The following is a 72,089-nucleotide window of genomic DNA, read 5'->3' as shown; positions in this document are numbered from 1 at the left end:
TTCTAAACAATATTCTTCCGCGGTGCGACGACCCTGTTGGATAGACAGTAAATGGGATTCCGCTACTGCAACCCGATTAGGGTCATCATAGATTTGACCCAGCGAGGAAAAGAAAATGTCCACCGAATTCCACTCCGGAGCCTCTGTAGGAAGGGCCAAGGCCCAATCCTGGGGAGGACCCTGAAGGAGGGAAACGATTAGAGCGACCCTTTCAGCATCAGAAACGAAAGGGTTAAAACGAAAATACAGATAACAAGATTCCCGAAAGGTACGAAACTTGTCTGTATTTCCACTAAATCGGTCGGGCAGTATCATCTTAGTCTTATGCTTCACTACCTGGACAGGCGCTGTCATAGGAGGCGGGGTCACAGGAGAGGATGAAGTAGCCTGAGACAGCTTGTCCACACGACTAGACAGTTGGGCTACTAATCCTGCAACACCTTTGAGCTGAGTAGTCAACTCATCAAGGCGGTCGGCAACCGAAGTATCGGTACTCATGCCGAACCGCCGGGAGTGACTTCGGTTAGGGCCTGCGATAATGTCTAATGTCAGGAAGGGGCTATAGAACGACAACAGACGAGTGCAGTCCTGACACTGACACCCGTCCCAACTGGCCCTACCTGCTTGCCTCTACAGCCCTAAACGACTGAGGACAACTTGGAGCCGTGCCCTAGCCTGATGTAAGTGAGAACACAAAAACGAAGACAAGACGTACAGACAAAAAGGGGAGGTCAGAGGTCCGCGTCAGTATCAGCCAGTTAACAAGGTACAAAATCGAGATCCGAGGTTATGAAAATAGGGGGGACCCTATGCGTTTTTTAAAATTTATTTATTTAAAAAAAAAACGCATAGGGTCCCCCCTATTTTTATAACCAGCCGGGTTAAGAACCAAGCGACAGCAGCCTGGTAACACCAGGGTGGGAAGAGCCATTGGTTTAGGCCCTCCCCAGCCTAAATCTTACCAGCCTGCTGCCGCCCCAGTCCAGGAGCGCCAATTCTGACGCTCCGGGACCACTGGCATCCGGCTCTTCCCAGTACCCCTGGTGACATTGGGTACTGGGGTAATAATGGGGGGTTAGTGTTAGCCATTTTATACCGGCTAACACTAGGCCCCGACTTAGTAATGGAATCCGTCTATTAGACGGCTTCCACTACTAAGTCTATAAAGTGAAGAAATAAAGACAAGACACAAATGAAAATTTTTTTTTTTTATTCACTAGGCCCCGACTTAGTAATGGATTCCGTCTATTAGACGGCTTCCACTACTAAGTCTATAAAGTAAAGAAATAAAGACAAGACACAAGTGAATTTTTTTTTTTATTCAAATAAAAACACCCCCACACCCCTCATTGACCATTTTATAAAAAAAAACACCAAACAACCGCTGGTCATCGTCGTAGTCCATGGAATCCGACGTAATCCACAGGATACCGATATCTGAAAAACAAAAAGGGAGAAACACACAAAAAACACACAAACAGGAGCACAACACCCATCATTGTGAGCTGTGTTGTGCACTTTACAGTATGCCGCATCTTTACAGATCGCTGCTTACAGTCTGGCCCCCAAGGGGTTAAGGGAGGATGCATTGCATCCCCCTTAACCCCTAGGGGGCAGACTGATGTCAGACTGCACCCATCCCAGCAAGGAAGGGGTTAAGTGACCCCCCTTCCTTGCTGGGATGGGTGCAGTGCTGGGGAGGGGGTGGGAAGAGCTGTATACTCACCCCGATGTGTCCTCTTCGCTGGTCCGCAGCACAATGAAGTGACTGTACTGCGGATCGGCTCTTTATATGTGCGCTCAGCCGATCAGCCAATCAGCTGAGCGCACATATAATTCAAAATGTTTCTTCTAATAATGCTATTGTGATAACATAATTAGAAGAAACATTTGATGTTTTCATTAAAGTAAAGTGTTGATTAGTACAGAATGTTCTATTTACCGGGAATATGAATTAACGGCTTAATGGAGCTTCCTGTACTAATTAATATCTAATTAATAAAACACATTTTTGTTGTAATAAAATCAGTTTTGTTGTTCAATAATTTAATTTAAAGGAATCCATCATTGTGCAATTAAATATACCGTCAAAAAATAAATATATATAAATATACATTTATTTATATATATATTTATTTTAACAGTATATTTAATTGCACAATGATGGATTCGTTAGAATTAAATTATTGAACAACGAAAGGGACTTTATTACAAAGAAAATGTGTTTTATTAATTTAATATATTAACTATTAGAGGCATCGGCATTCGGCATTATTGCCGGCTATTTTTGAAGTACTCCGTACGGACCGCCTGTCAATCCACGGCCATGAATTTGCACAGTTCCGGCCGCAAACAATGGTCTTGTTCATTTTTTACGGGTCCGTTTACGATCGGGCCGTAGGCTCATATATAGTGTGCACTGTGCAGCCGTATATCGTATACTTTCCAGCGTACGCATGAACCTGAAAAATACGGCCGATGATTTACAGCCCGCAATACAGCCGCACAGATACATAGTGTGAACATAGCCATAAAGTGTACCTATTTTCTATCCACTTTGTGGATGGCATCATAAAGGTATAAAGGACTAAAAAGAGTAAAAAGAGGTGGGGCTCTACAACTAAATGGCCTTTTATTGTTTAAATTAACATTAGTAGGAACACTTTTGGCGATAAATGGCCTGTGTAAAAGGGGCAGTGATCACTCAAAGAACAAGACATCACTTATTTGTCAGTTGATCAGATCCTTTCCTCTATGTAGGCTAAAAAATAATCAGCCTGTCATGTATTGCCTGGGTAAACTGGCGTGTGTCTGAAAATGATGCAATGAATAGCCCCAACAAATGATCAAGCAATCGTTCATGTATCCCTGTGTAAAGGCTTCTCAAACAAGCGCTGATTTGCTAGATCAGTGCTTGTTTACATGTGCTGTTCATCTGTTACCAAAAGAAGATGGTGAATGTCGAAGACAACCCATTCTACCACCAAGGCATTGGACATTTAAAACAAAACAAAACTACTGTGCAATTTCTAATCTACTACCAAACCAATATAACACTGAAATAACTTATTATAACAACGCATAAGATAACCTTCTGTTTTGTTACCAAAACATATTTAACAATCTGGCATACCTATAATTTTTGTTAAATTTCCGGCTCCAAGATATAAGCTGTTGTTTTATCATACAAATGAGAATAAGGGCTCAAATTGGCAAGAGACCAGAACACAACCAATGTCCTCTTTAGCACCGGCCTAAGGTCCACTTGCATACACCCAATCTATTTGACTGACAGCCACAAGATAATGAGGACATAGGGTGGACTTACCTGGGCTGGTCTGGGCTAAGAGTGGTGGATTATATATACCGGTTAAGGCTGGTTATATAACAGTATATTTCAGGCAGTATTTGGTCCTCATATCAGGTCCTCATGGCAACCAAAACCAGGAGTGGATTAAAAACACAGAAAGGCTATGTTCACACAATATTGAAATTGAGTGGATGGCTGCCATATAATGGTAAATAACTGCCATTATTTCAATACAACGGCCGTTGTTTTAAACTAACAGCAAATATTTGCCATTAAATGACGGCCATCCACTCAATTACAACATTATGTGGACATAGCCTTTCTGTGTTTTCAATCCACTCCTGGTTTTGGTTGCCATGAGGACCTGACATGAGGACCAAATACTGCCTGAAATATACTGTGTGTGAACCCAGCCTAAAGGAATAAATGGAGCATCCCACTGCTCTATTCTGTAGGGACTTAAGGGTCCTGGCTCAGAGCAGAAAGAAGTAATATGCAAATTTTCATGGAAAAGATCTAGATGGTATAGAGAACCTTACATAGAGTGGTGGTGGGGGTGGGGGTGACAGTATCACTTTAAAGACCTACAGTGCAAATTGTACAAGAGATTTTAAAAAGCTTCTTCCTTTACTTAAAAAGCTATTTTCCAGCCCCCCCCCCCCCTCAATTCTTCAATACAGAGGAGCAAAGTGAAGATGGCTTTGCTTTGTTTATTATAACCAATGGAGGGAGGAGGGGCCAACTGAGAGGGATGAGTAAGCAGGAAGAGGAGACAAACAGCCTGGCACTTAATAGGCTGGATTTAAAGGTCAGACTGCTCAGTGCTGGTCTGGGAACTTGGTGAGGTAAGAGTGCAGGATGTTGTGCTGTGCTGCTCCTATACATGGGCCTTTTCGCTCCTCTCCATGCTCATTCACCCCCCTCGACTCCTCCCTCCTCCATAGGCCATAATAAACACAACAAATCTGCTTCTCTTCAAGTTAGGGGCGAGGGGGGGTAGCTAAAGAACAGCTTTTTGAGTACAGAAAGAGGCTTTTTGCCTAACAAAACCTATTGCAGAGTTTCTAAAATTCCTTGTACTATTGATTTTTGGAAAGTTGTTTTGAAATGACAATTACATTTTAATTCCCAAATCAATAACACACATAGCAAAAGATTGGAGGAACAGGTTAGGAAACACAAGGTAAAAGATAAAGGGTCGAAACTAAAGGATACCTCAGAGTCACAAACATACAGTGACTCAAGAAGAGACAGGGAGATGGAGGAAAGTTTTAGGAAATTTAAAAAGGACTAGACAATCAGAGAACAAGGAGAGCGCGAGTGTTTGGGACATTTAGTTTAAGCAAAGGTACATTTGCTAGACTACCATTACTATATCAGTTGACTAAGGACACACAATTTAACTCTTATAACATACATTTCTTAAACCTGCACTACTAGTGTTTTTACTTATTTATTTAGAAGTAAAAATAAAACGAGAAAAAAGTGCAAGAAAAATGCCAGAAAAAAAACGCAAACAACGCATTGGCAGTTTTTCTAGCGTTTTTTTGGGAGGCCTTGAAAAAGCCACACAAAAAGAATGTAAGAGTGCACCCTGAAAAGAGTGATCACGCATAGAGCTCAAGTGTTAGGGAATCATGCTACACTGCATCCTCCTCTTTATTTTAAGCTTAGAGCTCAAATGTCAGGTAGGCAGGGCTAACCAGCTGCATGCATGCCTCCTTCCTCTCTCTCTGCCCGGACTAATTGGTTTACAGAGCTTAGTGCTAGAATCCAATGCATACTAATCATGGTGGTAGGGAGGGGGAAGGATGAGGCACATATGCTGGAGTTCAGCATGCCTTCTTAAACTCTAAGAATGATCTAGAACTGACTAGAAGTTATCCCCAGTTCATAAGATAAAGGATAACTAGCTGAACTCGACAATGTTCCAACATCCCATATAGAACAAGTGGAGCCTTGGTAGTGTATGCACAGAAGATTTACGTCTTTCGGGGGTTCTAATTTTCTTCTGTTCTGATGATCTGTGGGGGTCCCAGTGTTTGTACCCCCCCCCCCCCAACAATCAGTTTTTATTTTCTATCCAGTGGATAGGGGTAATATTTGGACATTGGAATACCCACTTAAGCAGCATATTGTGAACTGAAGAACCCACACATATTAATAGGTAACTATTAGAGATGAGCGAACCGGGTTCGGGTTCGAGACGATCTGAACTCGAACGTTGGGTATTTGATTAGCTGGGGCTGCTGAACAAAGATAAAGCGCTAAGGTTGTCTGGAAAACATTGATACAGCCAATGACTATATCCATGTTTTCCACATAGCCTTAGGGCTTTATCCAACTTCAGCAGCCACCGCTAATCAAATGCCGAAAGTTCGGGTTCAGATCGACTCGAGCATGCTCGAGGTTCGCTCATCTCTAGTAACTATAGCAGCAAATATAAAGTGCTGATTTCTCTTAAATTCACAAAGTTGAGCTAAAGAAAGCATTTAAATGGTGACATTGATTCTCATGTAGTTATTTTGTGGAGTTTGGGAGACGCTCAGGTCTTGCAGTATGTACTAGGTATTGTATTTCCTATTTTTTATGCTTATTACTTGGATTTCTGGAAGGTCCCTTCTCTTCAGGACCTTTAAACAGTTTTTATTTTTACCAGAGCACCTCCAGTCTGTTTATATCACCCTATGTCCTTGTTCATTCTTGTTAGGCAATTATTTCTCAGGCCTCTACCAGGTTTTCTGCTTTTGCAGATGTATGAGTACTGGATGTATGTATCACACACTGACCTTGATAAAAAACATTTATTACACAAATACAAAGTTCTTTTTCCTGTTTGTATTACTGTTGTTTAGAGGATTTAACATGGCCTTGACAGCACAGGAAGTTAAAATGGAGTGAAGTCTAGGTCTAGGTCTAGGCTTTGCTGCACAGATGCTCGGTTTCTGATAATGCATACATCTGCTGCTTTTCACTTTTTAATAGGCCGTCACCTTACTTCCCTAATTAAGAGTGGTAGTCCAGATCTTTCATGAGTTACTTATAAAGGTCATTGAGGCGCATTAACCTTTTCTTGTACATGACAACCTCAAATACCGCAGAATTAGTCATAATGGAAGTTACACATTATTTGCCTACTGCTATTATAATTATAGACAACTATGCAATGGAGTGTACAGATGTCCATGTTCTCATTGTGGAGTATTGAGTCGAGATCGATGAGTGGGAAAATTGGTTTTATTTTTTATGGCAAAACAGAATTTCCAAGTGCACTGTATATTTTTTTATTTACATTTATGTTCAATGAGTACTATTGAGAAAAAGTAAATTTTTATTAAATTCTATGGTTTTAAGCATCAGGATATAATAAAAAAAAATCATGTAGTCTCTAAAATAAAAAAAATAAAAAAACACAGATTAACAACAATGCATAACAAACTACTGCTAAGAAGGTGTTCTTTCTTTCTTGTGACTGTAAATCATACCTAGGGTAGCAATGTTAGATTTAATGGCCTATCATCACTAACCTTGGCAGGGGATTGCTGTGATTGATCTTTCATTACAGACAGACCAATAGCAGTGTAAACTGACAGGAGGGTCTGCCTTTTGACAGCTCTTCTGGCTCTGATAACCTCCATTGTGTATGGAGGACATCAGAGCTGGAAATGCTGAACTTCTCCATGGCACAAAGTAAGAAAAAAAACCTAATAAAGACAAAATAACCCCTCCCTTACATGGATGTCGCCCTAACCTAGTTACTAATTATCACCTCTATCCCTTAATACTGTACCTCATAGTCTCCCTTGTCCCCTGTTGCTGTCTTCCCTGTTAGTGTACCTAATTGATGTCCCTGTTAGTGTACCTGATTGACTTCTAAACCCTATAACACCCAAAATAGTAAAAGGACCATTACCAAATAATGTCAACATAGAGAAGACATATTGTAAATGTGAATTATTATCTCATTTGGGTTGCGTGACTATTTTTATTACATGTGGTGGATTTCAAACCTGTAGAGGAACAGCGATGTTGAAATTGAACCCAACTCACTCTCCTTGTCTATTTGTATGATTAGCCCTATGCGGCAGGGCCTGTCAGGGATACAGAAAAGTCAACCATTTAAGTTAAAGCCAGTGAGTAACAGATAAGCCACACCACAAATTGCAAAACGAGGAATAGTCAGTAACAGACCATGAGTCAATCTAGGAGAGTAGCAACAAGGACAGAATGAAAAATGAAATGAAAGCAAGACCAGTAAACAGAGCCAAGGTCAGACACAATTCCATCTTCCTGCAATGATAGGACAGATGGTAAAAACTTTTAAAGACTTGAACCCTGCCTATAAGAACCTGGCCTACCCTAGGCTCCTTGTGTAATTCTTTTGACAATACATAATAAGAAAAAAATTGGAAGGATAGTCAGTGCTGCTGCTTAGGACTACAGGAAAGAGAATTTACAGTAAGTAAAGAAATTACCCTTTCCCTAACGTCCTAAGCAAGCCACATAAGAAGAGGAGAGGACATTTACTTGCCATAACCACTCTTCTACTGAAGGTTGTTTATATGACCTAATGTCCAGTCTATAAGCAAGAAGCAGTCATGCAGATTTTGTCAATGAGTACAGAATTCGTGAACATGGCCCTTGTAAAGGGAGCTCTAATAGGCTGAGGTACTTTAAACCTGCCTTCCTGGTAGAATACCAAGTGGGCTGTATTATCCACTTACACTTCAAGGATTTGCAGATTCTTGCTTTTCCTCAACTCTTCATTGATGGGTTTCAGCAGGAACAAGGGCAAGTCAATCTGTTGATTTGTTTTAAATTAAAGATGCAACCTTTGGGTAAAATTCTCACCAACACCCAATCCTAAAGGAAAATAAGGTAGAGCTCCAAAGCCCCAGTGCAGGAATATTACTTACCCGATTTGCTGAGGTAATAACTGACAGAAGTCTGAGACAAGAAGTCAACTGGCAAAGTCTCACAAGCAAAGCTGATCCACTAAGAGTTCCCAGCACATAATCTTCTGTCTAAGATCACAGAGAGCAGAGATGTGAACTCTGATGTTTGCAGGTTTTAACCCTTTCTTAAAACCGTCCTGAAGAAATGGACTGTAACAATGAAAATGTGAAAGAGAATTTCACCTGTCAGGCTTCAAAAACATACATTATTTACTTTCAGGTAGGTTCTGTGGGCAGTTGTGGCTCTGGACAGGAGAAGAGTGTTTACCACTTTGACAGCATATCAATTTTCATCTTGTTGACTGCAGTAAAGATTCGGACAAGCCTGCCTTCTTGAGTTATTACCCCTTGTAATGGGTGCTCTAATAGGCTGGGGTGCTTTAAACCTGCATTCCCCTTCTTAAATAATCACAACAGTACAAAAGCAGAGTTTAGGGACATAGGCAAACAATGCTAGAAGTCAGGAACAATATATCAGAGTCTGGAAAAATGCTAGTGAGTTGGCAGAAGCTCAGACAATAACAGGTGGCTGCTGTGATCAGCTGCACATTTAAATCTCCCTCCAGCTGCCTCGGCTCCAGCGGCCACTAGTGATTAGCCTGGTGCTCCTGAGTTTCTATAGGCTGCCCATCACTGGGTCTGGGTGCTGACACATGCCCTTCACTTGCGACAGCTGGGTATCTCAGACAACCACATTCTGCCTCCATTGTAGGGCGGAAGCTACAGAGTTCAGCTCGGGGTCGGAATGGATGTCATTTTAGTGAGACAAGATATGAACATTATTCGCGGCTGTCATTACCAATAAAGTACCGTCTCTTTCTGCCCAGAAAGACATATTTTCACGTAGTGAGAAAATTGTAAAACAAAGAGAAATATGCATGCTTCACCATTCCTTCTACACTGGATAGGATAACCAAGAAGTCATCAGGAGATCCTTATGTTCCTGAGGTAGAGGTCCCAAAGGCCTTTCCTCCTCAATGTAAACTCAAGATCATAAAAGATATGGAGTGGAATGAGAGACAGATAGACAAACAGATAGACAGACTGTGGCTACCACACTCCTACTTGGGCTGGATCCGAATCTTTATATTTCTCTTATGTTCCCCACAGTCTATGCCTATGTTCCATAGATAATATTTATACCAGTCATTCATCTTGTGCTTAGGTTTCTCCAGGCAATTTAGACTGTTATATTTAGAAAACCTTTACATTACATAGGTTATGACTACAATTTTTTAAATGAAAAATGCATGAACATACAGGGCTTGTAAGAGATAGAGTCAATAGATAGCACTGAGTGACAGCATATTTTCAAAGGTAGTAATAATGTACACAAGAGAATATTACTTGCTATTCACAGTGAATGCATCAGCACTATGAAATGAATCAGCAAATATCTAGCATTCTGCATTATAGGTACAATTTACCGTTTTCTGAAATATAACTCCCTAGATAAACATATTAAAAAGCATTGCCTGCTAAGTATAAAATGTGGATTAGACTCTGTTCACACTGGAGTTTCTACAGGAGCTGTGGAAGATAAGAAGCATCTATTGTCACATGTTTTCTAATAGATGCTAATTTATCCCATTTGATTTTTTTGTAGCCTGTCAGGCTCAGTTTTTATGACTGCAGAATGTACGTTATTCTGCCCATCAAACCTGTGTGTAAACATTGGAATTAGGGATGGTCTGAACCTGCGAGGTTCGGGTTCGTACGAACCTGGACTCTCGGCAATGATTCCCGCTGTCTTAAAGGGAACCTATCACCCCCCTGTGCCAGGGTGACAGGCTCCCGACCCCCTATACTCACCTAATCCCACTAGGTCCCCCTTCTGGAGATGGTCGGGTCACGGAGATCTCAGCCGCTGCAGCCCGGCGCACGCACTCCTCAGATGAGTGTAGCGCTCATAGAGAATGACGGAGCGCTGGACTCTCCTGTCATTCTCTATGAGTGTTGGACTCATCTGAGGAGCGCGCGCGCCGGGCTTCGGGCGCCGATATCTCCGTGACCCGACCATCTTCAGAAGCAGGACCCGGCGGGATCACGTGAGTAAAGGGGGCTCTAACGGGGGGTCAGGAGCCTGTCACCCCGTCACCAGGGGTGACAGGTCCTCTTTAAACCTCCGTGGAGAGGGTGGATACAGCGGGAGGACCGCCTGGAAAACCGGGATACAGCCACAGCCATAGGCTGTATCCCAGTTTTCAAGGCGGTCCTCCCGCTTTATCCACCCTCTCCATGGAGGTTTAAGACAGCGGAAATCATTGCCCAGAGTCCGGGTTCGTACGAACCCGAACCTCGGCAGATTCGGACCATCCCTAATTGGAATCCTGTCAGTAAAAAAAATTATGCCCCAAAATATTCTTTAAGGTAGTGTAATACACTTTGATGTCCTGCAGGTGGCAGGCTACTACAATATGATAAGGAAAAAATGCAAGGCTTTTTCCATATAGAGCAAAGACTATACTGACACCTGCAGGCCTGATGAGGTAATACAAAAAATATGTGGCTATAGCTCAATCTAAAAGTAATTTTTTTTTAAGTTAGAAAATAAGTTGCTGAATAGTAAAAATAATTTTATTTGTTTACTATATTAAATATTAGTTTAAACATTTTGAGTAATAATGATCCTTTGCCAGGTAAACCCTTTAATACAGGGCAGCTCTTATTAATGTAGAACTTTTATTACATTTATTCCACCTGGATGTTATGAGGATATGTATAGCAGCTATTATTACCTCAGCAGCTATATTAACATAATAGCCCTCGCAACAAAATGCATTAATCTGTGATAAAGGGTGAAAAATGAGTTTATTTATTAAAAATAGAAGTCATTTTGTGCCTAACATTTTCCTAAAAGGCGGGAAACAGTTTGATTAATGTCCTACAAGCTCTCCTGAGTTTCTAAAACACGGTCCCAGGGCCTATACTATTCATAGAAGTGTCATAAGAGGCTGACTCATGACATTTACTAGTAGAAAGTCATTTTCTATAAGCTTTCTGCATGAGAGTACAAATTGAACAAATCTAAATTTGTACAGTAAAGCATTAGAAAGTATATCCTGAGATCAATAACTAAGTGCGCTTACAGTACTTCTCTCTAGCAGAAGTTAGCACGGATATTGATCGCTGACTAGTAACATATAGCTTCATTAAATTTTTAACCCTTTTGCAGTCCTTGTTAGTCTAAAAAAGCAACGGCAAGTTGCCTTGACTGCAACCAGAAATCCATCCATGGATCACAAGGCGACCTCCTTCACTCCCAAAACAAGTTATGCTGCCAAAGTTTATGTGTAGTTAATACAAGTACTGACCAGGCCTTAAAGGGGTAGTGCGGTGCTACACATTTATTCACTAAATAACACACATTACAAAGTTATACAACTTCGTAATGTGTGTTATTTAAGTATAATGCACAGGTTCCCCCCACCCCCAGAAGTATGGTGCATTATACAAACCGAATTACTGTTGGCCCCCAGCCGCCATCTTGGGTCGATCAGGCCATCTTCAGGAGGCCAGCCGGACAGCTCCAGCCGTTTCTCATGCCGGCCCCCCCTCCAGCGCATCATCAGCTGCTCAGCCGCGATTGGCTGAGCATGAGGGAGGGCTGGAGCGGTCTGGCTGGCCTCCTGAAGATGACGGGTTCGACCCAAGATGGCGGCCAGGGTCGACAGTGATTATGTGAGTGATAAAGTGAAAATATCAGTTTAGAATACTTTTGACACGTCATAGAAATATACGAAAGTTTTGATCGGTGGGGTCCGGGTGCTAAAACTTCCACTGATCAAGAGAACAAACAGGGAGAAGTGCTCAGTTCAGTGCTATTTCTACCTACTGGTCCTCCCTGCAGGAGACAGACTCTATAGAAAGCGATCATAGGATAAGATGGGATATCGATCAGATATGTAAAAAAAAATTCGGAAAAAAGTAACAGAATGATAAACACCTCTCTAAAAGCTAGTTTTTAAAGAGGATAACATATTTATAAAGACTTCTGTACAATATAAAGCTATACAATAGACCTCCGCCGCCCCCCAATTTTTATATATATATATATATATATATATATATATATATATATATATATTTATATTATATATCTTGAGAGAAATTTACATCCCGCTGGTGCCCCGGGCTATTACAGTAGTGCACTGTGCACACCCCCTGTTGTGTGCTTACAATAAAGCAACAACTGATGTGGCTTTAGGTTACAAACCCACTTGCCGGATCTGCAGCGAGTCTCCTTGCTGCGTTTTTGCAGCGAGACTCGCTGCAGATCCTGGCCCTATACTTTCAATAGCATACTTTTGTCTGCAGCCCGCCCCATTAACCCCCCAGCCGCCGGACATTATACATTACCGGGTCCCCGTTCCTGTTTGCTTCGGGGCTCCCGGTGTCTTCACGGCCCGCCCGGCCAATCAGTGCGCTGCCGCGGGGCAGCGCACTGATTGGCCGGGCGGAACGTGCCGGGAGCCACCGAAGCAAGCAGGAGCGGGGACCTGGTAATGTATATCCTGCCCGCCCCCCTGCAGCCCTGATCGCCCAGCAGCCCCCGGCCGCACGATCGCCCCCGGCCGCACGGCCGCTTGCAGCACCCCAGCCCCCGGCCGCACGATCGCCCGCAGCACCGCAGCCCCCGGCCGCATGATCGCCCGCAGCCCCCAGCCCCGCAGCCCCCGGCTGCACGATCGCCCGCTGGGGGCGATCGTGCGGCCGGGGGCTGCGATGCTGGGGGCAATCGTGCGGCCGGGGGCTGCGGGCGATGGTGCGGTCGGGGGCTGCAGGCGATCGTGCGGCCGGGGGCTGGGGGTGATATACATTACCTGATCCCAGCTCCTGCTTGCTTCAGCGGCTCCCGGCACGTTCCGCCCGGCCAATCAGTGCGCTGCCCCGCCGCAGCGCACTGATTGGCCGGGCGGGCCGTGAAGACACCGGGAGCCCCGAAGCAAGCAGGAACGGGGACCCGGTAATGTATAATGTCCGGCGGCCGGGGGGTTAATGGGGCGGGCTGCAGACAAAATCGCAGCAGGGATGTACATCCCTGCTGCGAGTTTCTCTGCTATTGAAAGTATAGGGCCAGGATCTGCAGCGAGTCTCGCTGCAAAAACGCAGCAAGGAGACTCGCTGCAGATCCGGCAAGTGGGTTTGTAACCTTAATCAGAAAAGTGGTGGAAAAACATGATAAATATTTTGTAAGGTGATATTCTCTAAAGCTCTGCCTAGGGGTTCTATATATATGTACTTTGATCTAAACATGAAATTATTACATGCAATTACTACTATAAAAAGGCCTTAATATATTAATATATTCTATATTAATGCCATCAATACAATTTCCAATCAACTTCTCTGAAAACTTTCCTAGACTTCTGAATGACAATGGTTCTATTGCTTCATTTCACTGGCATGGAGCCTGTAAAGTGTGCCACAGTTAGCTGATTTAAGCTACATTTTAATGCCCCCTGAAACATTTCCACACCACACGCTACATATTTGTAAATGCCAAAAAAGGATTAGGGTATGTTCACACTGAGTAAAACAGACGGAATTCCCGCCTGTCTCAAGTGTCCCAGAGCCTGTCTATAGGAGAGCGCGCTACTTCGCTGCCACCGCTCTCCGCTCACAGAAGTAACATGTCACTTCTTTGAGCGGAGAGCGGCGGCTGTGGAGGAGTAGGACACTGAGCATGGCGGGATTCTGTGGTGGAGAGATGTGCCACGGAATTCCGCCGTATTTGCTCAGTGTGAACATACCCTAAGAGTATGTCCACACAATGTATAAATTTAAATAATTAAAAAGTTAAATGTTTTTGCTAATACTTTCCTCCTTCACCTGATGTTGTTCTTTCCCTCCCATTGTTGACAGCTCTGCTCTAAAAGCAGGGATCTGCCTGGCGTATGTATAGCTATAGCACTGATGTATATAGAGAGAGTGTATAATATACTTAAATATGTATACTCTATCTACAGTTGCGCTCAAAAGCTTACATACCCAGACAGAATTTTTTCTTTTGTACTTTTTTCAGAGAACGTGAATGATAACACAATTTTTTTTCCCCATTTGTCCACAATACGCATATATATGTATATGTATATACGTTCCTGATGCACATGCCCCGTGCAGCAGGAGTGTATATATAAGTTCCTGACTTCAGGGGCTTTTGATGTGTGTGCACACATCAGTTTATCTGGAGCCAAGGATAATGACAGGCAGCTGCAAACTGCAAGCTGCAGCTGCCTGTCATTAACCCCTTAAACGCTCGAACTCTCTGCCACATGATGTTGTCATGGCCGATTCATTAAATAAGTTCAAGGGAGGCCTGGATGCTTTTCTTGAACAATATAATATTACAAGTTATGGGCATTAGATTTCCGGTGATACGTCGATCCAGGGATTATTCTGGTTGCCATTGGAGTCGGGGGGGGGGGGTTTCTCCCTGTGGTGGGGCAAATGTCGTCTGCCTCACAGGGGTTTTTGCCTTTCCTGGATCAACACAGTAGGGTTCCCCTAGGTTGAACCTGATGGACTCTAGTCTTCTTTCAACCTTATTTACTATGTTACTATGTTACTATGCTGTGATCTATAGCGGGGTAAGCCACTTACCTATGTCCTGTCGGATTGGCGTTTTATGTATAGAGTCTGCTCTCAGGCAGGCTCTATGCACAAATCGCCAATAACACTGATCTATGCCATGGCATAGCATAGATCAGTATATGCAATCTAATGATTGTATATTTTACTGTAAAAAAATTTTTTTTTTAAGTTTAAAAAAACCCTTATAACCGACCCCCCAAATAAAAGTTTAAAATACCTCCATGCCCATTTGAAAAATAAAAATATGTAAAAATAAATAAACATATTACACATCGTAGTGTGCAGAATTGTCTGAGCTAATAAAATATAACATTATAACATTATTGTTCCAACACGGTAAACGGTGTAAACGGAAAAAAAAAGAAAACACACCAGGATTGCTGATTTTTTTTAAATGATATGTCAGGAAAAAATTAATAAAAAGCAATCCAAAATTTTCTCTTACACCAATATGATATTATCAAAAACTAGAGATCATGGCGCAAAAAATGACACCCCAACTAGCCCTATAGGTGGAAAAATAAAATCGCTATGGCTCTTAGAAGGCGGGGAGGAACATTGCATTAATTTGGCCCAGACATCCTGGTACCAATTACCTTGGTCATGAGGGGGTTAAATCATAATGACAACCAAAAACATCTAAATGACCCTGAACAAAAGTTCACATACCCTGGTGATTTTGGCCTAATAACATGCATAGAAGTTAACATGAATTGACATAAATTTCAGCCACAACTGAAAATTGTCAGGGATGCAAAGAAAACGCCAAAACAACATCCGCTGAAATGCAGGACTCTGAAAACTAGTGGTGAGGCTATTTAAAGATGCACAATAAGAGACACTTGAAGACAAATGGGCTGCATGGTCGAGTCACCAGTCATTATTGCGCAAATGTCACAAAATATCTTGCCTACAATACACTAAACAGCACTAAACAAGCTTTTTGCCCACAAACATAAATGTTACATTTGGAGAGGTGTTAACAAGGCCTATGATAAAAGGAACACAATTCCTGTTATAAAACACGGAGGTGGATCACTGATGTCTTGGGGATGTGTGAGCTACAAAGGCAAAGAAAACTTGGTTAAAGTTGATAGAAAGATGATTGCAGCAGGTTATCAGCAAATACTGGAGGCAAATGTGCATTCATTATCCCAGAAAGCTGCTAACAGGACGTACTTGGATGTTCCAACATGACAACAATCCAAAACACAAAGCCAAGTCGACCTGTCATTGGCTACAGCAGAACATAGTGAAGGTTCTGGAGTCAGTCTTCTGACCTCAATATCATTGAGCCACTCTGGGGACATCTCAAGCTCGCAAATCATGCAAGACAGCCCAGGAATTAACAGGAACCACTATTAGTGAAAAAAAGTTTTTGTATTATCATTCATGTTCTCTAAACAAAAAAAGACAAGGCAAAACTTTTGTAGGGGTATGTTAACTTTTGAGCACAACTGTATATATACATCAGCTAGACCAATGCTAGTGGTGGTCTGTAACCTAGACCATGATCTGTCAACAATAAAAGAAAAGGAGTGGTATATGAGGAGAAGGAAAAAAGTTTAATTATATTAGTTGAGATGGGAATACCCTTTAAACATAATATCAGTCATGTATGTATTTTAGATAAAAAGGCAGTGATGGAAAATAGTGAGAATTAGGAAAACTACAGTCTAAGTGCCCCAGTTAAATTGTTTTGGGAGTAAATTAAGAACAGGAGCAGCAAAATATGTTTTACAATACAGAAGAATCTATTTGTTCTAACCACATTTCCAGACCCGTACCACCTCCTGCTGCCTGCTCTTGTCTCAACTCTGGCTCAACTAAACCGCTGGTACTTGCCCTCATCATCTCCCACTTGGACTACTGCAACATTCTCCTCCATCCTCCTCTCTGGCCTGCCATCCTACACCCTTGCACTCTGCTGCTCCAATAATCCACCTCTCCACTTGTTGCTCTTCTGCCTCTTCTCTCACCAATCCCTTCACTAGCTCCACTTTGCCCAACAAACTCAGTTTAATTTGTTAACCATGACATACAGGGCCATTCACAACCTGTCCCCTTTACACTGTACATCTCTGACTTGATCTCCCGATACCGCCCTTGAGGAACCTCTTATGCTTATGAGACCTCTGTCTGTGCTCTTCCCTTACACAACCACCTCAGAGATTTCTTTTGAGCTTCCTCTATACTCAAGAACTCACTAACTTAAAATTTCCAGCTCTCACCCACCATCGCAACCTTCAAAATCAACCTGAAAACCCACCTCTTCAAAAGAACTACAACCTATAATAACTCTGTTGCCACTTCACCGCCCTCCCGCCAAGTTGTAGATTGTAAGTCCTAGCGGACAGGGAATTCTCTCCCTATGTTCCAGTCTGTTATTTACATTATTCATGTTGTTTTTTTCTTTATTTATGTTACATTCTGCACTTTAACCCCTTATAATATATACAGTGCTCTGAAATCAAGGATGCTTTAAAAATAAATAATGATAATAAAAATTAGTATGGCTGGATTCTGGAATTGTATTTAAATATTATTAAATATTTAAGTTCCACCATCCCAGTGTTATGCATGCCACTGTTTATTTCACATGATATACCAAACAACTGTATGACAGGTTATGTTACACATGAAAAAAAAACTCATGTTCCTGAGCTGTTGACCATTTTATGGATGCCTCAAGCTACTCACTCATGTCTTAGGGTAACCATACATGTCTACTGGTTAAATTATAGGGGTTAATCACTTTACTCACATGAAGTAATTGTACATTTAGTGATATTCTATGTATGTAGGGGGATTACTTGTCCCCATGGGGTCATTTTTTATGCCCACTTCTATTCCAAGCTGGACAACAACTATGTCTGGAACACAATAACTGTCCGCTAGATCACGGAAAACCATATTTTGACTCACATTTCTGCTGTCTTTTCTTTTGTTTTATTACATCATGTGTCCAATAATCACAATGACTGATAAACGTGTCCGTCCCATCCACCACACAGCGTTTCAGGGGAGGGATTCCTCATACTCGTGTAACGTCAAGTTCTGATTTTTGCTTGATCTAATGGATTGTTACTGTGCTTTTGACATAGTTGTTTGAATATTATAAAAGTGGGGAGTGGTATCTACAGAGATATAGCACTTTAATACATAAAGTCTTATGTTAGTTCTGTTCACACTCTGACTACATACTGAGGTTTATGATCTACATCTAGGGATATAACATATTTCTTACGGTATAACTGCTGATATCTAGGAGTACTGCAAGTATGCTGGACATTTTCCTGGGCTTAGGGTATATTGTGATTCTTATAAGGTCATAACTAATGTGCAGGGATATTGTATGTTTGATGGGCAGTTGCTAATTCGTAAGAGTGAGTCACTCATGTCTAGGGATATTACATGCTTTGCTGAGCAATTGTTGGTGCTGGGGGTATTGCTCATGTCCGTGTCCTGCTTCCTGTCTCCGGTGGGTATTTTTTGTGTCTTGGTGGAGAAATTCCTTCATTCTAGGAGATAATTAACTTCTAGGGGTATATTGTGCAGTTATGTGTAGTACACAATTCCTGGGGTAATTGTTTGTTCTCACAAGGTTATTACTCATGCATAGAAATTTTGCATGTTTGAAAGGCAAATGCTTGGTCCAGGGGGTTGTTCTTCATGTCTAGTAGGTACTTTCTAGCCCCTAAAGGGAACCGCTCATGTCTGAAGTGTCTTTTGAGCAAGGAAATTCTTGTCCAAACAGGCCAGTTTGCCTTGTGTAAAGGATCCAGTGATCTAGCGATCGCTGATTTATTGGCTGATCGATGGGATAACGCAGAACTAAAAATCATTGTTGGTTGGATCGACATCTCCCTATGTGTAAACAAGAGATCTGCGGCTGATACTGCGCTGTAATGTCCAACTTACAATTATTGAGTCGTAAAAAAAAATTCATTGAATTAGCATTAATCTGCCCATTTTGGACAAGGGTTTGCTTACAGCAGGCACAGTCAATGTAAGAGCACCCTTAAACGTATTGGATGTTTGTTGCTCAGTTACTCATACTTAGGGAATTATTGGTGAATACTAGAGGTGATGCATGTTTGCTGGTTAGGTATTCTTTCCTATGAGATAGCTACCAGTTGCTAGGGTATATGCCTGTTTGGTGGACAAATTCTCATACTTAGAGGGTTGCTGTTTATATCTAGGGACAGAGGCATAGCTAGGATTCACACGGGACCCCATAGCAAAAAATCTTAAGGGCCCCCCCCTCCCCTATGCACAACACAAAGCACTATAGAGAGCCAATGGCTGCTTGCTATGACAGTCCACTGTTTTTACCTATAAGGGCCCATTAGGAGCCCTAATAGTTAATTACGTAGGTGCAGGAGCAGACTACCTTCTGCTTAACCCCTTATGTACTGCAGTGTGTAAGTGACCCAAAGTTCAGAACACAAGGAGATATCTGCCTTATTGCTGGTGACCTCTGCATTGAGCTGCAGTACATATGGGGTTAAGCAGAAGGACACATGCTCTTACCTTCTCCCCCAGGCCCCCCTCCTGCACGGGCCCCATAGCAACTGCCTACCCTGCCTCTAAGGTAGCTATGCCACTGTCTAGGGATACTTAACACATTGCACATTTCCAGAAGATTATTGCATGTGTCCTGAGGCATTGCATATTTATTAGAGTAACTACTTATTTCTAAGAGGTAATTGCTTGCCCCTAGTAGGTAACTGCTAGTCTATATGGTATGGCATACCCTTAGTTTATTGCTCATGTCTACTTTTATAAAATATTTATTAGGTAATTTAATGGGATTATTGTTTCCTCTAGGTAGTAATTGCTCATGTCTAGGTATGTTTTCCTGGTGCAGTTGCTCATTCTTACTATGTAACTTCTCTTATCTGGAGTCATTGCTTGTTTGCTGGACAGTTGCTTATGCCTAGAGCCGATAATGCATGGTTCCAGGGTAATTGCTCTTGCTCCTAGGGTGTTATGGCTCATTTGCAGAAAAAATGCTTCCTGGACAATTGCACATTTGCTGGGTAATTGCTCATTTTTAGGAAGTAATTGCTGACGTCTACAGATGTATTGGTCCTTTATAGAAAATAATGGCTCATCTTCATACATATTGCATGTTTGCTGGGTAATTGCTCATGCCTAGTGGCAGATGATGTCTAGGGCTACTGGTGTTTGCAGAGGTAATAGCTATTGAATGCAATGTAATTGCCCCAGCCTGGGAGCACTGTATGTCTGCTTACCACTCCCTTGTGCCAGAGGCTAATTGCTCATGTCTAGGGGTCCTGTGCTTGCTAGGCAATCGCTCATACCTAGGGGTAACTAGGGATATTGCATTATTGCTGAGTAATGCATAAACAGTTTATTGCCCATGTCTAAGGATTTATAGCATAGATGGTAATTGGTCATGTGCAGACATATTGCATGTTTGCTAAGCAAGTGCCGATATCAAGGACTTTATGTCTAGGAGTATTGATATTTGCTGTGGTAGCCCATTCCTAGAATGAACTTGCCTCTGTCTGGCAGATTGCCTATGTGCTGGGTAGCTAGGGGGTAATGACTAGTGACTAAGGGGGGATTTCTCCCAGGTACACTAATGCTGTGTTTTCTAGAAGTCTGTGCAGCATTTCATGTAATAAATGTCCCCCAGAGACACACATGCCCCCCTTTTAGCCTCCATTTCTCCCCCACACTGAGCACTTTTGCTGAGGCAGAGAAATGGTGTTAATAATATAAAATATGATCCCATTATTGGGAGCTGTCTGAGCCCAGCACTGGAATGGATGGCACAATTTCCCAGTGCTGTTTTCCAACCTGGAGGAATTATTTATGCCAGACAGGTTGCTGTAATGTGACTGGTAAGTAAGCAGCCAGGCAGTGAAGAGACATTGCCAGAGAGATAAGAAATCCCTGTCAGAGGAGGAGGATGATGAGGGTGATGATGAGGATGGCTGCTTAGAGATTATTAGCTAGGAGCAGGGTCATGCCTGGGAATCATACAGACAGCAGAGAGATGACACTGGTGTAGAGTCACCATCACACCCACCCACATCACACAGCAGCACAGCAGCAGCAGCAGCACAGCAGCACAGCAGCACAGCAGCAGCCAGCCCCTCAGAGCCGAGGAGATACTCAGCCAGGCAGACGGTGCTGGGTGTGTGAGCATTGTCTGCCTCGTCCATACTCTTCCCCGGGGCTGCGGCAGGAGGAGCCCAGGAGTGTGTCCCCCACTGCCGGGGATGATGCTGTGAGGCTCAGGGTGGGCTCTCCGGCCGGGCGGCACACAGGAGGGCACGGCAGCAGCAGCAGAATGGTGTCCCTGTCTCCCTCTCCTTCCAGCGGCGTCAGGTAGTTGCTCAGGTAAGGGCTCCGTCTGCTCCCTGACGCCTGTTGCTTGTGTGTGTGAGCGGCTGCCATGCTATTGTGTAGTCACCATCTCCTGGGCTGTGTGTGCGTGGAGATGACTGACACTGGCTGCTGTATCGGTATTCAACTCCAGGCAAGTTTTCAGTAGGAGTGCTGGTTATTGGTGTGATGAAATGGGGGGTCCTGTGGCCCTCAGCCTGGGGGGACCCCCCTCAGCTCAGCATGTAGCAGGGGGACAACAATCTGTGTGGATGGTGGTGGTGCAATCATGGTGTCTGGCTGTATCACTGTGAGGAGGAGGAGGAGGAGGAAGAGGGGGATTGGACTTGTTGATGTAGCAGGTAACAAAAGTCTGTGTATTTCTCAAGTTCTTCTTGGAAGATGAGCAGATTGTCATACCTAGGTGAAATCCTCCAAGTCATTGGAAGCTGTCATTGTCATGTTGGTGTTTATTGTGCTCTGTGCCCATGAACCCAGGCTCATGTAACTCAAGCCCCAGCTCATGCTTGGTGCCGGGGCTGAACCCCCATAGTATCCTTCAGATGAGGTACCCCTCGAAAGGTACCACCCTAGAAATCAGTCAGGGATAACCCCCATTGTTATCAGATCTTGTGGCAATACAACCCCTATTCTGGGAACAGGTCTGCTGTCTATCTATCTATCTATCTATCTATCTATCTATCTATCTATCTTCTATCTATCCATCTATTTATCTATCTATCTTTCTATCTATCTATCTATCTATTCATCTATCATCTATCTATCATCTATCTGTCTATCTATCTATCTATCTATCTATCTATCTATCTATCTATCTCCATGTCAGTGAGAACACTTCTATTTTCCCTAAATTTCATGCTTTGGATGATGAGAGTTCTCTCTTGTTGTTGACTTACAGTTTATTTTTCTGAGGAATCGTGCCTATTAGAGATGTAAGACTATTCACCTGTGTGCCTGGAGTCACTGGGCTCTGGGTATCCCTCCTCATGGGTTACCTGTTCTGCATTGTATGGAGGAGATCCCTTCCATCTGTGCTGCTCTCAGCCAGCAGTGTGATTTACAGCGGGTACACAGTGGGCCTGGACTACTGACAACAACCTCTAGCCCAGCTCTGCGTGACGCTTGTCTCTGGAATTCCTTAGAGAAGTAGAATTGTAGATTCAAGTCAGGGATGGCGGCTTGACAGGAGTGTTTTATTCCAGAAGTCTAAGACAGTGAACTCCCTTCTCCTCTGACTTTTCTATCTTCCTATTCTATCTTCTATGTCTAGCTGTCTATCATCTCTTCATCAGTCTGTCTACTTATCCACCTTTTATTTATCAGTTTCTCTGGCTTCTATATGTTTCTGTTTGTCTTTTGCTCTATCTATCTATCTATCTATCTATCTATCTATCTATCTATCTATCTATCTGTGTATCTGTTATCATCTTTGTTATTTTATGTGTCTATTTATTTATCTATCATTTATTTATTAATTCTCTTTATTTTTATCATCTCTCTGCCTGTCTATTCATCTACCTAATTTCTGTCCATCTATGTTTATCTGTCTGTCTATTCATCTACCTGTCTGTCTAAACATCTATAATCTTTGTTTAATCATCTGTCTATCCATCTACCCTCTCTGTCTGCCTGTTTATAATATCTATCTATCTATCTATCTATCTATCTATCTATCTATCTATCTCCTATCTATCTATCTATCTATCTATCTATCTATCTGTCTCCTATCTATCTATCTCCTATCTATCTATCTATCTATCTATCTATCTATCTATCTATCTGTCTCCTATCTATCTTTCTGTCTATCTGTCTGTCTATCTATCTATCTATCTATCTATCTATCTATCTATCTATCTCCTATCTATCTCCTATCTATCTATCTATCTATCTATCTATCTATCTGTCTCCTATCTATCTTTCAGTCTGTCTGTCTGTCTATCTATCTGTCTGTCTATGGGCCCTATTACACCAAAAGAAATCTGACAGATTTTTTCAGCCAAAGTCAGGAATGGACTATAAACAGAGAACAGAACCTAAAGATAAGACTGAAATTTCTCCTTTTTTCAAATCCATTGTTGGCTTTGGCTGAAAAAATCTGTAAAATAATCTGTCAGTCATCTTTTGGTGTAATAGGGCATTTTCTATCCATCTATCAATCCATCTATCATCTCTATCTATCTATCCAGCCATCCTTTCTTTATATTGTGTATGAACCTAACCTGAAGAGCAGGCCACAGAATCATAAAGGTTATGGCATGCAGCCAAAGACTCCTGCAAGAAGGTTATACATACACGAAAAGTAAAGCCTTGTTGAGAAATTATATGAAGCCATAAACTAACACAGTTCAAAAGGAATATATGTATCTCAAACTACCCCAACACACATTCCTCTATGCGTACAAGAAATGGAGTATTTGTCTCTCCGAGGAAGCAATGGTGAAATCTATGTTGGGGTAGCAGGGGTCATTTTGGTCTGTAACTTGTGGATAGTTGGGGAGTTTGATTATTAGGGGTATTTGTGTAGCCAGATATTTACCTGTACTGACCCTTATATTAATCTTTGCTCCCTATCCATCTTCATAATACATACACAATGATCTGTTTAATAACTATTGTTTTATGTGTGTGATATCCCATTTTCATGTTTTAAAATGTATAGCGTTAGCATGTAATATGTTTCCTATGGTAAGTCGTTCTTCTCTATGTACCTTTAGGAATAGGAATATTTGTAAATGATCAATGATGAATAATAGCCATATATGAGTTCAGGATTGTGGTGACAATGCTCATGTCATCTGCTTACATGCTCTATCTTCTGTACCGGCGTATATACCTATATTCCCAGTTCTATTCTAGTACTGCATGTCATGTTTCTATGAAATCACAGGGTACATGAGGCATGCTGTTTAGAAAAAGAGATGGATCTGATGAGGTAATTTATGTGTGCTGTGTGCTGTGTGATCACACAGATAGAAGCCAAGTCTGCTGCTGTCTGTGCCCATTGCACATACCCTGCCCTTACAGCATTATATATATAGTTACCGACCTATTAAATGTAATGGCCTGGGGTCAGTAATAACAAGGAGCATTATACAATGAAACAAATAAACACACATGCAGCTGATAAGCACAGCCTATGGATATCTATCAGTGCTAGGAGCGCCTGCTTATATTGCAGCCACAACAAATCCTTATTATTCCACCGTCATGTTGCTTTGCACTGTCTGAAAAAGTATGATAAGTGCTGTTTATTATGCTGCTTGATTTGCAGTCAAACCATATACGAGCCAGCGTTTATAACACAGGAGCCGAGACAGGAATATTACTGGGTGCACGGAAAGAGTCAATGAGATTTGGCTTGATTGGAAATGAAAGAACTCTGCTTCTATTCGTGAAGGTTTCATCTGACTACAGGAAATTACAGGACTGGCCTTACTTTTTATTAATCATTTGTGCATATAGGATGAATATTAGATGGCCTTTTGACTATCGATGGTTGTATTAGATGTATGACTGGATTGTGTAATATTCATGCACATAAATGTTACGGGAAAATAACTAAAAAGAACTAAAACCGGAACCAAGAACTGTAAGTATGCAAAGTTTTGTAATGACATCAACAGAATGGGCAGTTTTCTGTTAGCTACATGATACTGTAAATGTAGTTCAGATACTAAGATTATTATGGGAGATGGTTGTTTTTTGTAAAGTCGATATTGTAAGTGATAGTTTCATGGTTGTTAACGTTTCCATTGGTCACTTATAAAGTAACAGTAGGCTGCAGATGTAAAGCATTACTTAGTTTTTTCCTGTAGACATCAGAAAATAATAAAAAAATTAAACTACAAGCTCAGTGAAGCCATTGAAGGCAATTCTCTTCACTGTTAAGATTTTTTTTTCAAGACAAAAGCTTGAGCACGGATCAGAAGTTATGTATTTTATTACTGTATTTTAAAGAGGTTACATCTCTGATGTTACATATAGTACCGCAAATGAGAATGATAGATAAAACCTGTAGCTCCTGTATTTTTATATGCTTACACATACAGAGGGACTTGTTGAGTTAGAACACAGTTTGTTTGTTTTTTCAAAAAAAATTGTGCCTAAAAGCTTTCCAGCTGCTGTATGCCCCAAAGGAAGTTGTGTAGTTCTTTCCAATCCAACCCAGTGCTGCCACCTCTGTCCATGTCAAGAACTAGGTCCAGAGTAGGAGGAAACCCTAGAGCAATCCTTTCCTGCTATGGACAGCTCCTGACACACAGGGGGTAGCAGGAAGGTCTCACTACTTTTAACCGATTTTCTATATTTTTCATTGGAACCTAATCTTTTCATTTACCAATAGCCCCACACTCCATGTACTCATATACCCTTTATATCTGTGCATATCTGTAAGAGGACATTCACACGATCTCAGCAATCTGTCCGTAAGCATGGGCAGTGTCCTGCGGACTGGATCTCGGAGCTCCCCGAATCATGATTAATTTTGATGTTGGGAGCTCCAATACTGTTCAAAGGGGTAGTGCGGCAATTTTCTTTCTCTGCTTAATTGACACACATTACAAAGTTATATAACTTTGTAATGTGTGTCAATAAGCTGTCTGGCCCCGTCCCCGCCCCCCAACCCCCCAGAAGTTTAATAAACTATACATACCAAATTACGGTCGATCCCGTCCTCCTATCCCAGGCGCCATCTTGGATTGATGTAGGCACAACAGGGGGCGGGCCTGGTTTCCGTCCTCTTTGCTGTCTTCCACAGCAGTGAATAGGAGAGGAAAAGCTTGTGTTTTTTTGGGGTTTTTTTTTTGGGGGGGGGGCGCTGGAGTACTCCTTTAAGGCTATGTTCACACTACGTATGAGTCCGGCCGTAGTTCGTACATGCGGCCGGATTGCGAACATGCGGGCGAACCGCGAACATACGCCCGTAGTAGAGTTATGCTTCCCTAGCTTGTTTCGAAGCGATCTGAACCAGGTCATTTACTTGGAAATCTTTACCCAGCCCCGTAAACCACACAGAACCTTTTGGATCGAAAAACCAAGTTCAATTTGGCTGAAATAAGTACTCTGTACGTGACCGCATGGAAATCCACGGCCGTGAGTTTCAACGTTTCCGTCCTCAAACAATGGTCTTGTTCATTTTTCATGGCGCCGTATACGATCCGGCCGTAAGCTCATATGTAGTGTGCATTGTGCGGCCGTATATCGTATACTTTCAAGCGAACGCATCAACCTCAAAACTACGTGCGTATATTCGCGGTTCGCACTACGGCCTAAGGCTGCGTTCACACATACAGGATCTGCAGCAGATCTGCAGCAGATTTGATGCTGTGTTCAGTTATTTAGATCACATCTGCTGCGATACAGTATGTGTGAAGCTACCTTAAATGTTCGAGCAAGTGTACTGACTCGGAGCACTAGCACCAACTTTCAAATAGTGTCATAACTCCCAACATCAAAATTAATCATGATGCGGGGAGCTCCGAGATCTAGTCCACAGGACACCATCCATACTATGGACAGATTGTCAAGGTCAAGTATACTTTGCATCTGGCTCATTCAGCTTTAATATTCAAACAGTTTCCCCATATAATATTGTGTGTGTTGGGGGGACTCTACATCAGGCCTTCTATGGATGACACGTCTGTGAAACATTGAACGTGTGTATAAGACCTTACTGATAGATTATAGGCCTACTCCTTTTGTTATTTACATTGTTATTTACTTTGTTAGATCACGTTCACCTATGGTTTCATGCAGTCTTTTTTATCTGCCACAAAACACTAGAGGACATCTATGCCAGATGGTTCATAGGTCTGGAGCTGTGCCCCATTATAGCTTATAGGGTACAGGATGGAATGCCGAATGCAAAGGATCCAACCTCTAGCAACCAGTTGTCCCATCTGTTATGGCTTTGGATTACCAGATCATTGGACATATCTGTACCAGGGTTTAGGGCCTTTTTAGACACTCTAGAGACTCCGCCGCAATAACAAGCACTGATCCGAGAGAATCAGAAGTGAGAGGAATTCTCTCACTTGTGGTTTTTAGGATAATGATGGGTTAAACAGAGAAAACTGGGTTCACAAAGGGTTGAAAAAACCAAGGCATACGGGCTTCATCAGGTAATCTCTGTCCACTGTTCAACAGGTAAAGGAGCATACTTACTATGGGTCTTAGCAAGTCATTTTTTTGTCTGGTGTGGCGGGTGTTTGGGGGTGGGATGACAGTTTTTAGGGGAATTAGGGGCCCGGTTTTGTTTTGGCGGTCTGGTCTGTTTACCACAACTTGCCACAGTGTTTAATAGCGTTTATTGCTGTGGCCATTGTCGACCTGTTTTTCACAAGTCAAAGGCATTTATAAAACGTGTTTTAGCTGTAAAGAACACACTGACAAAAACCACATTGCAAAACCTCAGCGTTTCAGAAAGAAACTTTATTAAAGAGCAAACAGAGCAAATACAAGAGTACAAAAATGCACAATAATATGTTCAAACAGATAAAGGTCAAGTACAGATACATTTTTTCTGTGTATCAAATCACAAAAAAATGCTGAAAAAAAACGCTCCGGAAATAAACAATGCTCACCCAGCCTTAGGGCATTACAAGAATGCACAGGTTTTGTCATCACTCATCACATTATACCTAGTTAGAAATGTTAGCCATGATCAAGCATCATCTATTTGGTATCTTTTTAATGTGCGGTAGTGTTATGATAGTAAAGTAACGCTTGATCCAGTATGGCTCTGTCATATTTTGATAGACTAGAGGGACAATTGACATACTTACTGTAGGGGGCTTGTTTTATGGAGCTTGATCTGTTCAGTGAAAACACTTGATGTTACTATGCCTGACTGAAGTCTTGCTGCTCTTTACCATTAGGCTAAATATATTGTATATTGAGCTAAATAATTTCTGACTGGCTTCACTGGACTATTGTGATGGGAACGTTTTGCAAGAGGAAAAGCTGCCATTAAAATAACAAATCAGCAGTACTGTTAATGAAGCATGCACCGCATATATCTGAATTATGATGAGAAATGGGAACGCATGCAATTTTCTCCTCTTGGCTCAGGCTATATTTAGGACTGTAAGTGGCTTTACATTTTTTGCGAATCAATTTCTCTGAATGACTTTTCCCACAACATTGGAATCAGTAACTTATAAATACAATGTAGGCATCTGTAATTAGCTTTATAGCACTGGAAAAGAAGCATGCCGGGCTTAATAAAAGATCAGTAACAGTATGTTATTGATATGCATTTCGCTGATTTTCAGCACGGAAGTTTGACTTGCTTGAAAGATGATATTGTGAGTTTTTATTGTTAATATGCGGTGAGACCATTCGCTATATGTAAAGTGGCAGGTCCTGTTTAAATGCGATAAAAACTATTTGTGTTATTCTCACTATGTCATTCTTCAGTTTGTTTTTCACATTTATGGAAATGAGTGAAATCACTGTAAAACACCAAGTCCTGCAACTTTAATATATAACTAATATATTTTGTTTTCAATTTCTCACCATTTGCTGGATTTCTATTTGCTATTGGTGTTTACTTATAGGGGCTGAACACTTCCACCAATCTAATGTATCCCATTGATTAATGTCCTAGAGTTGCATCCCGTCTAGGCAATACTCTGTGGGCTAGATACATTAGCAGTACAATTCTTTTTTTCTTGATAGTTCTCCACAATGTATCAGAGGAGGCAAAATGTGTTAGCTCAGAGTCCAAACTGTTTAACTCCCAGAGTATTGCCTCGGCTGGATACAGTGTTTTACTCTTAAATGTGTTGAGAGTTTACTGTGATTGTGTTCAGCCTAAGTAACCATATGTGGTGCCCCAGGCTGATACATTTCACCTATACTGATAGATTATAGCAAGCTCCCCAGACAGGAGGGAGGTATAAATGGCCTATTGGGGCTTCCTGTCTTCTAATAGAAAGAGGCTGAGCACCACCACCTATCATTTATTTCTATCACACTGTATAGATTTACCATAAAGTGCTTATGGTTAGAATACCCCCTTAGGCTATGTTCACACAACGTATATTTTCTATTAATCAAGGCCATTGTTGAAAAATGTACATTGCATTGAAGTCAGAGGGATCCCAGACGGAGTGTTTACACATAGTATACACTCTGGCCGGAATTCCTAGCGGCCGCAGGAAAAACTGACGTGTCAGTTTTGTGCAGCTGCTATTCATTGAATAGCAGCTGCACGCTCCATTGTGTGCTATGGTGAATTGGGATGTGGGCACACATGAATGCGCCCTCATCCCAATTCAACAGAAACTAAGTTCATCTGGCTGGTACTGCAGTACCAGGATGAACTTCACTGACACCGGCCGTTCTGTGACATGGCCGGGTCACAGAACGGCCAGTGTCTTAAGTGTGAACCCAGCCTTAAACTGTATGCTACTTGTGAAGGTTTTGTGAGTTGTCCTTCGTATAACAAAAACATAGATCACTCTACTATAAAAAAGGTTAAAATAGAAATGGCCGAATACAGTCAGACTTATCCTAAAAGGACAATAGAGAGAATGAATAAAAGAGTGTGTGCCAGAATACTGGGGCAAAATCTGTTGTTCGACAGGTTATTTGAAAAAAATACAATAAAAGATTACAGCTTTGCAGTTTGCAGGAGAGTTTACTGCTGTATGTGCCAAGTACTCCATTATATCAGGTTGGAAGCAGTAATAAATAATATATAATTGCTAAGTAGCACCTAACATACTTACTGCTAACCAAACCTGAGAAGCTCAAACACATCTATTGTGTCTTCATAGCCCAGTGAGAAGAAGGAAGTTACCACAGTTTGCTGGTAATACCATGTAAATACATAGAATTGGGGACCCCACCTCAGACCCCGACGCATGCTTTGCCTGACGGCTTCCTCGGGAGGTTCGTTGGACATGTCAGAGAGACACAACTGTATTCCTTTAAATTGATTTAACCCTTTAACCCACCATGACATACAGAGAATGTAGCTAAAATTCATTATGCGTATATGAAGCTGGCTCAGGAGCTGGGTCCACTCCATACCCGGCTTCCTACTGCATTCAGTATAAGATAGCCACCGGTAAAGCCAGCAGATAACAATTGTTTTGTACTGGCTACTAATGGGGTACTCTTGTGATCAATAAAGATGTGATTCTTACCTCACCACGCTTCCCTGGTGTCCTCTTGTGGTGTTTGCGGATCCCCTGCTAAACAGTCCCCCTGCTACTTCTGAGATGGACTTGTCTCAGCAGTGACAGCCTGCTCAGCCAATCATTGACTGAGACGGGACAGCACCACAGTCAGTGTTTTGCTGAGCGGGCTGTCACTGCCAAGACGAGTCGATCTCAGAGCTGTGGACCTGTGGGACTGTTCAGCGAAGACCCAAGGGACCCCACAAGAGGACGCCAGGGGAGCTTGATGAGGTAAGGATATAAGGGGAAATTTATGAAGAGTGGAAATATACACCTGGTGTAAACTGCCCAGAGCATCCAATCACAGCGCCTCTTATATTTTACCAGAGCTGAAAGCTGAGCTGTAATTGGTTGCTGTGGGCAGTTTACACCAGGTGTATATTTACACCCTTTCATAAATTTCCCCCCATAGTGTTTATTATGTTGTATGGAAGGGCATCAATATCTCAAATGTTTTTCATCGTCGGGGTACCCCTTCAACTGTTTAGATGTTGCTATTAAAGCTGACAGTGGCATTTAAACAGTGTGCATGATGGTATAATGGATGGATTGGCTTTCTAGGATGTGATTTTGGGAGCTGATCCATTCTCAAGCCAGCCTGGGAAATGCTGATAGAAGTTCCCTATGGGAGACTAAAACAGTGTAAAAAAAAGTTAAAAGCTATTTTTAAAAATATAAAAAAGTCTCCTTTACAGATGAGCGAACCTCGAGCATGCTCGAGTCGATCCGAACCCGAACTTTCGGCATTTGATTAGCGGTGGCTGCTGAACTTGGATAAAGCCCTAAGGCTATGTGGAAATCATGGATATAGTCAATGGCTGTATCCATGTTTTCCAGACAACCTTAGAGCTTTATCCAAGTTCAACACCCCTAGCTAATCGAATACCGAACGTTAGGGTTCGGATCGACTCGAACCCGGTTTGCTCATCTCTAGTCCCCTTCACAAATAAAGAGCACCCTAGTTTTCCCATTCAGTTAAGTAAAAATAGTAAAAACAAAGGAAAAAAACATTGCCACATACAGAATTGTGCAGAATAACATTATTGATGCTGTACAGTGAACGGTGTATATGGAAAAATATACAGAATTCCATAATTTTCTTTTGTAGCATCACATCCTAGAAAAAAAAAAATTATCAAAAAGTTCCCTCTGCAATAAATCGATACAAAGAAGAAAAACAAATCATAACGAGACAAAGATACATAAAGAGAGAAACATAAAGTTACACGAGTCAGAACTGGGTAGTTTCAAGCATTTAGATTTAAAATAAAAAAGTTTTTTTTAACTAGTATATCACAAAAAAATGTAAGGTTAGCCTCACAAAAATTTTTTGGGGGATTAAGGTATATTTTATGAAAAAATAAACAGCGTCATTGCACAGTAGAAAGAATTATGGCTCTTAAAAAGTGAGAAGGAAAAAGCAAAAACCTTGAAACTGAAATTAGAAATTAGAATTGCATCTCCTCCATCAGAGAAACCTAGAAAATAAAAATAGAGCCAATGCATTTAAACAAATAAGTCTAAAGAGGTTTTCCTGTTAATTGACTTAGCACTTCAGCTAGGTGTTGTGGCAGGTACAAATGGATGTTTACCAGGAATGCTGTCTTGCAGACTGCATATGATGTTCCAGGACAATGAAATACTAAAGGGCCCTATTACACCAACAGAGTTACCTGACAGATTTTTGCAGCCAAAGCCAGGAACAGACTATGAACAGGAAACAGAGATCATAGAGAAAAGGTTGAGATGTCTCTTTTCAAATCCATTCTTTGCTTTGGCTGCAGAAATCTGTCAGATAAATCTGTTGGTGTCATAGGGCCCAAAGTTGTGTATATTTTATGCATGCAAATGTAGCTGTGCACCAGGGAAATATAAACATGTTACTATTATAAAATGTTCCTCTGAAAGGTTCTTTTGTCAGAAGGTCAATTTTACTGTTAACAGTGGAATAATGACCAATATTTGTAATGCACACTAGAAGCTTTCTGGTACACTCTACATTATTAGGACTATGATGTAAGAATACGAGACATACTGTCCAGCACATTGAAATTAACAATGTCTAGCAACATGTATTTACAGTAGATACACATCCAATAACACTTATACGGTCCTTTACTGACTGCTTTGAAATCAGTTTTCATGTAATTTTCTATGTATTAAGGTATGTGATCGTGCGGCGGACTCCACTTGAAGGTCCGCCTGTCCCATAGACGAAGTCCACTTGAAATTTCAGATAGTATCCACTTGAAATTTCAGCTTGTATTCCATAGTGTGCACACAGATGCGCCTGCATCCCAATTCACCAGAAAAGTTTATCTGGCCAGTACTGCAGTACTGGCCAGTATAAACTTCACTGACATCGGCCGTTCTGTGACACGGCCAGGTCACAGAACAGCCGGTGTCTTACGATGTGTGAACCTGGCCTAAGCCTACAAACTTGTAGAGCAAAGTGTCCACTACTGGAAGGGTCTTCAATGAGTACATGGTAATGTGTATGGGATGTCTCAAAGATATACTGTAGACCTCCCAATGACATGGTGGTCTCCTATGATGTAGCAGACATTGGTTTAGCCCCTGTGATATGTTTTGTTTTATCTAAATTAATAACTTGGTAAAACATGTTTTGTTTTTTCTTCAGGATATTTTCCATATCATCTTTTGTTTGATGTGACAAAAATTTTCTGACTTTTTCATACCTTCCTAGTACTAGGCCAATATCAAGTACAGCATATCAAAATTTGGCTTTATTAAAATACTTATGCATAATGCATGTGTATAATATATAGAAGGGATAGGTTTTTATGTATACTATATATAGCACTGTTTTCTTTTTCATATTATCGTATTAGGCCAGCTTTGCTGCAGTGGATTTTAATACCTTTGATTTAGTGGGATGAATATTTGTAACTTACAATGTTTAAAAAGGGGTTTTCTGGAGAATTATTTATAAATAAATGTGCTGGAATTAAAAACCTAGCTGATTAGGTATTGATGGCCTGTCCTGACGATTGGCCAATAAGTGGGCTAACCCTTCAAAAACTAAGATTTTAGGGTACCTTGATTACATACCTTTTTATAGAGGTTTAAAGTTTGACTAATAAGGGACTAGTCAAATGGATGTGAGCTTAAAGCGACTCTGTACCCACAATCGGCCCCCCATACCACTTGTACCGTCGGATAGCTGTTTTTACTCCAAGATATGTCCTGTGGTCCGTTTGGCAGGTGATGCAGTTATTAACTTAAAAAAAAACTTTAAAACTTGCAGTCCTGTGTCAAATTGGCGTGGCCTAGAGTGTCTGTGCCCTAGGCTTGCAATGCCTTTCCCCTAGGCAGGACTTTTCCTAATAACCACTTGTCTAAACAGTGCATATGTGCCTTAACTATCCAGCACATGTACAGTGTTAAGACAAGTGATGAACAGGAGAATACCTGCCAGTGGTACTCCTAATGGTGAAGAGGGTGGGGAGGAGGGACGGAGAGGCGGTGCAGGCCTAGGGCACACACACTGTAGGCCACGCCAATTTCACACAGACCTGTAAGTTTTAAAATAGTTTCTTATACAATAACTGCATCACCTGCTGAACGGACCCCAGGACAGATCTTGGATTAAAAGCGGCTATCCCACGTTACAAGTGGCTTTGGGGGAACAGATTGTGGGTACAGAGTCACTTTAATTTTAATAATGGGTGTCACACCTATCACCTGAGCCACTGCCATTATTAAAATTAAGTTCATGGCCATCTAACTTTTCCATGGAGCAGTATCTTAGATCTGCTAATAATGTCTTGGCATCAAATGCAAGAAAAGTCCTTTAGAGGCTTGTTAAGTGATGGGAGCTACACAATATCAGACTTTACTGTTATGGCTGATCAGTGTTTATCCTAGGCACAGCTAATCCGTTGCACTCCTCTTTACTAAATGTGTCCAACATTATCGTTAATGTCATTTAAAACATTTTTATATACGTTTCTGTTATTGCCATTCTGTTCTTACATGTTACACTTTCTGTGTGTTGATATGACACCACATCACTGAAATGGCTATTTACAGTCACAAAGCCATAGGGAAAAAAAAACACAAAAGACAACAGTCTGCAAAAGGACCTAGCACAATCCAGCGGATCCTTAGCCTTCTCCTTTAGGGTCTGTTCACACGTACAGACTCGCTGTGTATTTATCGCTGCTAGTTTCTCGCACATAAATCCACAGTGATACTGATTGCTATCAAGCCAATGTATGTGTATTGTCGCTGAGTGTTTGGTGCGATTTTTACATGCAAGTTTGGTTTTTCACATGATTTTCACAGGAGAGTTCAACACCACAAAAAACGCAGCTACTTTCATGCGAGTTTGATGCGAGTTCTGTGTGAGTTTTACGCAGCGAGTCTGTATGTGTGAACAGACCCTTACAGGTACTATGAATTCTTAACAGCTTTCCTACTCTATTACTAGAATCTCTTCTGCTTTTATAACTAGGCGTTTGGATTGTCCAGTTCTTCAATTTAGGGTCACAGAATGAAATCCTATAAACTGACAGATTACTTGACAGCAATTGTTGTTTCCTTTTTGAATATGTTCTGACCCTGAACTTAATAGCCCTCGCAAAATAGGACATTCAGGTTAGATAAAGCCCTACCTTCAGGCCATCAGCAGATTGTAAATCCCAGACACCACCATAAATGTACATTATTATGCAAAGATGGTCAGTGACAGGACAAGGTATTGGGGTGCCCTAAGAGGGTTGGCAGCTTGCCCCCCCCCCTCAATTTATTCACGTACAATCATACAATCAGAAGAAACATGCACTTGTTCTTTTAGACAGAGACAGTTATTAGCTACCGCTATATAAGCACCAAATTAAAAAGGCGTGATCAGTCGGCCAGATATCTCCTATTATATGGAGAGATGTGCAGTCAATGAGCAATGATTTTTCAGCAGGTGGGAACGGTTTGATTTCCCCATATATCAGTGTCCTAACACAGGAAAATGTGCGGCCAATAAAATCATCAGTATTGGCCATACATCTCTCTGTATTAGGGCCCTTTTACATAGGGAGATCGAACCATTCACACCTGCTTAAAAAAATATCCAATCAAATGACAAAAACTACTTACCATACGTACATAGTCACATACCTACATACACATTCCCATGTAAAACAGTACATAGCATCAATTGCTCCAGTGGACACACTTCTCGGCAGCTGTAATGTGACATTACAGGTGCAGGTCGATGCCTTTGCCTGTCCCTGATAAACAGCTCTCCCTGAATGAGCATGCATATCAAATAAATAGCTGTCAATCACTGATTAGGACCGCCCACTGCACTTATAAGACTTATAAAGATATATAAAGATTTAAATTATTAAAATAAAAGTTCTACTAAAACTTGTTCCTCAAAACTACTTCTCCATAACATGATGTTGGCAGATCAGCCTGCTTGTTCAGCATGATGGATTCCCTTAAGCATCTGCGATACTCCTGTTATTTTATTAAGAAGCTTTGATTTCGAAAACATTACTTAGCAAAGGTCTGCCAGTTTTATAAAATAGTCATGTGTTTGAGTTCATTTTCTAAAATCTATATATTCATTTACAACTACCTAAGCCAGGATATACATTTCCATAAATCTATCCTGAGAATAAGAAGCATAAAGTAAGGCGCAGTCAGCAAAGATGTTCTTGCAAATCTGCAAATGTTGAATGGTGTTCAATAAAAGAAACTTCTCTCGTTATTTAAATACATTGTAGCAAAGAAATTGCTGTTTCTTGCAAGAAAGCATACATATATATTTATCCACCACTGTTTGGAAATCATAATTTATTGCCTTTTTAGATGTTTTTTTATTTATTTTATGTTCATCATAATTTAATCTTTTATTCCGTTCTGGTTTACCTCCTATTACCTTAATCTTCTAATCTATTGGCCCCAGAAAACCGTTCTCTCCCTCTCTCTTTTCTTCCTATCTCTCCTTTATATGCAAATATGGAAATTCAAACATTTAAAAACAACTATAAATATTCACATTTGTAGATTCAAGTAAGGAAACTGCCTCAGCCACAATATTTGCAGCACAGCTTGAAATACAAGCAACATAAATGCAAAAATATTCCTGACTGTATGGTAATGTGCAGTTAAAAATAAAAAAGATGAAGGGTTGAAGTTACTTACTACATGCATATAAAAAGACCTAACTGCAATGGTCTAGTACACAAGGGTCGTGATGTTTTTCCCATGTATAGGTAATATAGTGTTATTTATTTGATGGGTTAATAGTCTGTATCATTTTGTAAATAGCCAAGCTACTTACAATCAGCTTTTATACAGTATATTTACAGTGATCAGCCACATATTTATATTGTTGTAGCCACAAACTTAAAACTAGTATTACATAGTGGTGGCTATTAAAATTCATGACTGTGTAGTAAATAGGAGGCTCAAGCCCACTAGAGTGTTAATGATTCTGTGCCCTGTGTAATAGAGAGGTTCTAAGCAGGAAGCCCCTGTGTGTTGTCTATGTACTCTAAAATTGTTGACTTAATGACCATTCCATATAATGTCAAAATAATGAGAGCGCATTACATTACACGCTATGGGCCAGATATACGTATGAGTCAAACGCAACCTAATTTTCATTTTAACTGAACTTGTTACAAAACTTGAGCTTTGTGTCACACAGATCGATAAATCTGAGCCAGCATAGGGCTATGTTCACACAATGTCAAAAATAGAGAAAATGCGGCCGATTTTGAAATGTAAAATAACGTCCGTTTTTGCCACGATTTAAATGACTGCAATGGCAATGCATTGAAGTCAATGGAAAGACGGACGTCCAATGCATTCAATGTATTGAATAATGGATGTTTTTACTGCATCAAAATAATGAACATGATCATTATTTTTTTAGACGTCTTTTGCAAACAGCTGGACGTTTTTTTATTAGTTGTTCACACACAGTTTTTCTTTTGTCACCGTTCTTATTCCGTTTTTACTATTAAATTCAATGGACTTTTCAATTAAGACACACCCAAAGGGCAATTAGTAACCCTAAACTAAAAATAATGTACCAGCAGCCGTCATTGCAAGAGGAGGCCAGGCTGCTAAATGACGTCCGTTATTTTAGACTCAAACTGACGGACGTAATTTTAAACGGAGCTGAAAAAACGTTGTGTGAACATAGCCCATGCCATGTCATAGCCCTGTTTTATTTTTTACACTTACTATAGTTAAAAAAAGTTATGTTTTATTCACTTTTGTAATTTCAAAAGCAATGTGCAGTTTATTGTAAAGTACTTGCGCTAACATTAAACTAATACAGCCATTTTGTGCATTAAAAGTCCCATCATTAGAATATGTTTATGTGCAAATCATTTGGTGAATACCCTACAGCAATATGTGTCTCAGTATAATTTATTGGAAATATTTAATACGTTTATTTCGGGTAGTATTTACTCTGCCTGCAGCACAAATATTGCACAGGATGACAATATTTTTTAGAATTCATTACCTTAGTTAATTGAAGGTGAAAAGATTATGCTTTGGAAGTGCCCTGGCTATTAATTGCAGTATTTTATCCATTATAATAATATAGATTACTGTATGTGACATTATGTGAACGGGGCTATTCTTAAATGGTGGAAAAGTATAGATCTTGTGGGCAATAAATTCCCTGGTTATTCAACTCTATAATTTTTATGCCCTAGGTCTGCAGCTATATAAGCACTGGGTCGGTGTCTGATTGGTGGAGGTTAACTGCTGGGACCCTTCCCAGTTTTGAGAACGGGGTCCCATATCTGAATGGAGTGACAGTGACTTTTAAACTCTATGAAACTGCTGGAGATAGATTTTGAATGCAAAACTGATGCATGTGCTTGACTTCTTATGATTGAAGAGGGTCCCAGCGTTCAGGCCTCATCCTATTACATTTGTAATTGGTTCTATTCTTTTAATTAATTTATTTATTTATACTTTATTTAGGTTATTTCATTATTTTGAGGTCTGCCATCTTTTCTGAGATATTTTAACAGCATTTGGCTTACAACAAGCCTTGTGGACATACAGTAATTAAAGTGGTCTGAAGCTGACCCGATTGATATTAATGGGAATACTTTCTAAGCCATGTTTTGTGATCTGTGAAGACGTCATTTCTACAGGGTGTCTAAACTCTGAGCTCCAGGTAGTGTGAAGATTCTGTCTTGTCTGTAGACTGGTGTAACCTTCACTGTACTTCTGTCTTTGAGGAAAAGTTAGCTATACAGAACAAGAATTGTCAGTTTAGTTTTAGGCTTAGAATGAAAACTAGAACATTTCAGGTTTATTTTATAACATACATAGTAAAATATAAAATTGGAAAAAAACATGGCCAAAAAATCAAGTGTAACATTGATTGATTATTATTTGAACTTGATAATAGGTCAATTTCTGATGACACATTCCCATTAGGTAGCAATATAAAGCATAAGGCTATGTTCACACTACGTAAAAGTACGGTCGTTGTTGCCATCGGCAACAACGGCCGTGCTTTGTGCGGAGGGGAACATAGCCTATTGTTCTATGGGATCCCGGCCGGAGCGTATACACATCGTATACGCTGCGGCTGGGATCCCGTGCGGCGCCACAAAGAACTGACATTTCAGTTTTCTGCGGCCGCAATTTACTGAATTGATTTAGTGAATTGCGGCCGTAGGAAACCCTGTCAGTTCACACAATGAAGCAAGAGGCTCTTGCCGCTTGTTCACTGTGTCCTATGAGGAGTTCTGATGCGGGCGCGCTGATGCGCCTGCATGAGAACACTACAGCCATAAAGATCATCCGGCCGGTACTACAGTACCGGCTGGGATGATCTGTGCAGAGACCGGCCTTTCCGTGACCTGGCCGGGGTCCTGGAACGGCCGGTCGTTGGCGTTGTGTGAACATAGCTTTATAGTATGAATAAAACAAATATATGTTACATGTACTTAAAGGGGTAGTGCGGCGCTAAACAATTATTCACTAAATAACACACATTACAAAGTTATACAACTTTGTAATGTATGTTATGTTAGTGAATCGCCCCCTTCCCCGTGTTTCCAACCACCCACACCAGACCCGGAAGTGTAGTGCTCTATACATACCTGTCTCTTGCCGACCCCCGTCCGCCATCTTGTGCCAATGATGTCATCTTCGGACTGACGGCCGAACCGCTCCGACCGTCCCTAGTGCTGGCCACCCTCTGCCGCGTCATCAGCTACTCAGCCACGATTAGCTGAGCATAACTGTGCTCAGCCAATCGCGGCTGAGCAACTGTTGACGCGGCAGAGGGCGGCCAGCACTAGGGACGGTCGGAGCGGTTCGGCCAGCCGTCCGAAGATGACATCATTGGCGGACGGGGGTCGGCAAGAGGCAGGTATGTATAGAGCACTACACTTCCGGGTCTGGTGTGGGTGGTGGGAAACATGGGGAAGAGGGCCATTCACTAACATAACATACATTAAAAGTTGTATAACTTTGTAATGTGTGTTATTTAGTGAATAATTGTTTAGCACCGCACTACCCCTTTAAAAAGATTTTAATTCATTTTAATATAAGTTATATGTACTTAAAAAGATTTTAATTCATTGTTAAGACTGTTAAGACTTGAAAATGCCAAGGGGTAGGAGTAGCATTGTGGGTGAAGGTGGCAAGGATAAAACAAAGGCAGCATGTATAAGTAGATGTCATATGAGAAAGATTGTTCATAAGGAAACATCCCCCCCCCAAACTAAAAATTCTATTATAGTTGTACTTGGCAGGGAGTGACTTCACACCACGTGCTCTCGGTAAAAATATTGGCCAAGAAGAAGAAGAAGAGACCCGGTTGCTGTCATTTATAGTCATTATTTATAGTTGCACTTTAGAAACAACTTTATTTGACAAACAGAAATGCATAGACCTTACAAGTAAGCTAAAGAAAAGAGTTTGGAAAATATGTTGTAGAAAACTCCAGTATATGATTCATGCATCTTTTTTGGATGAAACCTCTGCACATGTATTCTAGTATTACATTTATTTATCCATTGCAATAAATTCTGTATGGAGAAAAGGACTACCATGATAGAAAATATGTAAAGACTGTCATGTGGGGGTCCCTAAGATTAGGGCATTTACTCTGAAACTAAACTATACGGTGGCAGTTTTACCCATATGCACCTTGTTTCTAGAGAGTGTATGATGAAATCGCATGAGTACATTTTTATCATTTATTTAAAGAAAATATTTAGGCTTTCTCGACCCACCCCATGCCTATGGTACCGTTGCGTTACTTTAATCAATTTATACCTGGTCCAAATATCTCCTGTTGCCGACTTTTTACTTTTAATCTGGCAGTACAGTGTCAGTGAGGTGGGGCCTAGAGCATTCATACTCTATTCCTGCAGCGCCTTTGTCTTAAAGCTGCCCACCCTTTTTATTAGTTATGCCCCTGAGGCGGGTAGAGGGGATGCAGCAAGAAGAGAGAGGTGCTGCAGGCCTAGGATGCAGATGCTCTAGGCCCCAAATAAATGACTGACGAATTGAAAAGTTTTTTTTATAAAACAAATTATTATAAAAATGTTATTTGGACACTGACACTGAACAGGGATAGACACGAAAATTCAATGTTACCTGTGGTTTTGGGGGGGTTCTGGGGAGACTCAAATCTACTTTAAGTAGGGGTTAAGTAGCTTGAAACAGTGAGGCACACTGATTTAACCCTTTGAGGACCAGGCCCAAAATGACCCAGTGGACCGCGCAAATTTTGATCTTAGTGTTTTCGTTTTTCCCTCCTCCCCTTCTAAGACCTCTAGCACTTTCAGTTTTCTATCTACATGCCATGTAAGGGCTTATTTGTTACAGGAATAGTTGTACTTTGTAATGGCGCCTTTCATTCTACCATAACATGTATAATGAAATTCCAAATATATTATTTATGAAGATATAAATTGGTGAAATCGCTAAAAAGAATGCAATATGGTAACATTTGGGGGGTTCCTGTGTCTACGTAATGCACTATATGGTAACAGCGACATGACACTATTATTCTATAGGTCAGCCCGAACACAACCATATGCAGGTTACACAGATTCTCTAATGTTATATATGTATTTTTTAAAGGAAATCCTTTTTTTTGGCAATTAATTATAAATAAAATGGGACTATTGTGACGCTTATAACAGTTTTATTTTTTCACCTACGGGGCTGTATGGGGTGTCATTTTTTCCGCCATGATCTCTAGTTTTTATTAATACCATATTTGTGAAGATCGGACGTTTTGATCACTTTTTATTAATTTTTTTTTATATATAATGTAACATAAAATCGGTAATCCGCGCACTTTTTTCCCTCTTTTCGTGTACGCCGTTTACCGTTCGCAATGACGCTTGTTATATTTTAATAGATTGGACAATTACGCACGCTACAGTATATTATATGTTTATTTATTTATTTTTATATGTTTTATTTATATAATGGAAAAGGGGGGTGATTTCAACTTTTATTGGGGGGAGGGGTTTTGGGGTAGTGTGTTAGTGTTTTTAACTTTTTTTTTTTTACACATTTGAAGTCCCTTTGGGGGACTTTTACATCCAGTACTTGGATTTTTACACTGATGATTGCTATGTCATAGGCATAGCATTGATCAGTGTTATTGGCGATCTGCTCATTGAGCCTGCTAATTGAGCCAGGCTTAGTGCAGCAGATCGCCGATCGGACCGCACGGAGGCAGGTGAGAGACCTCCGGCAGTCCGTTTTACCGATCGGGACCCCCGCAGTCACACTGCGGGGGTCCCGATCGGTAAGTGACAGGGGACTCCCCCTGTCACTTACACTTAAAGGAGTTAATGACACACGTGTCTTTACCAGTGAGGTCCCGGCTGCTGATTGCAGCCGGCCCCCACCTGCTGTGAAGCGCGCTCCGCTCTGGAGCACGCTTCATAGCGGGAGAAACACCCAGGGCGTACAGTTACGCCCTAGGTCGTCTGGGGACAGACTTCCATGGCATAACTATTCGCCTAGGGTCGTCTAAGGGTTAAAAGGGAATTATGTACTCTAGTTCATTATAGTCCTCTGTTTTTTGTTTCCACTTTATCTTTTTATTGTGATTTTTATTACCATAATCCCATTATAAACACAACATTTATCACATTTCGAGCCACAATCCTGTGAAGAGGAGAGAGGTGCTGGTCATCAGTGCTCATTTGAGACTTTCTACTATTAAATGCATCTTTAGGACACGGTTTACTTAGACTGCATCCAGTATCGGGGCACCTGTTATTTTTTATTAATAGCTCTTGTGTAATTGAGGGTTAATGACCTAGATCAGTTGGGTAAATTTAGATTAATTTTCTCCAGTGGAAATGTAATAAAGGTATGCTTGGCTCACATAAGGCATAGTGATATTTTATTATTAGTAATGAATTAATTGTGATCTTGAACCTCAAATCTAATACATGTTACAACAATGGGATTTATCATAATTTAATGATACAATAAAACATTTGCCATTTAAATATAACATTACTGTTTTTTTATGTAGCCCTTTTATTATAATTACAGTTAATTTTGATATAATTAGGGAATTCCAAATCATTTTGTCATGATTAATAAGCTGTAAATTTGTAAAATAAAAAGGCCACTTCTAGGGATAGAACTCCCTCTCATTCTGGCCTTTCCATGACAGGATCACAGGATACCAATAGATTATCATAGTAGCTGGAGCCCTAACAAAGGCCTTTGTGTATTTTCCTATAGCGTCACTGTGGGTCATTGATGCCTCAGTGCCCATGTCGTTTTTTAGACTTCAGTTTATGGGATTACAATGATCCCATAAGCTGAAGTCCCTATATCTGTCCCCTCTCCTCTGTCCCCAACCACTGTTCGAAGCCTGTAACAGTAGCAGGAGAGAGAGAAGAGGGAGTAGAGCTCGCGTCTGAGCGCCAGCCTTACCTCCCTCCTGTTCCCTGCCGGCCAGGATGCCTGAGGCTTCTGTTGTCCATAGCTACCATTGATGTGATTACAGAGCTCCAGTGGTTATCAGACAGAGAATTCTCCTCTCTAGCTTGCACCACCGATATCCCCCACCCACCATGCTCACCTGGCTCAGCATTCCTTTTCCCAGCTCTGCAGCGCCAGGGAGCTGGGAGAATGAAGTAATGCTGTGGGACTGAGCCAGGCCTGATGAGTGTGTGTGTGTGTGTGTGTGGGGGGGGGGGCTTGTACTGGATCCATGGTCTATAGGCCCTGGACAGTTTTCTATTATGGGGTCCCATGGATCCTAGCTACACCCCTGATCAAAATCCTTTATTCTGAAGTGAAACATTTTTGGTACCAGATATCCTTTTGTATCATAGGTTGGGTAGAGGATGATGTGCTCATCATTAAAGGGGTTTCCAGCCAAAGTAGATTGATCCACGGGATACTACACATTGAATTTGACATTGAAGAAGTTTGTCTCCATTCACTATTTAGTTGTGGTGACCAGTAACTGCAGCTCAGCTCTTATTTACTATAATATGAATGAACTGTGCCATGTTATATTTCATCAATTGGTTTCATATAGTAATTTAATACTGTACTGTTACATGTGAATGTCAGAATCATATCTCATACTTGCTTTTGAACTGTTCATCCAAATGGTTATATATATATATATATATATATATATATACACAGTGGTACCTTGATTTAAGAGTAACTTGGTTAAAGAGCGTTTTGGTTTAAGAGCTCACAGTTTTTCAAAATTGTGACTTGGTTTAAGATCATTGCTTTGGTTTAAGAGCTCCCTGTACTGGGTGGGAGCGGGAGTGGGGGAGTGGAGGAGGGGCAGGGTCTGCATAGCTGGGTCTACAGCACTGTACTCTGACCCAGGAAGTCTCCCTCACCTTCCAAATCATAGCAGATCCACTTCAGGCTGGGGCTTACATCAGGGGACAGGACGGTGGAGGTAATCTCTTCATAGCTGTAACCCCTGTCTCCCTGGACAGAGAGTGCTGTTATACTGTGCCCACATATGTCCTGCTCATTTCTTCATGCTCCCTGCAATCTCTGCCCTTGTGTTTCCCATCCTCTCCATTACTGTACAGTAACTTATAATATCACATATTCTGTTGTTTCTGAATGTTTGTTTCATTTGTTTTCCATGTTATTCAGAATAATAAATCATTATTTTTGGGGTGTGAAACCAATTCTCTGCATTTCTATGATTTCTTTTGGGAAAATTTGCTTTGGTTTAAGAGTGGATTTGGATTACAAGCACGGTACCGGAACGAATTGTGCTCGTAATCCAAGGCACCACTGTATATATATTTGCTGTTCTGTCTGTATGCTATATATTTTCTGAATATATGGCAATTCTAATATGCATAGGCAGTCTTTGTTCTCTATTTGTCGTAAATGGATGCAGCTGCATAAGCTTTTCAGTTATACAGCTTTAGAATACTCCTCTTTTCTTTATGTTGAATATGTTATTAAGTCACAGGATCCTTTGAAGGCCAGAAAAGATGGCAGATACTTTGACTGTAATGGGGTTGTCCAGCACCATGAAGACTTAGTAGTTTATAGTGGTGTAAAATAACAAAAGGAGTAATAATCCCCTGCCGCCCCCAATGCTGATGCTACCGTGGTACTATTCAGGTTCCTTTACTGTGATATGTTGCCACCACTGAGGTCTCAGCTGCAGCCATATCATGTCATTTTGAAGCATATTGTGTTAGATTTTTTTTTTTACCGGAACACAGCATGAAGCTTGACATCCCATATAACCATTTAAAGGGGTAGTGCGGTCCTAAACATTTACTCCCAAAATAACACACATTACAAAGTTATACAACTTTGTAATGTGTGTTATGTATGTGAATGGCCCCCTTCCCCGTGTTCACCCACGCTAGACCCGGAAGTGTGGTGCATTATACTTACCGCATTCGTGTCAACCCCCGTCCGCCATCTTGTGACAATGACGTCGTCTTCGGGAGGCCGGCCAGCCCGCTCCAGCCGTTCCTCATGCCAGCCCCCCTCTGCCGCGTCATCAGCTGCTCAGCCAAAAACAGCAAGAAGCAGAAAAGTCTTGGCAGGCCCTGAAACAGAGTTGTTCAGAGTTCTTGTATTATCATTTTTTTTTCATATTATTCTGGGGATGCAGTACCCCAGTCTCCAGCAGCTCCTGTTCCAGATCCTAGAATAGGTGGTAAAAAGGTGGGGGACTGGAAAGTGCTGGAATAGAGCTGCAGGGGACCATCATTAGTCCCCAGCATGATAAAATGTTATGGTACCGGAGTACTATAGCATTTTTGTTTTGTTGCATTTATTTTTTGTCTGGTTGTGTTTGCTTCACATTTTTCTTTCACATTTGGCATATGCACTAAGGGTATAAACACACACACCGTATACGCAGTGTATTTACTGCTGCGATACGCAGCAAATACGCAGCAGATACGCAGCAGATTAGATCTAAATAACTGAACACAGCATCAAATCTGCACCATCAAATCTCCTGCAGATCTGCTGCGTATCTGCTGCATATACGGTGTGTGTGTTTGTACCCTAACAAAGATTCTGGCATATGTGCCAAATGTATGTATTGGGTCTGTTATCTAATGAATGGCAAAATAGTATTCTTTTTCACATATGTCAGGGCAATATACATTGGTGGTTTTTCTGTTTACTAATATGTAGATTTAGATGATATGTGGTACAGCAATAGAGATTTCCAAAGAAGCCGTTTTAAAACAAGAACTGTTTCTTTAAAGGGGTTTTCCAGGTTTATAATATTGATGGCCTATCCACAGTCAGCGGGGTGGCTAGATTTGGCACTGTGCAGATTAGTTGTTGGGGGTTGGAGAGGTACTGCTGCATCGGTCCCTATACAAAGAATCCATATATATCAATGTCGGATGCCCTGCACCTATGGTTTAGTCACCTGTTCAATTCAATCTGAGCTAAGATACAGGAACCCACTACACAGTAGCATGGGGCTTCTGTCACCATTTACTGTGTAAGGGCTATTGTGCCACTAGTGTTTTAAATGTGAAAAAACACTTTAAAAATGCGGCAATGATTGCCAGAAAGAGGCATGTACAGTAAATAATGTTAGTGTTACTTATTTTCCTCCTGCTTTTTTATGCTGCACCGCTCAGTTGGTTTGACAGCATTGTATTAAAGAAGAAGTTCATTGCAGGGTGTTCTGCTGCTGGTACTTCCAGCCATCAGTTGTAATTTGCAAGGGAATCTGCCGCAAGTGTTCAGTATTCCTGCAGTGCCACCAGAGGGTAAATGAAGCATTAGAATCAGCTGGATGTTCTTGTAAAATGTGGATTGTTGGGTCCTCCAGGGAAAGATTAGCTGATTGATGGAGGTCCCAAATTATGCCTTCCCTCCTTTTAACTGAGAAAGCCATAATAAGCGATTTGACAATGGGTTTTCTCGACTAGACAACCATTTGCAATTGAATTAAGCACACTTTTTTTTCAGGGATAATAACTATTTTCTTCTGATCAAATCGGGCATAGAGACATTGAAAGCATGCTAAATAAAGTTGAGCTTGATAAAAATGATTTTTTATCTTCTTCCTTCAGCTGTTCCTTGATAAACTGCTTCCAATTTGACATGCTGTGCTGGGTGTTAAATCTATACTGCTTATCCGTTATAACAATGTTTGCAAAATATATTTTCACATGACATCAAGTTGCTTCATATTATCTCCTTGCACATCTACATATCATAGTCGAAATATAATTTGCTTAAATGCCTGAATAGATTGCCATGCTGATTCTCCCTGCTGCTCTGGGCACCATGGAAATAAACCTGATTAATCATGTTTATTGACATACTGTTAACCCATTGCCACACCATTTGTCAAGCACAGTCTGCCGTTAATGCTGTCCACTTTTATTGTTGCGTTCCTTGTTATTTAAACAAATGTAAGAAGCATCGTAAGGGTGAGAAGGCTTAGGCTGCATTCACACGGGTCAGAAATTTGAGTCTGCATGTAAATGAGATTTAAAAAATTTCATTTACATGGCATGTGATGGTGGGGAAGACATAAAGTGAGACGGTGTCAATTTAGTACTCATTTTTTACTTCATACTTTTTAGTACTTCAGTAACGAATGTTCAGTACAGATTAGGTATATCAGAGGTAGATTTTTAGCACAGGATTCGTGCATCAGAGGTAAATTTTTAGTACTATTTTTAGTAATTTTTATATTGTTTTTAGTAAACAGGTGACATTTGTAGCACAATCTTTGTGTGGCAAGAGATTTTTTTTGGTATGGCTTAATCTTTAGTCCAAATTTTGTATGCAAGGATATTATTTTTAGTATATATTTTTGACACCAGTAGGGGTATTATAGTACTTTGTTCTGTACTACTTCACGTTATAATTCTTTTTTTACACATGTTAAAACACCTCATATGCAAACAACCACAACAATATGGCGCATAAACAGAATTCTGCTGAGAAAACTCCCTTCTTGCAGCTGATACCACTCTGATAGATAGTACCCCTTTCTTTCACTGGATCCTTTTACAACTGTGAAGAGTCCTTAACCCCTAATGACCGAGCCCATTGATGCACGGATTTCCGGGTCAAATTAATGCAATGTTCCTCCCCGCCTTCTAAGAGCCATAGTGCTTTTATTTTTACACCAACAGTGCTGGCTGGGATGTCATTTTTTTGTGCCTCTAGTTTTTATTGGTATCATATTGGTGTAAGAGAAAATTTTTGATTGGTTTTTATTATTTTATTTAATATATAATTTTTTAAAAATCAGCAATTACTGTGTTTTTTTTTGTTTACGCCATTCACCGTACGGGAACAATAATGTTATATTTTAATAGATCGGACAATTCTGCACGCTACAATATATAATATGTTTATTTATTTATTTACTTTACATATTTTGATTTTTATAAAAAAGGTATTTTAAACTTTAATTGGGGGGGCTTATATAAGGGGTTTTTAAAATACTTAAAAAACTTTTTTATTACACTTTTTTTAAAAAACACTTATTTTACAGTAAAACATGCAATCATTAGATTGCATATACTGATCTATGTTATGCCATAGCATAGATCAGTGTTATCGGCGATCTGTGCATAGAGCCTGCCTGAAAGCAGACTCTATGCACAGAACGTCGATCCAACAGGACGAAGGTAAGTGGCTTCCCCCTAACTGTTGGTACAAGTGATCGGGAGCCTCACAGTATCAGTCAGTGACAGGTGCTTAACCTGTTACTGACTTCCTTAAATGCCGCGATCAATGCCGCGTTGTGCATTGCAGAGTTTAGGGGTTAATGACAGGCAGCTGCCTCTCATTATCCTCGGCTCCCGGGACTGCTCTCCTGCATATATATATATATATATATTAGTGGAGACGAGTGGCACTACAGGTTGCAGCGATGTAGGTGCCAGCTGGCTTGGTTCAGACCACGAACCTTAATCCAAATAGCAAGTGATGACCAGCGGCACACCAGTTAGGTGAAATCAAACGTGAAGATTTATTGTGGATCAAAACATCTCAACAGGTGCAACACAGTCTAGCACGATGTTTCGGCGGGGATCCGCCATTTTGGCGTGCTAGACTGTGTTGCACCTGTTGAGATGTTTTGATCCACAATAAATCTTCACGTTTGATTCCACGTAACTGGTGTGCCGCTGGTCATCACTTGCTATATATATATATATATATATATATATATATATAAATAAGAAAAAAGCTTATGTGTGTAATGTGGTTTGAAGATAGACAAGTGAAGGGAAAAAATTCCCAAGGAATTGCTTGTTGCTTGTTGTCTTGTGTACACAGAGAGATGTGCAGGCGATGATGATAGATTTTACCGCTGCACTAAAGAATCTCCCAATCTCCCATGCAAGATGTACAAGTAAGTCATAAGGCATTAAAGGGTTTATCTGGCAATGTGTTTTCAATTTTAACAGTGGCCAGGATGAACTAAAAAAAAAGAGATGTATTAACCTGCTACAATGCAAATTCTGACAGTTACTGTTTTTATCTTGACACAAACAATAATCACTGGATGGGGTGGGTTACTGTTTGCTGAAATTAAAAAAAAAATCAAATTTCCACCAGTATTCACATATACGTCCTTTTGGCCAAGGTCTTTCTTCCAGTTAAAATTAATAAATGTGTCTCTATCCTTGATGTTTCATGGGTCTTAGGTTTGCTCTCCTGGTCCTCTTCTCTGATTATAAGCCTCCATGCTTACATTATTGAGCTTGCCATTCTCTCCTCCCTCTGCTCTCGTCTAGCTGTCAGTCCTCCCATTTTCCAATTGATTGCTTCCTACTGAGTGCAGAAAGACATGTCCAGTTACACAGAGAGACAAGGAGAGTTCACACTGTGCAAACCAAGAAGGCAGGGAAATATATCAATGATGTTATTTTCTATTACGGTGTCCGCAGAAAATATCAGTGTTCATGGTCAGGAGCAAAAACGCTTAGAACTGTTCTTTAAACAAACACAGCAGTTTTGTTAGGGTCGACTCAAACTGTGTTTGCAATGTTTACTTGGTGTATGAAGTTCTTCAACATCAGAAAAAAAAATAAATGAAAATATTGCAGTTGCACATAGCATTGTTTATCTGTCTGCCCTTATTCTGAAACCAAAAATCTATTTGTTTTATGTGTTTGTGTGTCTCTTCCTGAGTCACACAATCATTATGCTTCCTGGTTGAGTAGTTGATCAGTAATATAATTTTCAGAATGCATTGCCTCAGCTGTTCATCACAGCCCTTCCACCCTGATCACTCCCCTCCCACAGCACTTCTGCTACTTCCCAGCCCAGAGCTGCTGCAGAACATTTCTTTACACAGCTATCTCCCCAAACAGCAAGTCTGCAAACGCTGCTATATTCAATGTCTGCTCTTCTGCTTCAACACCAGGCAGCATGTCCAAAATGTCCTGATAAAGATATGCATATATGTGTATATGACAGGGACATGGTGAGGTAGGCTGTAGGGGTTGATCATACACTGCATTAGGAACAAACCCTCATGGAAACACTGGGATTTTTTTGTTCATCCTTATTTTATAGGGTTTCTTTTTACCACATGGGTAAAAGGTATATGAATCGTCTTCATCAGTCAGAAATAATTTAATGTAGCATAGCTGACTGCTGCTTCATTCAGATGGGGGAGCTTGGCACCCCCATTCTTGTGACCCGTGTGGGGTCCCAACAGACAGACCCACACTGATCAGGCTGTCATCACCTATCCTTTGAATAAGTGTCCTTGCTAGAAAAACCCCTTTAGGGTGCCTTCACACAGGATGACTTGCAGCGGAAATCTTGCTGCGAGTTTTGCAGCGAGATCCCCTACGAGGTAAGGTCCTGGCAGGGCCCTGTGAATACATGTGATTATGTAATTCACCCACCCCCTTAAACCCTTAACCGGCTCCTGCCCTGTCTGTATACATTACCTGTTTCCTTGCTGGCTTCCTGCTCTGCCGCCCAGCCAATCAGTGTGTTGCCCAGCCGCAGCCACTGATTGGCTGGGCGGTAGAGCAGGAAGCCAGGGCCCCGTGCTGCAAGGAGACAGGTAATATATAGAGACAGCACGGGAGCCGATTAGGGGATTAAGGGGAGGGTAAATTACATACTTTCAGACCGCTGCGAGTATGTAGTCACAGGGGCCTGCCAGGACCTTAGCTCGTAGCTGATCTCGCTGCAAAACTCGCAGCAAGATTTCTGCTGTGAGTCGTCCTGTGTGAAGGCACCCTTAAAAAGAATTTATCATCTGCAATTCAAGTTCCAAACTGTTGACACAGTTGGATAGCTGTTAGGTCAAGGAGACACATGGTGCCTTTCATATATTTAGCTCTGCTTCCAGAACATAGAAAAATGTATCTATGTTTCTGTGCAAAGAGTCAAGCTTTCCCAAGACCCAGAGCTACTGCAAGCTGGAATGCTTCTTCACTCTCCCTCCCATCCTTCTCACTGCTTGACTGGTTGTCAGCTAGAAGCTAAACCTCAAGCTGAATCTGGGTTTCCAGCTTGCAGTAGTTCAGGGGCTCAGGAAGCCTTTTTGACTCTTTACACAAAAGAATAAAAGCATTTTTTGGAAGTACAGACAGATATATGAAAGGTACCATGTGTCTCTTTGTAAGCAACTACTGTGGTTACCAGTATGGTTTTGTTTAGCTGTGTAACTACAGACACTAAGCACAGCAGAAGACACTAGTACATCTTCAGGCTATGTTCACACTACGTGAAAGACCGGCCGTTCCGCGACCTGGCCGGGTCACGGAATGCCCGGTCTCTGCAAAGATCATCCCGGATGATACTGCAGTGCCGGCCGGTATAATCTTTCCGGCCGCAGTGTTCTGATGCGGGCACATCAGCACACGCCCGCATCAGAACTCTCATAGCACACAATGAAGCAAGCGGCCGGAGCTGCTTGCTTCATTGTGTGAACTGACAGGTCTTTCTGCGGCCGCAATTCACTGAATTGCCGCCGCAGAAAACTGACAAGAATAGGCAGTGTTCCACTCCATACAAAGTACGGCCGTTGTTGCCCATGGCAACAACAGCCATACTTTTACATAGTGTGAACATAGCCTCACACCATTCTAGTGGGCCTCCCTGCATTCCACTTGTTTTCACTGTTGCAGTTTATTTTAGGGGAAAGTGATATGACAAATGGTTTTGTTCACTTTTCAGAAATATGCATAAATCTCATCTTCATGGCTTGTAAATACATTGTAAGCTGGCAGCAATAGCACTTGGAAAAGAAGTCTATAAAAAATGAATCGCTGTCTCAGTTGTACCTGTAAAGAAATAAATGACTGAAGGAAAACACAGTAGTGAGCGTATTGGAGGTGGAATTGACACAGCATGTTATATTGCTTGCACATGGCAATGTAAAAGTTGCTGGCTTCAGGCTGATTGTTTGCAGCCTGCTGTTGGGCGAAGGCATCAATTATCTGCAATCTGAATCTGTATGTATTATATGATTATTGGGAAAATAAGGACACATATCTAAAAACATGGCTGAAGGCAAGTCATGGTGGGGTGCTGATTTTGACAACGGCAAAAAAACACCAAGCCTTTTAAGTGTACCCATATCTGTAAACAATACTGCACAAACCAGGAATAGGCGTATCTCTAAAAGCTGGGATGGGGAACCCACGGCCCTCTAGCTGTTGCAAAACTACAATTCCCATCATACCTGGACAGCCAAAGCTTTGCTGTGATGGCTCCGGTGAACTCCATCCACACAACAAAATGGGAACCTGTTACCCTCGCTTTCTGTAGCAAGCTGCAAGTTATAGCAGCATGGAGGACATTATAGAGCAGTACTTAAAGGGGTATTCTAGAGCAGGGGTATTATAGAGCAGTACTTAAAGGGGTATTTCAGGAAAAATGAACTTTTCCCCTATCAACAGGATAGGGGAAAAGTAGTAGATCGTGGGGCTTCTGACCCCTGAACCCTCCGGCGATCTCTGTATAGGACCCCGTTGACTCTGTTATGAATTGAGCCCCGGGTCGGCACGCGACTCACGGCTCTATTTATTCCTATGGAGCATCGGAAAGAGCCAAGTACTGCACTTTTCCGGCGTACTCAGCTCTTTCAGACGCTCCAAAGGAATGAATAGGACTGCGTGTCACTAGCCGACACTAGGATCTATTCATAACAGGGGTCAGACCCCCGCGATCTCCTACTTTCCTGTGGATAGGGGAAAAGTTAATTTTTCCCAGAATACCCCTTTAACCCCTTCAAGACCAAGCCTATTTGCACCTAAAAGACCAGGCTCATTTTTCAAAATCTGACCTGTCTCACTTTATGCGCTTATAGCTCAGTGATGCTTTAACGTATGCTAGCGATTCTGAGATAGTTTTTTCGTCACATATGGCACTTTATATTAGTGGCAAAATTTGGTCACTACTTTGTGTGTTTTTTGTGAAAAACATCAAAATATCATGAAAAATTGAAAAAATTAGCATTTTATGAACTTTGAAATTCTCTGCTTCTAAAAAAAGAAAGTTGTATTACATAAATTAGTTACTAAGTCACATTACCAATATGTCCTCTTTATTCTGGCTTTCATAAACATATTTTACTTTTTTAGGGTGTTACGGGGGTTAGAAATGTATCAGCAAATTACCACATTTTCGTGAAAGTTTCCAAAACTGATTTTTTTTAGGGACCAGTTCTTATTTTAAGTTGATTTAGGAGGTTTGTATACTGGAAACCCCCATAAGTGACCCCATTTTGGAAACTAGACACCTTAAAGAATTAATCTAGAGGTATAATGAGCATTTTAACCCTACAGGGGCTGGAGGAAAGTATTCACCATTAGGCTGTAAAAAATGAAAAATTAAAATTTTCCAATAATATATACATTTAGATGAAAGTTTCTCATTTTCAAAAGGAACATGAGAGAAAAAGCACCCCAAAATTTGTAACACATGTTCTCTTGAGTACTACGGTACCCCATATGTGGGCGTAAACCACTGCATGGGCACACAGCGGGGCTCAGAAGGGAAGGAGCGCCAATTAGCTTTTCCATTGCAGATTTTGCTGAAGAAGTTTCCGAGCGCCAGGTGCATTTGCAGTGCCCCTGTAGTGTCAGCAGAGAGAAAAAAACCCATAAGTCACCCCATTTTGGAAAGTACACCCCTCAAAGAATTCATCTTGTGGTAGGATGAGCAATTTGACCCCACAGGTGTTAGAGGAAAGTATTCAAAATTAGACAGTAAAAATGAAAAACTCAAATTTTTTCCAATAATATGTTCCTTTAGTTTGAAATTTTTCAATTTCACGAGGAACAAGAGAAAAAAAGTACCCCAAAATTTGTAACGCAGGTTCTCATGAGTACAACGGTACCTCATATGTGAGCATAAACCACTGCATGGGCACACAGCGGGGCTCAGAAGGGAAGGAGCGCCAATTAGCTTTTTCAATGCAGATTTTGCTGAAGAAGTTTCTGAGCGCCAGGTCTGTTTGCAGAGCCCCTGGAGTGCCAGCGGAGTAAAATCTCGCCATAAGTCACCCCATTTTGGAAAGTGAACCCCTCAAAGAATTCATCTTGGTGTGTGGTGAGCATTTTGACCCCACAGGTCCTTTAGTTGGAAATTTCTCAATTTCACGAGGAACAGGAGAGAAAATTCACCCCAAAATCTGTAACGCAGGGTCTCCTGAGTAGAACGGTACCCCATATGTGGGCATAAACCACTGTATGGGCACACAGCCGGGCTCAGAAGGGAAGGAGCGCCAATTAGCATTTTCTCTGCAGATTTTTCTGAAGAAGTTTCTGAGCACCAGGTGCATTTGTAGTGCCCCTGTAGTGTCTACAGAATAGAATCCCCCCAAAAGTCACCCCATTTCGGAAAGTACACCCCTCAAAGAATTCATCTTGGGGTAGGATGAGCATTTTGACCCCACAGGTATTAGAGGAAAGTATTCAAAATTGGCCAGTAAAAATGAAAAACTTGAATTTTTCCAATAATATGTTGGTTTAGTTTGAAATTTCTAAATTTCACAAGGAACAGGATCTCAGGTTCTCCTGAGTACAACGGTACCCCATATGTGGGCATAAACCACTGTATGGGCACACAGCAGGGCTCAGAAGGGAAGGAGCGCCAATTTGCTGGAGCAAAACCGCAGCTAGTAACAGTTATTAGAATAGCGCAGTTACTAAAATACTATAAAAAAATTAGATTACAGGTAATGTGGGGTGGTTACGGACAGTCTGGGGTGGTTACGGGCAGTCTGAGGTGGTTACGGGCAGTCTGGGGTGGTTACGGGCAGTCTGGGGTGGTTACGGGCAGTCTGGGGTGGTTTCGGGTAATCTGGGGTGGTTACGGATAATCTGGGGTGGATACGGTCAACATGGGGTGGTCACAGGCAACCTGCTGTGGTTACAGGCAACCTGCTGTGGTTATAGACAATCTGGTATGGTTACAGGCAACCTGCTGTGGTTATGGACAACCTGGGGTGGTTGCGGACAATCTGGGGTGGTTACAGGCAACCTGCTGTGGTTACGGATAAACTGAAGTGCTAATAGGTAATCTGAGGTGGGTACCTGTAATCTGGCGTGGTTACGGGCAATCTGGAGGGGGTCACTGGCAATTTGGGGTGGTTAGAGGCAAGGTGCAGTGTTCAGAGGCAAGGTGCGGTGGTCAGATGCAAGGTGCGGTGGTCATAGGCGATGTGCGGTGGTCATAGGCGACGTGCGGTGGTCAGAGGCGACGTGCGGTGGTCAGAGGCAAGGTGCGGTGGTCAGAGGCAACCTGCGGTGGTTGCGTGCAATCTGGGGGGTTACATGTAATCTGGCATGATTACGGGCAATCTGGGGTGGTTATGCCCAACCTGCGGTGGTTATGCCCAACCTGGGGTGGTTAGGGGCAACCTGGAGGGGTTACAGACAATCTAGAATTGTTACGGATAGAGTGAAGTGCTTATAGCTAATCTGGGGTGGTTACATGTAATTTGGGGTGGTTACAGGCAATCTGGGGTGATTACGGACAATCTGGAGGGGGTCACTGGCAACGTGTGGTGGTTACGGGCAACGTGCGGTGGTTATGGGCAACTTGCGGTAGTTACGGGTAATCTGGGGGGTTACGTGCAATCTGACGTGATTACGGACAACCTGGGGTGGTTACGGGCAACGTGCGGTGGTGACGGGCAACCTGCGGTGGTTACGGGTAATCTGGGGGGGGGGGGGTTAGGGGTAATTTGGGAGTAAACTGTAATTATTACTATAATAAAAAGTGTGTGTGTTTTTTTTTTTGTATGTTTGTCACTTTTTGTACTTTATACATTCATTTTCACTGTATTACTATGATTACTGTGATATTTTCTATCACAGTAATCATAGTTCAGTGACAGAGACCAAATTGGTCTCTGTCACTTTAAATTTTCAGAGCTTGGCTGGTTGTGGAGCGCATGCGCACTTCATAACCAGCCAGGACACCGAAGAGGAATGAGCTCCGTGGATCAGGTGAGTATATGGGGAAGGGGGGGTGACTGGGGGACGGGGGTGACAGGGGGGGTGGGGGGCGACTTGGGGGGTGGGGGGACATCACTTTTTATCCCCTGTCATCAATCATTCATGGTGACAGGGGATAAAAAGTGCCTGGAGCACATGGCACAAGCGATCAGCAGTATATAGTATATACCGCTGATCGCTTGTACCGGGACCCCACAGGGGGGGTCCCGATGACTGCCCCATGCTCTCCGCTACCTCCGGTGGCGGAGAGCATGGGGCTTTCATTCATTTTTCTTTTTTGATCACTGTGAACAGACATTAGTCTGTTCACAGTGATCGCGGCGGCCATCTTGGATCCGATGGCCGCCGCGGGAGGGGGGGTTAGTGACTGGGGCACTAGGGGGCTGATCTGGGGTCTGATTTTTACTTATTTCATCTCCCCCCACCGTGGATTCACGGTGGGGGGAGATGAAATACAGCGGCGGCACCGGCCCATTAGTGACCGCTCTGCAATCAGCTGTGGGCAGGGGAAGCTGCATGGACAAGAGTGGGTAGTATAACCCCAATGGCCTATTTAGGGAAATACAAATTTTGAACAAGGAACAAAACATTAAGGGGGAAAGTATGATCTGTGCAATTTTTTTTCCCAGCAGGTGGTACGTTTTACAGTTGTTGTGCAAAGCATTATGATTAGGTTTAAGTGCCTTGATAATTGTTGTGGAATTTGTTTTGCACAATTTTTGCAACTTGGCTAAAAAGAAAAAACTCTTCTAGGGTAGCAGTGGAGTGCTGCTGAGCAATTTTTTGTGCAAAATATAAAAAAATTAGCCGAAAAAGGTAGCTCATCTGAAACCATGCCCCCTCCTGGTGTAAAACTCATATACAAAAGTTTGGCATTTTGATTACTGTCTATTAGCTGTAAGCCCATGTTCACATTGCGTAAGAGACCGGCCGGGTTACGGAGCGGCCAGTTTCTGAAAAGATCATCCCGGCCAGTACTGAAGATCTTTTGGCCGCAGAGTTCTGATGCAGGTGCATCAGCACGAGCCCACATCAGAACTCCCCACAGCACACTATGGAGCGGGCAGCCGCAAAAAACTGTGATCCCATAGAAGGCAAGGCAACGTACTGTATGTTTTTGTACAAAGTAGGGCCGTTGTTGCCGATAGCAACAACGGCCGTACTTTTGCGAAAATACACGTTGTGTGAACATAGCCTAAATAAGTACATAGACAGTACATACTTGTTCTTTACTTGTTATGTAGTAACATAGTTAATAAGGTTGAAAAAAAACAAGATTCCATCAAGTTCATTCTACAGAACCCTAAAGTGTTGATGTACATGAGTGCATATTTGTTCTTATTTAAAATAAAAAACAATTAAGTAGACAAAACATGTGAACAGGATAAAGCCCAGAGACAGAAATAGGAATCTTTTACATGTACATATAAATTGCTGAAGCGCTCATCAAGTGACTGACAATTGATAATTTTCCTTTTAAATGATAGGCATTCAGACAAAAACATAAGTTGCTAGGAAGTTCTTAATACAATCGTATTTGAGGTCATCTGAGGATCCCTTTAGGCAAAGTGGTTTTCCGTTTACTCTGATTACCGATAAATGATCACAAAAGAACGCTTTTGACAAAGGCCTGAAACCTTTCCTCATAACACACAGAACGATTTTCGACATTTATGATCGTTATTGCGGTCGTCATACCCTGGCTTTTTATAAAGTATACTCCCGCTGATCCCAGTAAACGACATGTACGTACACCAAAAGATTTATGAACGATTAACAACGATTTTATGGTCAACTAAAAAGATCAACACAAATGACTTCTTGTTAGTCATTAGTTTGTTGCCCGTAATCACACAAAGATTTTTTGGCATGATAATTCTCCCTTCTAATAGGACTCTTAAAAGATGCAATCAATGACATGCAAAAAATTTTTCATTCATCATTTGATCATTACCGTGTTTACACCAATAGATTATCATTTGAATATGAATTAGAATAAAACCTTTACAGTAGGAGAATGAATGTATAACTAAGGCCCCCCTCTTCACATCCGGAAAATCCGCTGGACAGACTTCTAAACCAATAGAGGTACATTAGTGACAGAGACCCTTTTGGATTTTTCCTGAAGGGTGTCCATTCTGGAGAATAGGTCAGGATTTTCTAGATGATGGCCTATTTTCCTCTGGAATTCTGGCACAATGCCCCCATAAAACTCTATGGGAGTGCCGGAATATCTGACGCTTTCCTGATGCACGTCAGGAGAGTGTCCAGAATTCTAGATTGGTTGAGACTGCCAAAGCATACCTCCCTGCTGCCGCTGCCCGCCGTGATAACTGCCCCCAGCAGCACTGAAGCCACCTGCACCACCTCCGGGACCTCATCGCTGCTTCTCCCGTCCCTGTTCACCTCCCCACTCAGCAGCACTAAAGCCTGAACCCCCTGCGGATCTCAGTGGTGCTGCCTGGCTCTCCACCCAGCCCCCCTCATCTGCTTTGATGTCTTAAGCCCCCCAGACCCCACTGTCTTATTCTCAGCATGATGTGGTCATCCAGCTTTCTCAGTATATTGTTCTCAGTATTATGGAGTTCACCCAGTTTTCCCAGTATCTTGTTCTCGGCATGCAGTTTTCCCAGTATCTTGTTCCTGATGGTTTCCTGAAGGAAAATACGGATTACTCTTGACAGTAAAAACTGACACGCATATGTGAAGGTGGCCCAAATGAGGCATTGTACTGGTAGATGGGGAGCCTGCAATTGAAATTGAACCAATCTTGGTACATAAGGATTTTCTTTAATGACTGCTTTCATTTAATGACTGCTTTCAAGGCAATTTGTTGGAGGATTTATTGGCTGCACAACCTCACATGCTTTATGACTGATCCAATGAGGCTGTAGCTGTTTAAATTTGTCTAATTCCTCTCTGTAATTGGTATTGGTCAGGTCTGGTATGGCGGTGTTATCCATTTACAGTATGGCGGTATTGATCAGGTCTAGTATGGCGGTGTTATCCAGGCACAGTATGGGGGTATTGGTCAGGTCTGTGTGATGGTGTTAAATGTGACACCTGGAGCTATTACCTACCAATTTACCAAGCATGATGCTAATTGGTGAGTAAAGATGGGGCATCTTCAGGTTTAGTGCCTAGGGCATCAGCAGTTGTAAATACAGTCCTGCCTGTATATGTAATTTTAGTTACATATACAATCCTTTTTTTTATTATTATTTATTTATTTAAAAAAAACGCATAGGGTCCCCCCTATTTTTATAACCAGCCGGGTTAAAAACCAAACGACAGCAGCCTGGTAACACCAGGGTGGGAAGAGCCATTGGTTTAGGCCCTCCCCAGCCTAAATCTTACCAGCCTGCTGCCGCCCGGTCCAGGAGCGCCAATTTTGACGCTCCGGGACCACTGGCACCCGGCTCTTCCCAGTACCCCTGGTGGCATTGGGTACTGGGGTAATAATGGGGGGTTAGTGTTAGCCATTTTATACCGGCTAACACTAGGCCCCAACTTAGTAATGGATTCCGTCTATTAGACGGCTTCTACTACTAAGTCTATAAAGTAAAGAAATAAAGACAAGACACAAGTTAAAAATTTTTTTTATTCAAATAAAAACCCCCCCACAACCCTCATTGACCATTTTATTCAAAAAAAAAAAAATTAAAAAAATGCTGGTCATCGACGTAGTCCACGGAATCCGACGTAATCCCCAGGATACCGATATCTGAAAAACAAAAAGGGAGAAACACACAAAAAACACACAAACAGGAGCACAACACCCATCATTGTGAGCGGTGTTGTGCACCTTACAGTATGCAGCATCTTTACAGATCGCTGCTTACAGTCTGGCCCCCAAGGGGTTAAGGGAGGATGTATTGCATCCCCCTTAACCCCTTGGGGGCCAGACTGATGTCAGACTGCACCCATCCCAGCAAGGAAGGGGTTAACTGACCCCCCCCTCCTTGCTGGGAGGGGTGCAGTGCTGGGGAGGGGGTGGGGAGAGCTCTATACTCACCCCAATGTTGTCTCTTCGTTGGTCCGCAGCGAATTATTGAACAACGAAAGGGACTTTATTACAACGAAAATGTGTTTTATTATTTTAATAGATTAACCATGAGAGACATCGGCATTAGTGCAGAGGATCGCAAACCCCGGTAATAGCAATTCATGTAAACTGTGTTCCCTGCTTTCCCAGATGCATCCAGAGGTGTTTGCATCACTTTCTTAAGATTTTATTTGTTATTTTTAGTTGAACCAGATTTCCAAGTAAATGACCGTATGTTTTGAGCCGCATGTCTATTTTTTCCCACGGCCGTAGTTTCATCCGCACATTTACAGCCGCATAAAAAATACAGCCGCACAGTTACATAGTGTGAACCTAGCCCCCAGGTGTAAATACTGCTGTAATATATATAAAGACCACTATAGTTATGTGTACAGTCCTGTAGTGATATGCAGTGGCATAGTCTTATTGTACAAATGCGTCTATAGTAGTTTATACTGTAATATAGTGACATATAGAACAACAGAATCTACTGTATCCTGTACTGCTTTAGGCTATGTTTACACTGCGTAAGTTTCGTTATAATCGTAATTATTACTACGGAACTTATGTAGTGCTGCCTTCTAAGGAATCCCGGCCGGAGTGCATACACTCCTGCCGGGATCACTAGCGATGCCACAAGAAACTGACATGTCAGTTTTCTGCGGCTGATATTCACTGAATAGCGGCTGCAGAAAATCTGTCAGTGCACACAATGGAGGGTGCGGCTGTGTGCAGCGGGGAATTCGGATGCGAGTAGCAGTGAAGATCATCTGGCCGGTACTGCAGTACCGGCCTGGATGATCTTCTCTGACACCGGCCGGATAACTAGTGTCTTACGCTGTCGGAACATGGCTCGATAGTGATTATTCATATATAACATACTATTGATTTTTTGAAGGATTTGCATCAGTTCCAAGCTGTGCTCGATTTTGTTTACTCTTATCATGCGGACTTTTCTGCCAATTGCAGATTTTTAAAAAGAAATTACCCATAGCAAACCAGACCTGCTTGACAATAGACAGACCCCATGTTATACAGCTACTGTACACTTTCATGAAGAAAGGCTGTATATATTAAATTACATTAAGCATGAATATATTGGTCTAGTTTGAAAAGGTTTACATTTCATTAACTTTACTGTGTGTAGTATGGGGTTTCATTCCATAATGTATGTAATTGATGTTGTTGCAAAAATACATTGCAAATGAGCTTAGTATCTCTAGTAGCAATCCTGAAATTTTATGATGTCATTTACGCATGCTCAAAAATCCTCTAACAGTGGTTGTAAAATCATAGACTTTAGGTATTTTTTGTAGATATGCCGCTTTTAATACCATAAAAATGTGGAAATTTGTCTGTTTCAAGTAGTTAAAAACCATGAAATACGAGATTCTGAAACCACGCTCCCCAAGATGGGGCGTCTTCAGATTCAGTGCCTAGGGCAGCAGCAGCTGTTAATACAGCCCTTTCTGAATATACATGGAGGTGGTAACCAAACATACAGTAACTGTTATCCCTCTTCGCTGCCCCCTTTTCTTGCTTTGCTATACAAGTGATTTGAATTACAAGCATGCTTCCAGAATGAATTATGCTCCTAATCCGAGGTACCACTGTATATAAACTACAGCCCTTAGAGTAAAACTAACTTAGAGTAGCTTACTCAGTGTAAGACATATGTGCAATAATAATTTTCAGTATATTAATGCAGACAAAGATAAAGACTATGTTTTACTGGGGATATATCTAGTGGTTATATCTGTGTTAAGACCCTATCTTTTGTATCTAATTGAAAGGAATGATTATAAACTCCAGTACATCAGGTTTTTGAGGAAAGACAGATGCTGCAGTGACCAGAGGTGTTGGTGAAGCATCTGCTCGTGTCACATATGCTCCTTTTGTCAGGAGTTATTTTTGTACATTAAAAAAAGTGTCACGTAAAATATCAATAAGAAAACAGAATGTCCATATGACATGCCCAAGAGTTAAATTATGACTATGCAATATGAATAACCATGTCCCTGACCTGTACATATTGTCGACCACTTCCTCTGTAGTGTTTATCATTTCAAGGATTAGCAGCAGTAGCGAAATTAGGGAGGGGCAAAGGGGGCGGCCGCTCCTGGGCCCACCAAGGCTGGGGGCCCACTGACAGAGGTGGGTTGGTCTGGGTGGCAGGGTGATATTTGCCTCCCGGACCAGTCCACTAGTGGCTGTTTGGGACTGCAGCTGCCACCATTCGTGGTGACTGGGCCCTGAGCTTAGGGGGAACCTGCCTGGGAATCTAGAATTTGAGATTCCGATCCATGAACTGAAGTGACCTTTAGCTGTGTGTACTCCTTTAAGACGTACGCACAGGTAAAGGACGGCACGCTGGGACAGAGACCCATCCTTCCTGTGCAGGCAGCCTCTGCATATCAGTCTGCCTGCACTGGAAGCTAGAAGAGGGCAGGCTTAGGACCGGCCAGGAGAAGACCCAGATGAGGAGCAGATGAGAGGTGAGTAGGAGTTTTTTATTTTGTAACTTACTATGGGGGCACTGCACAGAGGAGAGGGGGATCTTGCACAGCACAGAGGGGGCACATACTGGTCAGGGGGGGGGGCTATAGGGGCGGGGGCTGCAGTATCCATAGTTGCAAAGCATATGCAGCATATATAGTTGCAGTACTTTTTTGCCGACACATATACTCAGTATAGTGTGGTCCTCCAGCGTTCCAGTATATTATACTCAGTATAGTGTGGTCCTCCAGCGTTCCAGTATCATATACTCAGTATAGTGTGGTTCTCCAGCTTTCCAGTATCTTAAACTCAGTATAGTGTGGTCCTCCAGCTTTCCAGTATCATATACTCAGTATAGTGTGGTCCTCCAGCGTTCCAGTATCTTATACTCAGTATAGTGTGGTCCTCCAGCTTTCCAGTATCATATACTCAGTATAGTGTGGTCCTCCAGCTTTCCAGTATCATATACTCAGTATAGTGTGGTCCTCCAGCTTTCCAGTATCATATACTCAGTATAGTGTTGTTCTCCAGCTTTCCAGTATTATATACTCAGTATAGTGTGGTCCTCCAGCTTTCCAGTATCATATACTCAGTATAGTGTGGTCCTCCAGCTTTCCAGTATCTTATACTCAGTATAGTGTGGTCCTCCAGCTTTCAGGTATCATATACTCAGTATAGTGTGGTCCTCCAGCTTTCTGGTATCTTATACTCAGTATAGTGTGGTCCTCCAGCTTTCCAGTATTATATACTCAGTATAGTGTGGTCCTCCAGCGTTCCAGTATCTTATACTCAGTATAGTGTGGTCCTCCAGCTTTCCAGTATCATATACTCAGTATAGTGTGGTCCTCCAGCTTTCCAGTATCTTATACTCAGTATAGTGTGGTCCTCCAACTTTCCAGTATCATATACTCAGTATAGTGTGGTCCTCCAGCTTTCCAGTATCTTATACTCAGTATAGTGTGGTCCTCCAGCTTTCCGGTATCATATACTCAGTATAGTGTGGTCCTCCAGCTTTCCAGTATCTTATACTCAGTTTAGTGTGGTCTTCCAGCTTTCCAGTATCATATACTCAGTATAGTGTGGTCCTCCAGCTTTCTGGTATCTTATACTCAGTTTAGTGTGGTCCTCCAGCTTTCCAGTATCATATACTCAGTATAGTGTGGTCCTCCAGCTTTCTGGTATCTTATACTCATTATAGTGTGGTCCTCCAGCTTTCCAGTATGTTATGCTCAGTATGAAGGGGGAATGGGGGTGGGGTGAACTGCACAAAGGGGGCTATACTACAGAGGGGTGTATACTACACAGCATAGAGGGGGCTACACTACAGGGGTGTATGTATAGAGATGAGGATGATGCTGGAGCTGGGAGCCTTAAATGTTTCTCGAGCAGATCCTGTGGAAAAAAGTCATGGTTGGAGAAGTCTTCATGATGGCCTGGGCCAGATTGAGAAGAAAAGGAAAAGCGAGCAACTTTAAATATCAAAAACAGCACCTGCAATTTACGTAGAGAAGATTTCCCCTGTGAGTCACTGGACGTAGATGCACTATAATAAGCAGAACCTGTAAGACAGCCGGGTCTACCTCTATACTGTCACTGCTTAGGGAGAATTTTGCTCATTATATAGTGGATATTATTCAGTTACAGTATAGTGGTATTAAAGGGGTACCCCAGCGGGGGGGGGGGGGGCACTTTTTTGCTGGGATGCGGGACCCGCCGCTGGAACCGGGGAGGTGAGTGGACGTCTTTTCCCTCGGCCACCTCCTCCCTGGTCCCAGCTAAAAAGTGCCCCCCCCCCCGCTGGAGTACCCTTTTAACTATAAATAATAACATTCGCTGTAGCCTGTAGCTAGTGTATGTGCCCCATGCTAGGCCATCAGCTACAGCACAATTCTCACATAGATAGACAGACAGATAAAGATATAGAGATGATAATAAAGAGCTATAAGGTAGATAGATCCAGTAGGAAATGGATATCTAGCAGCTCATGACTTATCTTGTATTGCAAACACATGTACAATCCTAACATGGGAACACAACTAGCTGATATCTTGTAAGGACTAAAAGTTTATTACCTACACCAACATTATATGTAGGCAGAGATAGCCAGGTTAAAGGGGTTTTTCAGGATTAAAAAATACATAGTTGGTTTTACAAAACCAGCACCATACTTGCTCTTAGATTGTATGTGGTATTTCAATTCTCTTCAGTAGAATTGAGCTGCAATACCGCACACAGACTGAGCACAAAGGTCGTGCTGTTTCTGAAACAAAGCAGCTATGATTTTCTAATCTTGCATAACCCCTTTAATATGTGGTTCTGTATGGAAGGCTTTTTCCTTCTCTCAGTCCTTATTCACTATGAGTAATGGAGCATAATATTCCTTTTATTATTTGGAAAGCAGTGTTGTCTGATGAGGTGCCCTATGGGAAACATAATCAGTTGGGGGCCCACACAGACTTGCTCGCCCCCCCTAGGCTGAACCCCTAGCTACGCCCCTGATTAGAAGATGTGTGTTGTGTTTATTACATGGAGCGATAATTGGCCGGATAGGGCCGATTCGGCCGATTATTGTTCCGTGTAATAGGGCCCTTAACCCCTTAACGACATTGGGCATAAATTTACGCCCGATGTTCACACACAGCGGTCGGGGAAGATGGCCTGCTATAATGTATAGCAGGCCATTTCTGCTCGTCGGCACGGGGGGTGATTAACCCCCCCCCCCCCGTGCCGACGATCGCTGCTATTGGCTGATCAATACAGATCAGCCGATAGCAGCTGAATACAGCTTTCTGGGTCATCGGTGACCCGGAAAGCAATGGCGATTGGTGCTGTCCAGGACAGCACCAATCGCCATTAGTGTCCCCAACAAAGATGGCGCCGGTGCCACCCCCACGATCGCCGTGATAGGCCGGCCAGTACCGGCTGGCCCATCACGGCGATCTAACAGTTAAAAAGGTTCCGGACGAGTTCTGCACCCCTCAGCTAGGTAGCTTAGGGGTGCAGAACAGGTGTGTGTGGTGCAGGTGTACCATACTCACCTGATCCTGGCCTCCGGAACGAAGATCTGCGGTCCCACGCGTCCCCTTCTCCTCGCCGCCACTTCCGGGTTCGTTCGGTCTTCGTCGGGAATCTTCGGCTCTTCGGGCTTTTCCCTCGCCCCCATCTTCGGCCATTTCCGCCAGCTCCATTCTACTGCCCCCTAGCGGCTGATCAGTGTATATTATACACTGATCATTTGCTTTGGGGTAAAAAGTATTTTTTTTTTTTCTTTTTATTTGCCCTAACGCTGCTGAGTGCTCATCAGCATCATACGTAAGTGCGCCGCTGATCAGCAACTCCTCCTTTTTGGCGTAGGGGCGTTTTTTCCCCCCTATATCCTACCGCCACTGTCTGCTGATAAGTGCCGCACATAAGCAGCTCCTTTCTTGGTGTAGGTATATTTTTTCTTACTGTCAAAAAAACCGTAAAAAAACACTACATTACACCACACTACACAAAATAAAGTTTTACACTACACCAGAACACATTCACATACCCCATATACTAGCCCCCCAGACACGTCTTTTCCGCCAGTACCGTCCCAATAAGAGATGACGGTATGGCGTGAAATTCCCCAAACTCTGAGAATACCTCAGGGTACACTTACAGATTTAGGGTACGTGCACACTGCGGAATGGCGAAGGATAACCCTTTGTGCATTCCGCAGCTGGCACCTGCCGGCGGACTGATGTGGGAGCGCGTCTTCACCCGTGTCATAGACTCTATTCTATGCACGGGCGGATTCCATCGTCCATCCAAAGAATATATACGTTGGTCAGAGAGCGGAATCCGCCCGTGCATAGAATGGAGTCTATGACACGGACGGAGACACACGCCTGCATCAGTCTGCCGGTGGGTGCCAGCTGCGGAATGCGTGAAGGGATATCTGTCGCGATTCCGCAGTGTGCACGTACCCTCAGAGTGTATAAAGGAAGGGACACCCGAATCCTGCATACCCCCCCCCCCCCTCCCATCCTCGGAGTTAGTGGGAAGATCGTTCGGGAACTGATCTTCCCACTGCTGGATAAAGGTTACCACCTGTACGGGGATAACTTTTATACCAGCACCCCCCTCTTCTGGTCCCTCGCTGCCCGAGCTACTATAGCTTGCGGCACGATCCGAAAATATCAGGCAGTAATAAAGCCCTAATATTTATCAGCCATGGTGCGGACCCAGCGCTTCTAGATATGAAGGACCCCGTATCGCACCAGGAAAACATTTTCCAGGTGACGCCCCCCCCACTGGAAAATAGGAGACCCCAGAAGAAGTGCAGAGTGTGGCGTAACAGGGGGATCAGGAAGGACACCATTTTCCAGTGTGACACCTGTCCTGATCCCCCCGGCCTCTGCATACTGGATCACTTCAAGGCGTACCACACGTCACTGGGGTTCTACATTGTCTAAATTCCGTCCCTTATTCCTATTTCAGGGGTCACGTTGATCCAGGGATTATTCTGATCGCCATTATGGAGTCGGGAAGGAATTTTTTCCCAGTGATGAGGCTACTGTTGTCTATCTCACGAGGGTTTTTTGCCTTCCTCTGGATCAACACAGGTTGAATTTTAAGAACACCTGTCATTTTTAATCTTATAAACTAATAATTGGCCTAATACCCCCAAATAAATTAGAATTGTCCCTTTTCCCCAGCTAAATAGGTATGGCCGCCATTCCCATTAGAGGATGCCATGATGCAATTACAAAGCCTCTGTGCGGCCAGGACAATAGAAACCCCCCACAAGTGACCCCATTCTGGAAATTACACCCCATAAAGAATCTAACAAGGGGGCAGCAGGGATATGGCCCCCTGGTGACGGCCACATTTGGGACGTGAAAATGAAAAAAATTGTATTTTTTATTTTCCTGGCACATGTTCGACAAATTTGGCCGTCACTAGTGGGGTCCATATGCTCACTGCCCCCCTTGTTAGATTCCTTATGGGGTGTAGTTTCCATAATGGGGTCATTTGTGGGGGGTTTCTACTGTTCTGCCAGCACAGGAGCTTTGTAATTGCGACATGGCCTCCATCCTCCATTCCAGCCTCTCTTTGGTGGCTTGCCCTGTGCCCATATGGCACATAATATCCACATGTGGAGTATTTTCATACTCAGGGGAAATTACTCTACACGTTTTGTGTTCAATTTCTTTTTTAACCTCTTGTGGAAATTCGGAAAAATCAAGGCTAGACCAACATTTAGAGTAAAAAATGCTTAATTTTTACACTAAATCATTGATCTTGTCTTGATTTTTTCATTTTCACAAGGGATTAAAAGAAAAAAAACACAAAATGTGTAGAGCAATTTCCCCTGAGCACGAAAATACCCCATATGTGGACATAAAGCGCCATGCGGGTGCAGGGTAAGCCTCCAAAGGGAAGGAGCACCATTTGGTTTTTGGAGGCTGGATTACAGCTAAGGGCCAGGTTCAGACTATGTAAGTGTGTGGCTGTATTTGCGGCTGTAATTGTGCGGCAGTATTTTTGGTGGTTCATGCGTACGCTGGAAAGTATACGATATACGGCTGCACAGTGCACACTATGTATGAATCTACGGCCCTATCGTAAACGGACCCGTAAAAAATTAACAAGACCATTGTTTGCGGCCGGAAACCCGGCCGCGGTCCGTACGGAGTACTTCAAAAATAGCCGGCAATGATGCCGAATGCCGATGCCTCTAATAGTTAATATATTAAATTAATAAAACACATTTTCTTTGTAATAAAGTCCCTTTCGTTGTTCAATAATTTAATTCTAACGAATCCATCATTTTGCAATTAAATATACTGTTAAAATAAATATATATATAAATAAATGTATATTTATATATTTTTTTATTTTTTGACAGTATATTTAATTGCACAATGATGGATTCGTTAGAATTAAATTATTGAATAACGAAACTGAATTTATTTCAACGAAAATGTGTTTTATTAATTAAATATTAATTAGTACAGGAAGCTCCATAAGCCGTTAATTCATATTGCCGGCAAAAGAGCTTTCTGTACTAATCATCACTTAACTTTAATGAAAACATCAAATGTTTCTTCTAATTATGTTATCACAATAGCATTATTAGAAGAAACATTTAGAATTATATGTGCGCTCAGCTGATTGGCTGATCGGCTGAGCGCACATATAATTAGCGGGTCCGCAGCACAGTGACTTCATTGTGCTGTGGACCAGCGAAGAGGACACATCAGGGTGAGTATAGAGCTCTCCCCACCCCCTCCCCAGCACTGCACCCCTCCCAGCAAGGAAGGGGGGTCACTTAACCCCTTCCTTGCTGGGATGGGTGCAGTCTGACATCAGTCTGGCCCCCAAGGGGTTAAGGGGGATGCAATACATCCTCCCTTAACCCCTTGGGGGCCAGACTGTAAGCAGCGATCTGTAAAGATGCTGCATACTGTAAGGAGCACAACACCGCTCACAATGATGGGTGTTGTGCTCCTGTTTGTGTGTTTTTTGTGTGTTTATCCCTTTTTGTTTTTCAGATATCGGTATCCTGTGGATTACGTCTGATTCCGTGGACTACGTCGATGACCAGCGTTTTTTTTTTTTTTTTTTATAAAATGGTCAATGAGGGGTGTGGGGGTGTTTTTATTTGAATAAAAAAATTTTTTAACTTGTGTCTTCTCTTTATTTCTTTACTTTATAGACTTAGTAGTGGAAGCCATCTAATAGACGGAATCCATTACTAAGTTGGGGCCTAGTGTTAGCCGGTATAAAATGGCTAACACTAACCCCCCATTATTACCCCAGTACCCAATGCCACCAGGGGTACTGGGAAGAGCCGGGTGCCAGTGGTCCCGGAGCGTCAAAATTGGCGCTCCTGGACCAGGCGGCAGCAGGCTGGTAAGATTTAGGCTGGGGAGGGCCTAAACCAATGGCTCTTCCCACCCTGGTGTTACTAGGCTGCTGTCGTTTGGTTTTTAACCCGGCTGGTTATAAAAATAGGGGGGACCCTATGCGGGTTTTTTTTTAAAATAAATAAATAATAAAAAAAACCGCATATTTTTATAACCGGCCGGGTTAAGCCGGGTTAAAAACCAAACGACAGCAGCCTGGTAACACCAGGGTGGGAAGAGCCATTGTTTTAGGCCCTCCCCAGCCTAAATCTTACCAGCCTGCTGCCGCCCGGTCCAGGAGCGCCAATTTTGACGCTCCGGGACCACTGGCACCCGGCTCTTCCCAGTACCCCTGGTGGCATTGGGTACTGGGGTAATAATGGGGGGTTAGTGTTAGCCTTTTTATACCGGCTAACACTAGGCCCCAACTTAGTAATGGATTCCGTCTATTAGACGGCTTCCACTACTAAGTCTATAAAGTAAAGAAATAAAGACAAGACACAAGTTAAAATTTTTTTTTATTCAAATAAAAACACCCCCACACCCCTCATTGACCATTTTATAAAAAAAAAAAACAACAAAAAACCGCTGGTCATCGACGTTGTCCACGGAATCCGACGTAATCCCCAGGATACCGATATCTGAAAAACAAAAAGGGAGAAACACACAAAAAACACACAAACAGGAGCACAACACCCATCATTGTGAGCGGTGTTGTGCTCCTTACAGTATGCAGCATCTTTACAGATCGCTGCTTACAGTCTGGCCCCCAAGGGGTTAAGGGAGGATGTATTGCATCCCCCTTAACCCCTTGGGGGCCAGACTGATGTCAGACTGCACCCATCCCAGCAAGGAAGGGGTTAAGTGACCCCCCTTCCTTTCTGGGAGGGGTGCAGTGCTGGGGAGGGGGTGGGGAGAGCTCTATACTCACCCCGATGTGTCCTCTTCGCTGGTCCGCAGCACAATGAAGTCACTGTGCTGCGGACCCGCTAATTATATGTGCGCTCAGCCGATCAGCCAATCAGCTGAGCGCACATATAATTCTAAATGTTTCTTCTAATAATGCTATTGTGATAACATAATTAGAAGAAACATTTGATGTTTTCATTAAAGTTAGGTGATGATTAGTACAGAAAGCTCTTTTGCCGGCAATATGAATTAACGGCTTATGGAGCTTCCTGTACTAATTAATATTTAATTAATAAAACCCCTTTTTCGTTGAAATAAATTCAGTTTCGTTATTCAATAATTTAATTCTAACGAATCCATCATTGTGCAATTAAATATACTGTCAAAAAAAATTATATATATAAATATACATTTATTTATATATATATTTATTTTAACAGTATATTTAATTGCAAAATGATGAATTAGTTTAAATTTAATTATTGAACAACGAAAGGGACTTTATTACAACGAAAATGTGTTTTATTATTCTAATATATTAACCATGAGAGACATCGGCATTACTGTAGAGGATCGCAAACCACGGTAATAGCAATTCATGTAAACTGTTTCCCTGCTTTCCCAGATGCATCCAGAGGTGTTTGCATCACTTTCTTAAGATTTTATTTGTTATTTTTAGTTGAACCAGATTTCCAAGTAAATGACCTTATGTTTTGAGCCGCATGTCTATTTTTTCCCACGGCCGTAGTTTCATCCGCACATTTACAGCCGCATAAAAAATACAGCCGCACAGTTACATAGTGTGAACCTAGCCCCCACCTGAACAGGTCCCTAAAAATATCTGATTTTGAAATTTTACCGAAAATTTCAAAATTTGCTGCTTATGTTTTAAGCTTTCTATTGTCTAAAAACAATGAAAGATAGTTTAATAAATGCCGCCAACATAAAGTTGACATGTTGCTAATGCTATTTAATATATAATTTATGTGGTATAACCACTTTCTGTATAAGCAAAAAAGTTTCAAAGTTGGAAAAATAAATTTTTTCACAATTTTTCACGTTATTTGGGTTTTTTTCATAAATATTCGTTATAAATATCGACTCCAATTTACCAGAAATGTAAAGTACAATATGTCACGTGAAAACAATCTCAGAATCAGCCGCATAGGTAAAAGCATCCCGAAGTTATTAACCCATAGCTGCACCAGGACGTTATTTAACGTCCTCGTGCCGCTATGGGAGTTCAGAGGGGGGTCGCGCGGCGACCCCCCTCTGAACTGCCGCGATACCGGGTGCCGCATGTAGCCCGGGCTCGCGGCTGTTAGCGGGCACGGTCCGATCGCCGTGCCCGCTAATTAAGTACTTAGAAGCAGCTGTCAAAGTT

The sequence above is a fragment of the Dendropsophus ebraccatus genome, chromosome 2, assembly GCF_027789765.1.
Source record: "Dendropsophus ebraccatus isolate aDenEbr1 chromosome 2, aDenEbr1.pat, whole genome shotgun sequence".
NCBI lineage: Eukaryota > Metazoa > Chordata > Amphibia > Anura > Hylidae > Dendropsophus > Dendropsophus ebraccatus.
This window is presented reverse-complemented; position numbering follows the sequence as displayed.